Source organism: Toxotes jaculatrix, chromosome 16 (assembly GCF_017976425.1).
Source record: "Toxotes jaculatrix isolate fToxJac2 chromosome 16, fToxJac2.pri, whole genome shotgun sequence".
NCBI lineage: Eukaryota > Metazoa > Chordata > Actinopteri > Toxotidae > Toxotes > Toxotes jaculatrix.
Window position 1 is genome coordinate 21,750,671 of NC_054409.1, and position 60,948 is coordinate 21,811,618.

At 41.4% G+C, this 60,948-nt stretch overlaps 1 protein-coding gene across 4 annotated transcripts; it reads right to left on the reverse strand.

The window, feature by feature from the left end:
* Positions 1-22,724: 22,724 nt before the first annotated feature.
* arhgef28a (Rho guanine nucleotide exchange factor (GEF) 28a) lies at positions 22,725-60,402 on the reverse strand. Of its 4 annotated transcripts, XM_041059118.1 has the most exons (36): positions 59,995-60,402; positions 57,405-57,459; positions 51,819-51,963; positions 51,331-51,708; positions 48,939-49,128; positions 47,942-48,131; positions 47,332-47,401; positions 45,961-46,007; positions 45,695-45,767; positions 42,597-42,712; positions 42,214-42,485; positions 41,964-42,135; positions 41,736-41,847; positions 40,542-40,628; positions 38,995-39,037; positions 37,910-38,011; positions 37,188-37,311; positions 36,326-36,461; positions 36,172-36,227; positions 36,005-36,065; positions 35,717-35,852; positions 35,480-35,595; positions 35,019-35,159; positions 34,548-34,798; positions 34,334-34,459; positions 34,089-34,206; positions 33,670-33,924; positions 33,475-33,551; positions 33,126-33,304; positions 32,908-32,999; positions 32,588-32,773; positions 31,878-32,116; positions 31,070-31,117; positions 29,832-30,350; positions 27,901-28,186; positions 22,725-24,589 (listed from the first exon to the last, which is right to left on the reverse strand). In XM_041059118.1, exons 2-36 carry the CDS (start codon positions 57,435-57,437, stop codon positions 24,414-24,416), a joined length of 5,352 nt encoding a protein of 1,783 aa, XP_040915052.1. In that variant the 5' UTR covers positions 57,438-57,459; positions 59,995-60,402; the 3' UTR covers positions 22,725-24,413. The 4 variants fall into 4 exon arrangements, with proteins under 4 accessions (XP_040915052.1, XP_040915053.1, XP_040915054.1 ...); XM_041059119.1 differs by lacking the exon at positions 40,542-40,628; XM_041059120.1 differs by lacking the exon at positions 37,910-38,011.
* Positions 60,403-60,948: the final 546 nt, after the last annotated feature.

The following is a 60,948-nucleotide window of genomic DNA, read 5'->3' on the forward strand; positions in this document are numbered from 1 at the left end:
AAAGGAACATTTCTAAAAGTCAGTTTTGTGAATGTGTTTGTGATTTAAAAACAAACTGGCACTACCTGAGAACACGGCGGACCCAAGTCAACACAGATGCTTCCAGTGATTCGAATGACAGTATCATTTATTTCATGAAAGGATTTCAGACTAAATGTGTGCATATGTGGAGGAGGACAGACTGTCTGAGCTGACCAAATGGACGGGAAGCAATTGAAGCAAAAAGTAGGGAAGAGGTGTCAAACCCAACAAGTCCGAGACATTCCTGACGACCAAACTGTGAGAGTGTGTGTCTTTGTGTGTTTGCATGTATACACATGTTCTTACAAGTGCCTTTGACTGTTTGTCTGTGTGAGCGAATCTCGTCCACTGAGTTTACCCTGCCATTGTGGCATCCTGGGTTGTGTTTGTGCACTTGGTTGTGTGCGGCGACAGGAAGAGAGAGAATGTAGAGGGTTGTGTTTGTGTGGTTTGATGTAGGTGTCGAAGCACCCAGTGCTAATGGCGACGTGGCAATCCACCCAAACACCTCTGGAGAATTGTCAGGGTGGGTTATGAGGAAGGATGAAGGAAGAGGAGAATAACAACGCCATCAAAAGCCGCCGAGGAGATATTTCTGGCTTTCTCAGCATTTTTGTAAAAAAAAAAGTGCCAACTTTGGGTTCACTTCATTTTGAGTGGCTCTGCGAGTCTGCGGTGTTTGTGCTTCTGTCTGTGCGATGCACTGGATCATTATCATGTGCCTCCAACTCGTTTCAGGATGAAGTTAAGGAATTCAGAACCTGGGTGTGATATTTAGCCAGGCTGTGTTAAACCAGCTCAAAGTGATTCCCGTAACAGCAATGAGGGCATGGATGCCTTTGATTGAACAGGACTGGTGGTATGTCAAACATTCGGTAAAAAATGCAAAATGTCTCCGGCGCACAAAAACATACGTGCATTGGAACCAGGTTGTGATTTCAGAGACAAAGCCACATTTTACACCAGGTGTTACAAATCCTTGACTTAAACTGAACCACTATATTCCACGATTAAAACACATGTGGCTGCTTCTTGTGAGTTAAGACTTGGTTTTAGCGTTTAGGCCAGATTTATGTTTAGGTTAGGGTTAGGGTAAAGGTTAGGCATTTAGTTGTGATGGTCATGGTCAGGGTAATGGGGCTCGGGAAGGCATTATGTCAATGAATGAATCCCATGGGACTGATTTTAATTTTTAAGTGTATTCAGAATCAACTCCAGGTCCAGACTTGAACATGAAAATGTTAGACGGCTCGGTAATGACATTAACAATCACAGGTCTTCAGATGTGATGTCAAAGGGTCCCTCATGGGTCAGCTTTGTGCTGGAAAACATGGGTCTTTAGTTTATAAAGGGTATTAGTGTCTGCTCTCCAGCTCAGTAAAAGTGTTTACTGGATTTGTAGTGAAACCAACTCCCACTCTCATTTTTCCTAATTTATTTTGTTTTATTTTCCGATCACATAACTGATTGATATAAGAACAATTACCATCACCCAGGCTACCTCCCAAGCAGCCGCTGTGCCACGGGCATCACTAATGAAAGTAATTTAAGTGTTAGAGAGGATGGGATTTCATATTGGTGATGGATGATGGTGTTTGGAGGCCTATTTTGTGTTGTGGTGGAGGTGTATTAATCATTATTAAAGACGGCTTAAATGCTTTCCCTATACGCCAAGGTAATTTAGACTCCTGGGTGGACAGTGTGCGTAACACTGGGGGACCTGCTGCTGCTGGTTTCCATAATGAAGCACTTACTCAACCTGCCGCCAAGAGACTGCAAGGTCACGATAAGCAGTTACCGTCAGGGTGAAGCAGTTTACAGGCATGCTCAAGGGCAAGCACAAATATACACACGGCTACATACACATGCTGGGACACATGACAACACTGTGACACAGCGAGGTTTGCAAATATTGTGGGATTAAACAACAGACAACAGATGAGAATGTTGATATAGGATGATTCTGCAAAAACCTGGATTAGATTCTGCGCCACCATCTTTCACTTTCTACAATATTTGCATGCGGCTTCTACAGTACATTCGTTGAAGCAGAAGTTTGATAGTTTGAGAAAACCTCTTATTTGTTTTCTTGTGGATGACGCTCACAAATTAACACATTATATCTCAGTTTGTTTAATTCAAACAAAAACCAAAATTTTAAAACTGACACTGACATTTTATTCCTTATGTTTCTGGTGTTTTCCCTTTCCCCTTTGTCTCCAGTCGTCCCCTGTTTGTCTCTCTCTGTGGATGTGTGTGTGTTGTGGGCGTGTCCTTCCTCTGTCTCACACCAGGCTCCCTGATTGCTGATCAGCTTGCACACCTGCAATCCATCTACACATCAGCCCAGCAGTATATCTATCCTCCGGTTCCTCATCCAATCTTTTCGCTGTTGTTTCAGGCAGATTGGTATCCCACGCTCAGGCTCCTTGGAAAAATGTTTTCTAAGTTAAACTCTTGTGTGTTCTCAGACTGGAAATTAGTCTCTTTGTGCTGCAGGATCACTGCATGCCTGCCTGCTGCTGTATCATAGGCACAACATCGCCTTCAACCTAAACCAGCTCTGCTTCACCATTTTCAGCTTCTGTCCCCCACACCTGGCCTCCCTGCTTCCCCTGTTCATTCCCCTTCACCCATTTTACCTTCACCCTCACTAAGCCCAGCCACCAGCTTCCCTCCGTATTCACCTGCCAAAATGCTGATCCCCCATTCACATTCATACCCGTCCAACCAAGCAATAAACCTTCTCTTATTCGCCTCAAACTCTGAGTATGTGTCCTGGATCTGGGTTCACCTGTTGATCGGGACAAAGGTGTTACTGTGCCCAGCCAAGAGCTGAGAGGCCTATCAAACTTTTTATCTACCTCACTGCCAGAAGGCAAATAAGTGTGTTTTCCAAAATGTTGAACTTTTCACTATTTGTTTTTTTAAGGGTGGGGAAAGATTGTGGTTATGGCAAACTATGGTTAGCATATGATTAGATTTAGGCAACAAAAAACACCTGGTTGTGGTTAATACTGAGCTGGAATTAAAGTGGTAGCTCTTGATATGTACAAATGAATGTCGCTGACAAGAGGCACATATTGCTGTTTCTTTCATGTATTCTGTTTGTTTGTGACATGATGATTACAGAGAGGCATTCACAAAGCTTTTATTCTGCATCTCTCAAATGTCACATAAAGTCATACACTCTCGCACACATTTACAGACAGAGCCTGACAGAGCGAGAGAAGCAGTTCTCATGATAAGAAGTTAGTGGAGTCCTCAAAGTAAGCATTCATACAGTGTCACTTTATTAGCTCTGCTCAAGTCAACGACGCACACAGTTTTATGCACACAGACACAAGCAGGGAACCAAAACACAGCTAGAGGCATCATGAAAGACTGTTTGATTCAAACCCAATCAACAGACGCATCAGTGACTTCCTCCATCGCTTGGTTGGTGTATTTGTGGAAAAATGTAATTACCTCGACTTGAAAAGCACCATCAATCTGTCCTTTACAAGGAGTTGCATGGGTTTGGTTTGAAATACCAAAAACACTGCAGCACCTCTCCAATGTCTTGATTTTTTTTTTTCCATTTCATTCAGAGAGATACAGAAGAAATGAGAAAGGAAAAGGAAGATTTAAATGTTAGCAATGAAAACAGCTGTTTGGGTTCAGTGATCAGTTTAAAGGGTGTGTAACTTGACTGGTTATGGTTAAGCAACCAAAAAGTAGTTGGTTAAGTTGGGTGAAACACATCACAGTTGATAGTCAAAATCATTGTACATGAAATGTAGCTCCCTGAACACTGTAACTACCTGTGTAAGGTAGATCAGACGTGCCACCATAACTACTGTGAATCAGTATGTGGCATCATTACAACAAACCCCAATAACAAATAGATGTATATTAGCACTGACAACTTCCTGTCTACAAATGAAGCCATCTATGTTGTGTGTCTGTGGGTGTAGTCCACAGCGAGCCGGTGATTTGGACAGCCTATTTGCCCTTTCCACTGCATGAACTTTTCCAGGAACCCATGGAAACATAAACAGCAAAGTTCAAAAGGGACTTTTAGTTCCCGATATTGGTTCACAAATTTAGATCATGGGACTGCTTAATTCCTAGAACCAGAACCAGTTAACTGAAGGCCACTTCATGCTGCTATCATGAGTATTTCTCCATAACATTAAATGTTCATAGCTAAAGAAGCAGGTTGAAGAACATCTTCAGTTCTTATCCATAAGAGAGTAACACTAACTGCTTCATCAAGACTGTGTGGGTGCAGATTGAGATTTGACTGACTGTGACCAAACAACTGTTGCAACTTTGACAGAAAACAGTGTGTTTGTGTAGGATCCCATCACTCACAGTAAAAAACTGACTGTGAAAATACATTTTTAAGTTTCTGTCTTGCATTTAGCATGATAGAGAAGACTCTTAATGCATTGAATGAGAGTAGACAGGATTTAATGAAGTGCCACCAAGGTCAGTGTATCTTCTTTATGGAAGAAAAAGATTTATTTATTTCCCTCTGGTTTTTGTTCAGAGAGCTCATTCATCACACGAAAACATTTCTCCAAAAGTGACCAAAGAGAGTTAAGTGGATGTTCTGTTGTAAGCATTGTGTGAGGGTTGGGCAGCAGAGCTGAGCAGCTACAATACTGTAATTTGTATTTTATCTTGATTTGGTGTTCTTCTTCCACAGTTTCATAAATTCAATATCAAACATATTAAAAACCTTTTTTTTTTTTTTAAGCGGTTAAAATGTCTCACACACTTTGTCTCACAAACTATAAAACTGTGAAAACAAGTAATCAAGTGAGAACTAATTAATAATAACAACATATTAGTGTAAGATCTTTGAGGTTCATCTGTTCTTTCATGTATATACCTAGGCTGCCACCCTGTCAGCATCACTGCAGCCCTCCATTCATCAGGCCCAATAAGCTGCCTCTCCCCCACACTGTGTACCACCATCTGCCTCCTGAAATGAATTACATTTCCTGATAAACAAAGAATCCCAGCGTGGAGGGTTGAAACAGCCTGTGAGTGCATAGCAACAAGGGCGAGAGGGGAGACTGATAAATAGCTGTTGCACGTACAACCACTTCTCGGTGACCCCGGAGGTCAGGAGGGTGAGACCCTAGTTAACACTGACTGTATTCGGAAATGTAACACTGTGGTGCGCCTTCCTCTTTTTAGATGGGAGGAAATGGATACTGAGGGCTGATTGAAATGGGAATATAGATTGGCTATTTAAAACAGAAACCCCAGGAAACTGATTTTCCTTAAAGCCCCAAACAGTGGTGCTAAACAGTACTTAACGGAGTGAAGTTTTTAACTAACAGTAGTGCTGTGGAGCAATGTTTCTAAGAGTGGTCCCTGTTTGGTTTGTATTGTGTGCACACACACACAAGCACACAACATACATACATATATATTCCTGCTGCTCGTTTCATGCTGACTGAGCAGAGAATAGATTCAATGCGCCTGCAAAGGCACTGAAGAGGAAGACTCCAGTATTTTAAAGCAAAAACAACAGAAAAATCGCCTTTTCTAATATTTAATGGGAAAAGAAATGCATTCAACACATTTGTTAGACCTGAAGGATCATGAATAACAATGAAATTGCTCAAAACTGACCATGCACAGAGGTTTGTCGGGGGGGACTTTAACATGGGGATGCCTGTTTACCCCCCTTTCTGTTGTCCTACCTGTGGCATCAGATCAGAAAATGCTCGTGTGTCGTCATAAAAATCATTTATGTGTATTGTTCACTGGGAATCTAAACAGAAAATTTGTATTAATCACTGAAAAGTGTGAGAACGCCTGAGGGTCAACTGGAAAATGGATTTTAATTTTAAAACAGAATACTGACTCCTTGAGCTGTGCTCCTTTGCGCAGTAGGATGTTGTCATTTCAGAGTAAAAATAGCTCCATGTCCCTGACGGCTTTCCTCCGCAAACCTTCACTTTGAGTGGAAAGGTTTCTTCGGCACATGTGGGCTATTTATTCATCATACCTGTCAAACAAAGAAGGTGACCAGGCTTGTGCCTCTGACTGGACCAATGAAATCACAGGCAAAGACAGACAAAGAAAGTTAGAAAGATGGATGAATAAAACACAGCACAGCTTGAAGGTCACTCAGACTCGGCTGACTCCTTCACTCCTCTCTGGACATCAGCTCTGAAAAAGGTCATCTCGCTCTGTTTATCGCACTGTCTGAGCTTCCTTACCCAGAGGTCTTACTGCTATCCCTCCTCTTGCTGTTTGAATGACAATCCTTTACACTATATATGTGTTCTTATCATAACCGGCTCAACCTCTGACCCTGGATTTTACACGTTCCCCTGAACCTTTAAAATCCAGTGGCCACTGATGTGGAAAATACTGCCATCCATCCATATTTCATGAGACTTTGAGAAGTGAAAGTGTGAAATAAGCTGAGAGTATGATTCATTTACTGATGCAGCTTCGTCTACTGGCAGTCTTGAGTGAGTCACCCCCGTGAGAGCTGACAGATCTGGTGACTTCATGAGCTGACCCGTCGTTTCGAACTCAACAGCATTTGCTTCGCTCTCTTGTACGAGTGTGACAGTCTCACTGGGAATGGTTGACAGTGCACTGTTAATAATTCAGTGGCAAATAAAAGCCATATTGCAGCAAATTACCTCACTGCAGCATCCACCCTTATTGCTGGAATCCTGATAATGAAGTCATGGGCTAGATCAGTTTGGGAAAGTGTGCCTGGAATAAAAAAAAACACACATTACATCAACAATTAAAGGCCTTGTGGTTCATATTATATGCACTTTCTGTATAAATGTGTTTCACTAGCCTCTGGCATATACAGTAAATACAACAGCAGAAACACCTCACATCAAAGTTCACTTGTTTAATGTAATTGGAAACTGAATTTCCAATAAAGACTCAAAGCGTGAAAGCTGGAGCTTTTTTTTTTTTTTTTTTACATCTCTTGAAGCTGTAAATGCAGCAGCCAGGAGAATTTATATGTTATTCTAGCAGAACAGCATATTCAGGCAGTTTCATAGCACTCATTTTGAAATCCCTTCCCTCTGTGAAGTGCATACAAGCTGTTTTATTAGCGAACCACGGTGACAACCATGATAAATGAAAGAAACCACTGTTCAGTGTGGAACAACCGTCAGAAGAAAATGAGAGGATCATTTCTTGTGCTCCTGAGACCTCTGGCCAAATGGCAGAATAAAGGTATCAGAAGCTAATACAAAAGAAGAATTAAATAGATAAATCTCTCGTCTCTGCCATTACTGATCGTCTGAGATGCTCTGAGCTGTGCTGTGGAGGTCGATAATAGCTAGAACTACTGCTGTGGTACCTCTGCTCTGTAGTGATTGTTGTCTCTCAGAGGGCCACAGCTGTAGGTTTTCTGAGAACTGCTGTGATGTTTGTGAATGCATCATTTTATCCATTTATCCTCCATATGGTCAACAAAGCCCCTTGAACCCTTGTATGTAGCATAATGCCCCCCCCCAAAAATATTTCATAAATACCCATAACAAACACATGCACATTCTCTGTCCCTCTCTGCCCATCCTTGTAGCCACAGTGCAGACATGTGTGGGTGGTTATTGTTATTTGATGGAGCTAAATTAAATATGTGGCTGCTGTTTGTGCCTGTGGGTTTATGCAGTTTCTCCAAACAATGACAGGGGCATTTGTTTGTGTCTGAGCCAGAGTGACTTTGAGCCATTAAACTGACAGGAGAATGTTTTTATTTCATTTCACCAGCAGATAATGAACATTCGAGCTCTGACAATAACAGAACCTGTTTCTGCTGAATGCTTACTAATTATCTGCTCTGCCGCCTTTTGTGTGACATTTGAGAGGTTGCAAAACTACAGTACACTATAGGGTGCAGCGGTATGTTGTATTGTGCCACGATCATTTGATACATGTGAGGAACTTAACAGCTTTCTGCTTGTTTATTCGAATGCTACTGAACAATGCAATGACCTGGTTGTTCTTTTTGTTATATTGTAAAGGATTGCTTTTGTTTCGTGTTATACGTCCTGCTGAGACATTGTTCTGAGCAGGTAAAGGAGAACTTGTTTCAGTCCAAAGGCACAAACATACTTTTATGAACTGAATGTTACAGTAAAATTGAAACACGGAAATGCAAGGTACACTCTGTCTTATTTTTTTCTGTATAGACAGTGTATGATTACAAAACTTCTGCAATACACTCGAATCGACTGTAAATTCTGTGAATCCTTAAAACCTTATAGTTAATATGGAAAAGTAAAGAGTTAATGTAAATATATTATGTAAACTTTCAAACTTTATTTGAGCTGTACTACAGTATTCTGTGTATGTACGCGTTCCCTCTGAACATGACTGAGCACTTGAAGCCTCTGTTAAATAGTCTCAGGTTTCTCTCACACTAACAACCAAACAAAAACAGACCATCAAGACAGGTTTTCTGTAATTTGACCAAAGATGCTTCTGTTGGCACGTCTGTTGGATATTGATAAATATCAGCAGGAGGGCCATTACATCCGAGCTATTCAGTCACAGTTGAAGTACATTCCATCTCGGGGCAGAGAGCCCTGGGCTGCGGTCACCATCTGTGTGCCAGCCCAACAGGTCTGACTTTCCTTTCAGCCTTTTCAAGCAGCACAGGAGTTGGTAGGGAAACCCAGAGCACAGTCCAGTTTCAAGTGTAACTTCTCATGAGAGCCACCTGCCTGCAGGCTTACTAAGAAAGCCTTTTATGTTTTATTCAATAGTCCGGTGTATTGTTACAAACTTTATGAAAAAAAAAAAAAAAGTATTACAGTAAACCACTGCGAGATGTTGTGCTATCGGATATAGAGTAAAGCCCTAACATTTGTGCTCTCTTCTCAAGCACAGGGTTTACACGATCAGTTGCGGCTCAGCAGAGCTCCCGTGAGCTTAGTGTGCCGGTGTTATACCGACCAAATCTGGTTTCCCGAGTATTGACTCCTGACCTCAGACTTGTGTTAGCATGAATTTGAATGTAGCCCGTGTATTGTACTGAGTGTTTGTTAAGCTCATAGATGGTTTTTGATGCTGCTGTTGTTCATGTACGGAATGGATTTGTGTTTCATTTCAACAAAAAAAAAACAAAGGCATCCTTTAAAAGATAAGCCCAGCCCAGCCATACTGTGTACGTGTATCTGTGCCAGTATCAGGGTATGCATGTGTGTCAGCGGTGTGGTGCAGGGCATACCTGTAACAGTGGGTGCGTGTTAATTGATGTCTCACATACCGAACACGCCTGCAGTGGAAACTGTCGTTGATGATGATGTCTCACTTGTTTGGGGTTAGAGTGAGCGTGACAGTGAAGTATCTTGAAAACAACAAAGCATCATATTAACTTCCCACGGTGTATCAATTTATACTCATAGAAGGTAAAGCGTCTCTCTGCCAAGCACACACAAACACACACACAAACACTCAGAGTGAAGGTTAGCCAAGGACTCGAAGCTATCTGATGCTGTGCTGTGATTTTTCTAACCTCCTTGTTGATTTACAGCAGCTGGAGTGGGCACAAACACTCCTCCACGGAGCAGCGTGATAAACTTATGACCATATCTCATCACGTCGCCAGGGCTCAGCAAATGAAATGGATTTATCTCTAAATCAGTGACTTATACTTCTAATGCATCATTGTTTTCCAGCTGAGGCAAAGTATCTCCATCTCATCCCTCAGAACATTAAATGCAACCTCGCCACAAGGGCAGTGCAAAGCTTCACGGAATAACAACGCTGACAAGATTTAGTCTCTTCTAGTTCAACTGTTAAAAGAATAGTTTGACATTTTGGGAAAGGCCTTCTGGCTGAGTGCTTGTTAGCTGAGCTTAGCACAGCACAGCACAGCATCACTTCAAAGCTAAAAAAACTTACCAACACCTCTATGCTTGGTCTTTGTTTAACATGTATACAACCTAATTAAACAAAGTCGCAACGTGTGAATTGCTTCCTAAATGCTGGTAGGCAGTGGTGTGGGAATAAGATTCACTCATTTGTTGTAACACAAGTGAGTGAATCTCTGTGTTGCCTTTTTTAGACAAAACAAGGCAAATAGCCAAACTATGCTTTAGCTGAGAAAAGCTTCAGACCTTTCCCTCATTGTGTTGCCCTTTAGCAGTTGTAGAAGTATGAAAAAAAAAAAAAAAAAGCAGAAAAGCTCTATGCACCCCCCAGAAAAAGCAATAAATTCCAAAATGTGAAACCATTCATTTCTGTCCACAGTATTCGGTCCAGAGATTTTTTTTTTCATGTTCATAAATCCAATAACAATAATAATAATAATATCTTTTTCAAACAATAAAACAATTTGTGCAGAGAAGCACACAGCAGGTTTACACAGTGACTGTTGCAGGAATCTGGCCTGCCTCTAATCAAGACAAGAAAAGAGCAGATGGAAAGGAATGGGTGATGGGGTTAAAAGAGAGAAGAGAAAGGTCTTTTCTATGTGAGAGCATGTGTGACAGCTCTAACCCCCAGCGCTGGGGGGACAGGCCTGTTTCTGCAGGACTAAATTGGCTGTCAAAGCTGCCATAGATGACCCTTCATACAAGCAGCCCTCTCATATTTCTCCTGTAATATGAACTGGGGGGGAATGCAATTTTCATATGTCATCTCAGTCATGTATAGGTAAAAACACAGAGCGGCTCTTGTTATAATGACTCCCCCAAAACTCATTTTCCACTTCCACAGCAGACGCTGGTGTGTGGGATCCTATTACCTGAACCACATAAGACTGTCAAAACCGCTCCGCATTATATGCTATTACTCTTCATTTTCTCTCAGTTTTAATAAAAGCTCTTCAATATACTGTCTCCCCTGAGGCCACAGAGCTTGAATTACATCATGTCCTCTTGTCCATAGGTCTCAAGGTTTTTTTGTAATTCTCTCAGAAGAAATGCTACTTGACTTAAAAGGAGTCTAACAAAGCCAAACCATACTCACCACCTGATGTCCTCATTAAAATAATTTATCCCAGTTTAAAGTGACAGAAGCACGTTTTATAGCCTCAGATAGAAATCACTTTTCTTTTTAATGCAAAGTAACATAATACAAGTCTATACCCTGTTTACAGCTGATCATCAAATTAAAGGATTAGTTCAATGATAATTATATCTTATTCCTTTGTTTTATAGAGCTATTACAAACACTCAGGTTAGCTACACGATAGCACTGGGTCAACATGGGCACTGTAGTTTATTTTGTTTTCAAAGAGAGGACAAAGAGCTCGACTGGTCAGAAAAAAAAAATACAGTTTTTAAACGAATCCCCAAAATCCAAACGTAATTAGAAGACAAAATGAAAGTGAACAGATATTACTGCCTGAACTGTCCCTTGTAAGGTGTGTGAGGGATTATTACCTGAATTTCATTAGTAGTTTTGTTCAGTTTAAACTCAGTAGTATTACAACCAAAAGAAAAGATAGAACTACAAAAATAAAAACTGTAATAAACCGTAATTATTCTTTAATGTTCTGCAGCCGAATTCCCTGGTAACCAGCCATGGCTGGTAATCCATCAGCACACAGTCCCTTTGGTCACAGCACACAGTTTAAATTCTATTGTCTCCTTGTGGGGTTACAGGTCTTGTTTGATTACATATATCTGCTATTATTTCACAAGCAAAAGCATTTCTAAAGACAATTTCAGGTTTTTTTTTGTAACATACCAAATCTCCCTGAATAATACAGTCCTCTAAACCCTTGAATTTGAAACTGATTGACAGCCAACCATGGTGACAGACTACTGTCTCCTCCCCCAGTCTGCCCAGATTTCCTCATTAAATGCGCTGCTATGACACAGCAGAGGTGATCGATGGCACCGCTCTCTCGTCCTCGTGTGCTCATGACATGTTTTATCATTTACCCTCCCCCCATTTCCCTCAGTCTCCCAGCTCCATAACAACACCTCTTCCACATCTCATCTCTGATACGTGTGGATAACAGAGGTAGGTCAGGATCGGGTGTGCAGAACTGAATGTGTAAATAAGAATTAACATGTTTTTAGGAAAATCAGATTTTTAAAAATCTCGGCGTAAACATCTTTGGAGAGCGAAAGGCTACGACTAATGACATTCCCAGACATGACACCCCATCGTAGTGAGTCACTGTTGTGTTGTTCCTGTGCTCCATCTGACATTCTGACTTCACTCTCGGAAAGACATTTCCACCAGCTGACAGATCACAGGCAACACTCTCTCTCACAAATTAAATAGGAGTGTCTTTCTTCTTCTGCTTTTCTTTCTCCCCCGGCACAAGAGGAGGTGATTCACCAACTCAAGGGAGGTGGAAGAGGCCCTGATGACTCGTATGACACATGAACTTCTCACACTCTCATTATCCATAATCTATCGTCAGCACCCGGCTGGTCTGTTCTCCTATAGCTGCGCTCTAGAGCCACGACTGATGAGTGACCACCAGATGAATCACAATTAAACACTTCTCCCCTCTCCTCTGTCGCCACCATGGCAGCTATATCACTCAGGGTCATCAGCGCGAGACAGCCCAACGTGTAAATTAAATGCAGACATAGACAGGAGCTGTCAGTCACCCTGTTCAGAATGAGTGTATCCATCTGTGTCTCCTCCGCCGAGCCGTGCAGGCACCAAGGACATGAGGCAACCTATCACCAATCAGGAATAGTTCCCATTTCCCACCTCCTTTCTAGTGTCTGATTATTATGTTCTTCATGAATAAATTTGGTTTTCAGAGCATCACTGTGCTGCACACTCCTGTCCTGGGTTCAAAAAAAAAAAAAAAAAAAGCAGCCATAAACAGGGACACAGGAATTCAGGGCACACAGGCAGAACATACTTTTCAGCACTGGCAAACAACTGTCTGTTTGCTGTTTTTCTTAACAGCCACAAACAGCAGAAACATGTAATGTGTGCCAGGTGCATATGCGCATGTACACACACACCCACATGTACACACACACACGCTCAGAGGCACAACTGCTATTGGATTTCCATACCTCCTTTTCATATAATGAAATGCAGATGCTCTTTTGTGCTTCAGACAACACAGCTCATCTCTGCTTTCTAGCATACAATCACAGGATTACCATGTACTGCGTAGTGATGCTGGTGCATGGCTGAGTTGTCTCAGTCGAAGGAGCTGGGAGACAAAATTTCACATATATTATAACTAAGGAGTGACTCATTCCATTTACTGTCACCACTTGGGTTATGTTTTTTTTTTTTGGCCCTTATATAGAAGCAAGACACCCATGACCAAGTGGGTGTCCATTTGTTATTAAATGAGGATCCTTATGTAAGAAAACTTTAATAGGCTACCACTTTGTACATCAAAGTTTCTTTTATGGTACTCTGAGGGGATCCAATGACTGTTAAATGCTTTTCTCTCATTAAATGTGACTATGTTAAGCGTATACATGAGTCACGCTGGGAGGGTTTCCATCATGTGGGAGTTAAATGTTTCAGGCCTTCCCGTGGTAAACACATGTATTTAGAGTCTTAGCTCATTGGCATTAAAATTCATTAAGTCCTGACTTGTACTTTTATAAGATAAATGTAAGGATCTGATAAAAACATTTTTCTTTATCACACATTTTAAATAGTCAGATTAATTATCCAAAGAGAGTCTGCTGCACGCTCTTTCACCTTTGTTACAGCCTCTTGTTAGCAAAAAGAAGGGCCTAACAGGATACTCTTCAGCTGCTCTCACCGCAACTAATTGGGCCCCAGAAACTGCTCCCAGCTTGGTAATTGGGGCGTTGTGTCAGGATTTGCACTTCATGCTTTAACCTTCTGTAATTAAAATTCATATGGGGCTCAGGCCTTAGTGGTGTGTTGTGTATGTCCGTGTGAGTGTGGATGTGTGTTTTTGGTGCATACATACCTATCCAACAGTGAACATACCCATGAAATACTCACCTGCCTGCACTGGCCAGGTGTGGAAGCACAGTGTGTCCAGTGGCAGTGTAGAGAAAAAACTAAATTAAAAAAAAAGTAAAGCAGAAAGTAAATGACAGCATCACAAATTTCATTTTATACAATATTAACGACCAAAATGGTTAAATGTACCATGGAATATTTATCAAACTATACTTACAGATCAGTTAAGTGAAATATGATATCATAGCACGTCTTTCAAATTCTATCACTGTTTACTCAGTGGTGGTTCCTGTGACCCGTATCTACAGGTTAAAAACAGAACCAAACAAACATGTTGGCTAAAAACTTTTAAATAAAATTCTAATCCTAGATACTAAAAACTCAGTGATTATGATGTCAGCCGAGTGCATCTGAGCAATTTTTGCTTGCTAACTGATGCATACATGCATTTAAAATACCAGTTTACTTGCTACAAAGCTTTGAAATTTGTTTTTAATTTCATAGCAATAACCTGATTATGGCTTCACAGCGCAACACTGCAGCATCAATCATAAATAGCAGTGTGAACAACAAACAAACATGGAGCCTCAGTAGTTCAACTGAGGGGAGGGGAAAGCTAATACAGAAAGAAGCTGTGATTTTAAAGCAATTGTTCTGTGATTGAAGTACTCCGCTCCCCAGCCCCAAGCTATCAAATAAAGTCTGATCCCTCTTCCTCTCTATCCTCCAAAATCTTTTAATGAGACCAAATCCTTTTAACTCATGCCCTAACTGGCAGAGTTATGGATATAACTGTGTATGTGTTTGTCAGTGAGTGTGTATGTGTGTGTGTGTGCGTGTGCGTGTGCGTGTGTGTGTGTGTGTGTGTGTGTGTGTGTGTGTGTGTGTGTATATGTGTATGTGTATGTGCATGCGCAAGTGAGCTCAGAGCAGTTTTCTCCTTCTGTCGGGGTGGAAAGGAAAGAGCACCAGTTTCCTCTGGAGGAGAAATCACATCAAAGACATCAAAAGATCGAAAACGTGGGGCATCAATATCAGGCCGAATGAGTATCATCTCACAAGACCAACCGGAGTCTGTATACCACGGCGAGCATAACCCAAATATACTGCCTTAGAGATTATTAAGACTGAACTGTGCCTGAACTGAAAAAAAAAATAAAAAATCTTTGTGTCCAATATATTGCACCTGACAGATTTTGAGCTTTTACTAACCAATAGCCTGTGACTGGAATGTGAAACCATGACCACAGTGTGACCCCGGATATAAAATCTAAATGGGTTTTAAACTCAGATTTTATGTGCCAAGTTTTCAGGCCAGTAATCTTTATTAATAACAGGCAATTTAATTTAACTGCAATGGTAAATTGAGTGCCAACAACAAAAATAATTTATCCTCTGAGGAAGTGGCCAAAATTAGTTGATAGACATCAGTTAGCTTAACATGAAAGCACATACACATGCATACTAGTGGCAATGGCCTATGGTAGGTTAGCCAGCAAATATGACGACATGAGAGGGAAATGTTTCACCTTTGCCACACTTAAGGCGTAGAGAGGAATTTTCTGAGGAAGTGTTGCTGAGCAGAGTTGGTTATCATTCAGCTGAACTACAAAGTAGAAACGGATGTTTCAGTGACTGTTTTCTGGCACTGTTGTCACGCACATACAAAAATCAGAGCACACAAAGTAAGTAAACTTCAATAGTGTAGCTACGGCATCAGTCTGTCAGTGGGTAGGTCCACCACTTTGGTCCAGACTTAAACAATAAAAATAATGAACAAGCACTGGGTGGAGTGCCATGTAGTTGACATCCATGGTGCCAAGAGAAAGTATCCTAATGGCTTTGGCAACACCACAACTTTTCCTGGAGAGCCAACATGCGGTTGATATCCGAAGTTCAGAGTAAAATATCTTCACAATCATTGGATGGATTGCCATCCAGGATCAATTCTAATGATTTAAACAGTCCTCTGACTTATATACCAGCACCAACAGCAGGTCAAAGTTTTCATAGCACACCATATGTCTCAACATCTATACAAGAGAGACTGGCACAAACCTCCCAGAGCTGGTTTTGGATTCTAACTTGAAATGACCTTTTCATGTCGGATTAGTTGTTTGTTTTTTCTTGTGACTGTATGAAACTACCACATTACATCTAAAAAGTCAATCATCATATATATTTTTCAATTTTCAAAGCCATCTAACCACTAATGCACTGGCTGTGCTTCCTTATTCCATGAGAGAGATCATTTGCTTAAACATAGAGCACTACATCATTCCACTTCATTTGCAATACAAACAATATGCAAGCTATCTGTTTAGCACAGGCTTCCTAACCTTAAGTGACAGTATGATGTTGTTGAAAATCAAAGTGAAAAGTAGTGATTACCCTGCTTGCTCCTTCCCATCACGAAATGAAGGATATAGCTTTCAAATTAACATTAATCACTGGGAAGATGTAAGAGTCTCTTTGCGTCAGTCCCCTGCTGTTAGTCTTTTATTTGAAGCTGATGTATAGCGCAGCACAGCTAAAGGTGACACATGAAGTGATCTGAGCAGCCTAGGTAGTGTTGCTTCTCAAATGTGAGGTTCACATGAGGCTTGTAGGCATGAAAAACAGCCATTGAAGGTGCTTAGGTGTTAACTTCTGCGTAATGCAATGAATACACTATCACATGTGAGATACATACAAGATGGTCAATACATTCTGATAAAAAAAAAAAAAAAAGGGTTCGACAGCTATTATTTCCTTCACATTAGTGTCAAACTAAGATTGAAGTTCTTGTTTTGACCAGTAGGTCAAAGGATACGCATGATGACCCACTTCAGCCACAGGGTTTCCAACCCGTTTAATCTGCTATGGCCTAAATAGCTGGTGCACAGAACATCACTAATTCCAACCTTCTTTGCTGATCACAAGGCCGCTGTGCCCGTGACTAACAGCAAACGACCCCTGAAAGCTATAATTGTCGGTTCCTCTTTGTGCACGGGCAGATGGAGGTGTGGACTGACCTTGTTTTCACCTATTTTAATGACCGACTGTTCATCCAGGAGGGCCAGCATGCTATCTCTTAACTGTCACCACCTCTGATCCGGGGAAGGACATTATCAAAAGGAGACAGAGAAAAAGGCTGATGTTAAAGAGCACACGATCCAATGAACAGACAGGGATACTCATTTAGAAGCAGAAGAAACTGTATCTGCATTCAGATGAGCCAGCTTAAAGGGTGATTCCAGTTTCCATATGAGTCTCACAGTAATAACCCTGCACCTACCAGGTCAACTGCCATTGCTAACGTATTAGGTGGCACAAGAAGCAACACAAGCAGTCAGTCGATGAGTTAAACACATCTACACATTAGCCAAAGCCGCTGCAGCATTATTGTAGTTGTACACACACACACACGGTGTACCTGTTTAATTACAGGAGGGATTATTATGCAAATATTTTACTTCTAAGTAAAGAGGTTTAGATCAATTATTGACTATTAAAAATTTATTCATCTAATGTTTTGTTGTAGCAATGTTGCCAGTGACAAATATTGGTTATGATAACACATGACAACTACATAAATAAGGCCCAGGTTTGGTCTTTGCCGTAATGTAAAGAACAAGTTGAGACAAAGAAGTTATTTAGTAAGTTAGAAGTAAGAACGAGGAAGTTCACTTCCAGTACCGACCAGTTATTACTTGAATCTCCCGACATAGGATAAGGGTTTTTGTTTGTATGGTCGTTTCTGGAACACACAGCTCCTTCTAACCCATTGATTAAACATCTGACTGCATCTTAACCACAGATTTTCTTCAGTAATTCCAACACAAAATTAAGTTAGGTGAATATGCAAATCTGGTGGGTCCTGCTACATGTAGGAAACATTCTTAGATTACATTATATCTGCTTTTATTCAGTGTCCAGTGGTTGAGTTACATTAACTCATCGTATAACTTGCACACAACGCCCCACCTATCCATTATCCATTACCCAATACTTGCTCACACACACACAACACATGGACTCACTCCTGACAGTCCACCATCATTTAGGAGGACAAAGGAGGAAAATGAGGGTCCTATTGAGAAGCAGGTGGGTGGGTGGAACTAATGAGTGCGCCTATTGTTGAGGATTACCCCACTGTCACGGTGCAGGATCAGAGTGAACAGCTCATCCCCATGCTCTCACGAACACCATCACACACATGTCACACACTCCTCGTGTGCTGACAGGTACGGGTCTTTGGCATGTATCAGTATGCCTGGAGGACAGCTCTCCTCCCACCCATAGCAAAACCACCAAAACAGCAATTAAAGGAGGCATTTAAAAATGGCCACCCTATGTTAAGTCAACATGAGAAAACATCCACCGTCCCTCCCTGTTTTTGAAAAGACAGCTGATGGTCTGTGACCACACCCCAGTCACATTGGTTAAATATACTTTTCTCCTTCGCATGCACACTGACACACACATACGCATGCTCCTGCAACGCTGTTGTGCCAACAACATCACAGGAACAACTGATGGCACTGATGACAGAAAGGATGCAGCAGTGCTGACAGGATGGCAGGCGGTGAACACACTTCTACAGAAACAGCACGTCATGAAAAATGAGACTCTGTTCAGAAACATCTCCAACAGGTGGTGTGACAGATGCTGCATTCACTGTACATTAAAACTTATTTCTTCTTATTCTCTCAATTGAAACAAAAAAAAAAAAGTTCATGGATGTCCATGGATTATGAGTTCCAGTTCTCTCTGACAAATCCCGACTGGCAATATAAATATCCAATGTTTCTTAACCTAAAGCAAGAAGGATAAACGTTTTGCTTACGACTGTATTTTTCAGTGAGGGTGAATAAATGTTTGGCTTTTTTCCTGTCTCTGCCTTTAGCGAAGCCATGTGTCACATCATCTTCTTTCAACTTCCTCTGTAGCGACGCTTCCAGCTGCAGATGTGCCTCAGATGTGGCGAATAAGTCAGTCTTATCAGTATTTCTGTTAAGAATTTCTAAGATAATTGTTACCATTACCATATACATTAGATGGGTGTATAAATGTGTTTATGTGGAGTTCAGTTATGGTTGTTGTTATGGTTATGGTGAATTACCTCAGATGTGGCAGAAAAGTGCTTTGTCAGTTTTTCTGTTAATTTCTCAGATAATTAATACCAAAGGTTGGATGATGAATATATATAGTGTGTAAGAAGTTGTTTACTTGGATGTGATGTAGTGGGCCTGCATAAATGTAAAAAAAAAAAAAAAAAGTCATTGAATGCAGGAGGCTTATTGTATGTAAAAGTTTGCAAAGCAGTCTCACAATGACACTGTTGGCAGGCCAATTAATGCTGCATTCACGTCACACGGAAGGAACATATTTGCCATTTTCCAGCTTATAAAACCAACATCCAAGTCATAACTCTGACCAGATGATGGATGTGCTTTCCCAAAGCTCTGATACATCCAACTTGGCTTCATACAATGTTGGAAATGTCTGAAAAGCAAACAAACATGGATTGGCTTATGTCAACCAAAGTTAAACCATTGAAAGGTATATAAATCCTCATTTAAATCTATTTTTATCATACAAATTATTCTTTACTTCCATGCAATCAGCTCGGATTATCCAGTCCTGTGGCTTGATGCTGGATAACTATCAATTTCTGTTTCTGGACCAATTTAAATTTATGTGCCTCTTGATGTTCAGACAAAAGGAAAAGCAGCCAAACTGTTGTTATTTTAATACAGGATCCTGCTAATAATATCATTTTAGAGCCAACTGGAAATGCAAACATATATTTAAATCATGAGCAAAACAATTACAGATTTAATTTTCCAGTCTAGAAATTACTGTAGCTTTCAGAGATGCTACAAAACACTATTGTATCCAACCTGCATGCAGCTGTGGCTGTGACACTGAAGCTGTCTAATGTCTGAGTGCTGTAATTAGCATTTATTTTGGGGTAAACAGCATTGCACTCGGTCTTGACACAGCTGCGGGAGATGACCGTGACTTTAAAGGGACGAGATGAGTGAGACCAATTAAAAACCAGGGTCAAAAGCAAAGATCAAAGGATGTGTCACTTGAAATGTCACTTAAAAAATAAGGCTGCATTCTTTGCAAAGAGGGCCAAGGCTGCAGAGACATGTCATGAGGATTGTTAAGTTCATACTGAAATATTTAGTTCCGTCAAACACACTGAGAAAGCCTGGAAAAGTACTGAAAGTGATGCAAATGCACAGTAAGTTGTTACAGTCATCGTGGATGACTAGCCTGTCACTGTATTTCTCCCCAAGAGAAATCGAATAACCTGTATCTATGCTGTATATAGTTCAGGTTTCTCATGAAAGCATTCCTCACTGGGATAAGCTTTAATGGCAATTATTTATATTTGGCCTGGGCAGGTTTATTCCATGTGCCTACAGAAATCATTACACTTCCCCTTGGGAAAGGCTGTAGCAATGTGTGTTTCACCCAGGCAGATGACTCAGCAATAATATGTTTATCCTTTATCGGTTTTTCCTTCGCTGTTATTGGTTACCTTCCGCAGGGGTCATTAAAAAACAACTAGGGGAGATGGACAAGGACCATATACGATTCTGGGGTTTCTTTACCATGTAATGGGAAAGGAACAGCCTCTAATTATTGCATCCACACAGACTGAAGTCAAGGGAGTGAAGCACTAAAAAGCTATTAAGTATTAAATACTGTTCTGTTTCAGCTGAGATGTGCAGAGTGCATGGTTTACTGAAAGAAAGAGAAAAAAAAAAAAAAATCACTTAAGGATATTTACACTTTTGGCTCCACTGTTCACAGACTGCGAAGAGCTCTGAATCAGTACCTTTGTGAAGTTATCAGGAAATGAAAAGCCTTTGTAATGTTATCAGGGAATGATATCCGAAACTGTCAGCTGAACTGGAAACATCCAGATGGCTGACTGGCATTTACATCCTGGTACGAGCGGCTGAGTGTGGAATAACACCTGTCAAACACAAAACAGACAGGTACATACACAGACACATATCCATGACATGCACACAAAAAGCTAGTGCTATAGTAAAATGAGCTCTTCCCCTGTCTCTCCACACCCTTTCACCATCTTCCTTGATCACACACAAATGCAAATAGTCCTTCCTCAAACTGCTGTTTGCTGTCTTTGACAGGCTTCCTTCAAACCAACCCTGAAAGCTGCAGAAGGACATTAAATACGTACATTTGGATTATATGATACTATGTGGTCCACAAAATGATTGGCAAAAGCTACAGCTCACTGAAGCGTAAAGAGTCTTTCAAAACTGATTAGGTGAGTTATTCCAGCATATGGGCTCGAAAAGAGCTGATGGAAAGAAGTGTAATCTCCATTTTAACAGCAAAGGTGATAAGTATAATGGATCCTTGAAGGGCTACCAGAAATACGAAGAGGATCAAACAGAAGTCTGACCACATTTCCATACGCTCGGCAAGGTAGAAGATCAGTATGAGAAAGGCAAGGCAACACACAGCGTTTATATCAGGAATGAAAATGCATTAAAACATTTAAAAGATGGTGAAAATCAAAATCAAATTCAATTAATTTTGTTAGGCTATATAAAATAAAAACAGAATATTAGCCGAAATAGTTATAGTGTAGTTGCTGTGAAAAAAATAGCCCCAACTTAGGTTACATTTGGTGCAGACCTCACATCTCCAAAAAGTTTTCTCCAAACTTGTGGTGCAGAGAAACTAACTGCTGCTTCACTACATGTTGTTTTAAAACTTGAAGGCAGAGCAGTCCCAGACGACCCGAGAGGCCTGGAGGGTTCGACACACTGACGCAGATCAGAGTATTCAGAGTGTCAGGAAAGTATTTTGGGTTTAAAAAATATTTAGTTTTGCTTCATGAAAAATATATATCCTAGAATTAACTTTCACACACAAAGAAGGTGAAAACAATCGAGAAGTGAATAACATTTGAAGGATGTCTGTGGTTTTTAACCCTAAGTCCATTGGTTGCTATTAAAGACCTAAATCTTGTATAAATGTACAGTAGACTAATTTCTTAAAGACTAATTTCCTAAAAGAGAGCATTATAGTCTTTAGTCAAATGTGAACTACATTATTCCTAAAATCAGTGCAGGATAATTGGTATGCATGGTAAATAAAGCACGAGTTACACACATTTTCCTGTAAGTTACATTTAATAAAGCTACATTAAAGACTGAGGATTGTAGCTGACAAGGAACAGAGTGGGTGTTTGTATACAGCACCTCTGTGAAATGATAAGGTGCATATTGGGGGTAGAACAGAGACCCTGTTGATCTCAGGCATCTGCTCTTCCGTCTAAAAGGAAAGGAACAACACACCACACAACAACACACCACACAACAACACACAGGCGGAGCATATAAAATACATTACTGCTGTCAGGGAAAACCTGGGAGCTCCAATTGAGGGGTGTGTTTTTTTATTTTTAGCCTTCGCTTGAAAGTTTGGTTTCAATTGTATTTTTGTATTTGCATTGCATATAGAAATTTTTATATGCATAAAAGTCTTAGTGTTTTCAAAATGCTGTGGCCCACCAATTTAGGTGCAAGGTTGTTTGTTGCTGCACAACATATCACTTTCATCCAATGCTGATGTGGTTTTGGGGATTGCACTTCAGAGGTGCAGTCAGACAGGAAATCAGTGATATTCATGCACCTGGTCTACCACCTGTCACTGCTGGCAACTGAACGTGCAGCTCACTCTCACATCTGTTGACACTGCTTCGCATTCAGACCAGGGACATAAAAACTGAAGCGATATTTGTGCCCAAGCTGAACGTTGAACGCTATTTTATTGTATTAACACCTTCACAAACCCCCGGGTAATAAACTAAAGAAAAACAAAACACTATTTCACGTTCAATAAAAGCAATTTTATCAATACAGCTGTGTCTGAATATATAGCACATGAGTACACAACAAGAAAACACACCTGTTCATCAGTTTACACAGGTACACTTCTATTTACAATACAACCCTTCACAAAGCACTGCAGAATGCTGAATCTCTTTTGTACTGTAATAAATAAATAAAAGCACAAACATATATACATGGTACTAAAATTACATTTAAATACTTCCACTGCCTTATTGTCCCATTAGGAGACTACAACAGCAAATAAACCAATTAATCAAGAGACACCTATAGCATTGGCACAGGGACCTCTTTACACAAAATGCCCATGAGAGAGAATAAGTAGATACTACATGAATATTCAAGTGTAATAATTTAGTGTTAAGAATAACAGCATCAGGTACGGGGCAACTTCATATTGTTCCAGATGCTTGTGAACATATTTTCAGGATATCATCAACTTGTAAAGAGCAGCTCAGTGAGGCTGTAGTAAGGCACAATGCACTTTGAGCTAAATGCTAATGTCCCCATGCTAACATGCTTCCAGTGGCAATGCTGCCATCCTGATTTACCACGTTGATCATTTCTTTCACATGTTAGCATGACATTTCATAACTAGCGGTAAACACAAAGTACAGCTGACACTGATGGGAATGCCATTTGTTTTGCAGGTGTTTGGTCATAGACAAAATTGTTGATTTATCCTCTGGGAACCATGATTGTCTTTAGAAAATTTCTTTAGAACATTTAATAGCAATCCATCCAGTGGTTTAAGAGATATTTCAGCCTGGACCCTACGGTCTGAACCAAACTGGAACCAGTATGTTTTGTTTTGTTTTTTTCCTGCACCACAACTTCCATTTTGCAGAAACAGATGCTTTCTCTGGCTTTTTTTTTTTTTTAAATCCGCATCTGCGCTTATTTCTCCTAACAAGAAAAGCTTCAGATAAAAAGAAACAAATGATGACAATGTGGGAAACGTGGGATTGACGCTGTCGCACCTCATCTTTCAATTCTAAGGTTTTGTGCTTTGCGTTATGCTTCGCTTGTACATAAACATAACCTGTCTGATAAATGAAAGAGGGGCAGTTTACTCCACGGCAAGACTATCACCCACTGGAGAGATGCACCCTGATGTTGTGTTGGTACTGGGTATACACTGCCTCTCCCTCTGTGGTAAATTTAATAAATATAGAGCCCGAGAGATGAGATATGTGGGACCTGAGGAAGGAACGCAGTGAAGGTGGGACAGTGGGAAGCAGAGAGCGGGGAAAGGTGTGGCTGCAGACAATAAAGACCACACACACACACACAAAAAAAACAGAAAACAGAAAATAAAGAGATACTGAACACCCTGTGGTGCCTCGAGCTAAGGTGCATGACACATGTGAGACTGAGTTTGAAACAACCTCAGTTTCTTTATCTCTGTTTCTCTCTGCGTGTTTCCAGTAACTCTCCACTTCACAAAAAAACAAAAAACAAAAAAAGGTCACACAACAATCTTTCAAATATACAAAAATCAAAATACATTTTTAAAGAGAAATGCTTTCTGAAGCTGCCCCGATCCCCGATCCTGATGCTTCATGAATGTCTTCATCTTCCTCCAGGCGCTGGGTTGGCTTTTTGGAGTCTGATATTTATCAATATTCAGAGGTACACAATGGTTTCCTCCCTGCCCTCCTCCCCACCGCTGTCAGTCTCCAAGGAAACCAGCGCATTGAAGTCCAGCTGAGGGTCACTGGGATGTGGGCGCCCCGGATACGGATCAGCTCCGCTTGCTGTTGATGACCAGGTCTCCCCAATGTAGTTGTGACTGTTATGATCTGAGCGGGGCGCAGAAAAAAAACACATTATTACACTCTATGTAGAAGAAATGCAGCAAGTGACACTGATAATACATTGACCAAATCTGAAACAAAAGAGACTTCATCATTTAGCAACCACTGATAAATAATCACCAGGATGGGGCATGTAGCCACTGTTTAATGAGCTCAGTCTAATTGTTTAGCTCACTCATCTGATCACTAACAGCATATAGATCAGCCACAGCTGCTGCAGCTCTGCCTGCTGCTCCCTCCTGCACTGGAGCATGAGAGCGTCAGTGAAAACAAAAAGGATTTTCAAGATATCCATCACTCCCCCTCTACTCAGAGCTGTCACTTTCATCATTATCTTTGTCAACCTAATCAATCGTCATGGTTGGGATTCGATGGCACCTGCCTCTGCACACTTCACGGCTGACAAGAGGGCATGAGGAACCCAGAGACTGGAAATGAGGAAGGATGAACAGCCAAGATATGTGTGAAGTGTCTTAGAGAAAAATCTAATATCTCCAGCTTCAGGCATTCTGTTAATAATACTCAGAATAAAGGAATAAAGGATCAATAACACTATTATTCAATTATCTGAGACCTGAAAGGCTATGTGTTTTTGTGGGTGGTAGCCAGTTGATAATGTGCCTCAGTGTGTGTGTGTGTGTGTGTGCTTGCATTCTTGCTATTTGTGTGCATGGTGGGTGCTGTCTAGCATTAGGGCAGGTGTGCTGTCATGGTAACAGATGGCGTGAACTATAAATTGCCTCATTGTGTCCCTGAAGGAAAGTGTCTCTGCTTGATTAATTATATAAGAGTCTGTTAGAGTAGCTCTGTTAGCCACCATATAGGCCTGGCCTCTGATAGATGAGACATCAGTGCGAAGCCAGATGATAAAAACTCTCAGTCTCTGTAGAAGAGCTTTTGCCATGACGTAAGATTTTAGCGTTATTAATATGTAAGAACAGAGACAGCAAATGGATTTTACTGAAATATATATATATTTGGCCCTTAACACCTTTAACACTGATGATACAGTAACTCAAGTGATATGACCTGAGGCAGTTTACCAGAGTTTGCACAGCTCCATCTGGAGCCACTAAAGACTTTTCCACATATGCAGTAGTTTTCACCAAGACCTGTAAACAGAGTCCGTTGTGTAAAAGCAGTGTCTCCCTTTTAAAATTTCGGACACTGTATCTGGAAACATACACTGACAAAAAACAAAATTCAAACGTGGGAAACCCAGTAATATCTGTTTAATATCCGCGTCTGGTTTTAGAGCCTGACTGTTTGCATTGCTCAGACAAAGACAAACTTTCTGCCCTGGTGGGACAACAAATGTTCTGTTTTATTCTGATTTATTAGTGATCTTAGTATTATATAGCAAATAATCATAGGTATCATTTAGCCATCACTGCGTAGCCTGATGTTTTGTGACATAGTCACAAAGCAGGTTTGTGCATCATGCCGCACATTATGTAAGGTGTGAATTAAGCTACATACTATAGAGAGCACCAGCTTTATCTCCCTTTTCTTTGTCAGCTTCCTCATGATGCTCTCATCCTTTATATGAAAAGGTGAGCAACAAAAAAACTGATGCGACTCATCAGATGAGAAGTCATTTCAGCAAATTCCATCCAACTGGTTCTCCAAGATTACATTGTAAAGGCACAAATTATGGAAATCCACTGAATGAGGAAGGGTGTGTATGTGTGTCTCTGTGTGTGTGTCTGTGTGTGAGAAAAAATCTTCACATGCTCAGGTGAGGACAAGAAGTGAGATCATATTTTGATCCATGTGACTGGCAGCATAATGGAGAATTTGCATTTAAAAGAGATTCCTTTCCTTTTAACAGGAAAAAAAAAGAGATACCAGGTTCCTCTGCATACCAGACAGCGCGTGATCCACACGAAGGAGCTTTTAAAATCTGGATTGCACATAAAACACTAAAATGACTCCCTGTAGAGGTTTAAATCTAACAGGAAATTATGACAATTGGGATTTTTATTCACTGTCTAAGATTATTGCATCGCAGGCCCTCATGGGATCCACTGAGGAATGGGCTGTGGGTAGATGTGAGCTGGAATGCACCCTGTGTCGTACACTGCAGCTGAGTATTCACCCCAGGCTTGTTAACAAGTGACTCAGATTTCACTGGGGCTTGTGTGTGCTCAATAATGAGGAAAGGTTAATAAGCTGATCAATAAGGAAGAGATTGTGCTACTTGCTGTAGCTGGTAAACAATACCAGAAACTCCAGTTGCAGCTGCAGTTAACACTGACCCCATTTTCACACGGGCTGAGGGACGAGTCACATATAACCTGTAATTTTCCCAGGCTGCCATGAACATTAGAATGAGCGTGTGCATGAATGGATTAGGAACAGGGATGGGCAAACGCGAGAATGTAGCTGACACCTCACAAGCGAAACACAGATGAATACTCGTCTACATCTCTCATTCTCCTCCTTTCACCCACACCGCCCCTTCGCATGATGCGATGACAAGTCATGCTGTAATGAGTTTTGTAAAGATTTTTTCAGATCGATGTCCCAATCAGTCAGCCATCGCCTGTGAACTGTGATTCACATGCTGTTGTCTGCCCTGCCAGTCGATAGATAGAGAAACCATTGATTTTCTTTTCCTTTGGCGGGCGAGGGTCCCCGGCTCGCTGCCGGTGCAGGTGGAGGTGGTGGGGAGGAGGGGGTGGCCTCTTTGTCAGGAGACACTGATTAACGGAGAGGAAGGACAGACAGGGCCTCACCACGGATACAGCCTTGACAGAAGTGTGTGTGTGTGTGTGTGTACAGCATGTTTTCGCATACGTGGATGAAACCATTGCAGGCAGAGGGTTTGTTTACGTTCTCACAGGTAGTGGATTCTCAATGACACTGAGCAGCAGCGGTATGATAACAGCCTGCTACTGGCCAATACAAGAGGCACTTGAGCTGTGCAATATCGCACCATTAGCACTAAGATACAGGATATTAAACATAACCACTAATGAAAAGTAGTGATTGAGCCACTTGATGAATTCATTAGTGTATATTTCCATGCTAACTTACTGAAAACAAAGATAATAGTGAGGTAAAGTTTTTACTCATTGATATGGAAATTAATGTAGTTAAATGGTCGAAAATCTAATCACTTTCTCTGCAACTTTGTCTGTAGCTAAGTTATTTTGCTTTTTTTTTTCTTTATTCCTATCTCAGTGTTACACAATCTGGGATTTGAGACCTCTTAAATGGGCCACTTTTTAAATCTAAAAGGTTTTTCTTATATTTCACAGATGATAAAACATTAAACTGTTAGTCATTCTTACCAGTGGGTGTGTGCTGCAGTCCCAGCCTTCCTGCAGGGCTGCAGAGGTACCCTGTCCCCATCACCCATCCTTGGGAGTCTGAGTGTGGATTATGGGGAGTCTTAGCTATGGGGGGCTGTCTGCTGTTGGATCTGGCCAGCAGGGTGTTGAGACAATTGTGTGCGCTGGGGTCATTTCTTTTCTGGTGGACGTGGCGGTTGTTGATGCTGGTGCTGGCGAACGCAGCCTCATTCACAAACATGGAGCCGTTACCAGCGTGCTCTCTTGGCTGACTTGGTGTCGAGTCCTGAGGGAGCGAGCAAATGCCACGGTCACATTCAGCAACAGAGCTGAGAGATGAAAATCAAGCACAGTGTGAACATAAATTCAGAGGAAGCTCATATTCTTGCCCAGGTGAGAAAGGATGTTGATGGCTGGAGGTTTTCCACACCTGTGAAATCTTTCAACAACGCACCTTTGAAATGCACTGATGCATTTGCATGAGGGATCAGGAAATGCATTTTATAACGGACAAAACCTACAAAGGGCACTGTTTCTAGACCTCAATTCCTCTAAAACTGTAATTAAAATCATTTTAAAGGAACAGTTCACTCAAATTACAAAATCAATTTTCCACTTACTGATCATTTTGGTTTTATTTGCCCTGTCTTTTTTTTTTTTTTTTTTTAAAGACACCTTCTTGCTTTTTTCATAATGTGAAATTTTCATTGCTTTGAGCAACACAAACAAACCTCCCAGGCTGGATACAACTAGCGGTAGGTGTGAAAAATGTTCAAGTCATTTGGGTGAACTGACCCTTTGACATCTGATGAAAGGTGTGAGACTCTCCTCCTAGCCTGTCCTGATACGTCCCCTTTTCTCTCCCATCTTCACATCAACATGGCCTTTCCACTGCTGAGCCGAGGCAGCACAGCTAATTAGAAAGGACCTGAGAACTGTGTGTGTGTGTGTGTGTGTGTGTACGTCATTCGATCTGTCTCTGACCCTGTGAACTGCTGCCTCTGGCTAAAACATTAGCAGGGGAACATTAGGACCTCCACTGCCTCTGCACGCCTTTGTCAGACCACTGCTGTTAATGCAGCCTCCACACTGACTGAAACAGATGAATGGAAACAAATAAGTCCACAAAAAGCCTGTAGAGCCTCATCACGTCTAGACTGCAAAGGCCCAAGGTGGTGTGTAAATTAATGAGGGAGAGAGGGAATATTGTAACACGAGTCTGCTCATTTATCTGTCCATTCGAGTGCTCTGTGTGCGTCTTTTGAACAGTCACACCTGCTGAACTGAGCAGCACAAAGCCGTACCCAGCAGAGGCTAAATGTGCTATATTCGTTTCACCACTGCTGCTTTTCCATGTGAAGTACATTGAGACTTAAAGGGCAAGGAGAACAGTACACCCTTTATCCTCCGTGCCTTCCAGCTGCGGGGGACATTTCACTGTAGTGCTTTTCAAACAAAGTGTCGATAATTTAAGTCCTTTTGGACACGATTGATTGGTTTCTTGGGCTGCGTGACTCTGGTTTTAATTATTTTGTCGGAGCTTTTATTTGCAACGGTTTAATTATCATCAATCATTAAGATGTTTATTGGTGAGTGGGGCTGCTGGAGCACTAAGACAAATGATGCTGAAATTGCTCTCATTATCGCAGGTCGTATATCAAGAGGGGATTGAGCTGCTCTGTGTAAATGAGTGAACCAGCGTAACTGAGGTTGATAGCGGTCTGAGAAAAGCTTCTCATTAATGACTTCGGCCAAGAAATACTCCATAAATACTGCATATCTACATCACACTGGTGTCAGGGTCAAGAGCTTTGGTCAGAAGCATCACTGAGCACTTGACTAATGCCTCAGATTAGAAACGAGAAGTTATTTTAAAATCCATAGACAGAAGAAACAGCTTTCTGTTGTGTCCATTATGTTCTCTCCCCTACCTGCTGCCCATCTAGAGGTATGACCATGTGAGGGATCACAGTGGGCAGGCTCCTCTGCCGGCCGTGCCTCCAGGTCTGCAGCAGCTTTTGCTGGTTCTCCAGGCGCTCGCGCTCCCTCTCCACACTCCTCTGGCCCTCCCTGAGCCGCTCCAGGCTCTGCTGGTACTCCTCCAGCTGCTCATCCAGCTCTTCCCTCTCCCGCCTCAGCCTCTCTGCCTCCAGGTGGCACTGCCTCTCCCTCTCCTCCAGCCTGCTCTCCTGCTCCCCCTGCTGGCTCTCCCTGGCCTGGCACTCCTTCTCCCAGCGTTCCTTTTCCTGGCGCAGTCGGTCCTGGAGCCGCTGAGCCGCCACCACCTCCTCCTTCTGCTTCTCCAGGTTACGCTGCTTCTCCTGTTCTTGTAAGGTGTTGCCCCGGACGTTTGGAAGATAGGTTCGCTGTGTGCGGGGAGAAGGACGCCCGGTCTCTTGGAGGAGGAGCCTCTGGACCTCGTAGCAGCTGTCCTGGATGGTCACCGCAGCCTGGCACAGAGAGGGAAGGGCACAGAGATGGGGTTTACAAAAGTGCAAAACCTATGTCCTCACAATAGGCAGTAAGGGAAGGTGATTTGAATGGCAAAATGGGACGGAAATTATGATCAGGCTCTGCAGGATGGCCTGAATTTATATGTGTGTTAGGGGAACAGCATCTCATTACACGGTGAAATGATCCCAACGACACTGGTAGAACCGCGGTTTTCAGGTTCATATGCAAGAAAGGATACAGAACTTTGAATATGAAAATGGCATTGTGATCAAAACCCTCAAGCCTACACTGATAGGCCAGAGTGTGTGCACACCTGTCCATATGCAAATACAGACAGACAGACAGACACACACTCTCTCTCTCTCCACAAATTTACATTTTATACCAAAGAGGAGTTTGTGTATAGTGAAACAAAAGACCATCCTATGTCTCTCAGCAGCAAAAATATCAGTAGGATCGTCTCTCCTGTAGCTCGCTACCTTTGGCTTCAAACATCTGAGCGGAGTGTTGGTTCTCTGTTTACTGAAACTGGAGTGTGCAGGCCTAAAGCCTTCATCTCGACTGAGTATGACACTAACATAGCATGTGCCTCTTCATGCTGAGAATATATGGGCCTTTGTTTGTGTGTTGACTGGATGAAAATATAGATGCGGGCTGTGAGGAAGGCACAAAGTAGCAGGTGGTTGTATGACTGTATACTGAGTAATCCACTCACCTGCAGACTGTAGAGTAACTGGGTCAGGCTTTGGACGCTTTGAGCAACCTGATAATAAACAAAATCACACACAACGTGCACATGAATTATTTCTTCAGTGTTTCTCACACATGATTTTTAAGATTTCGTGTGAATTTCACTACATTATCTGCTAATGCATGAGTTACACAGGGAACTTTAAACATTTAACTCTCATGACGAGCTAATGGAGACTCAGAATTTGAAGTTGCATTCATGCAACATTTGCGCCCCCTTGAGGCCACATGGTTTCCTACCAAACTGTTTGCGGGTTGAGTTGATAAGAAAATGATTCTCTCTTATCAGAGTCATTTACCTCACAGTTCATAAAAAGCTGCAAACTACAGCACAACTGTGGCATGGTAATTGGAATAAGTCTCCATATACATTATTAATGGCACAATACCTTTGGGAACTAAATGGACTTCTTCCTTTATTATAAGCTTATCAATGATTCATCACATTAAGAATGAAATGTAATTCTAATAGGCCGCGCTGAATTATTAAAACAACTGCTGGCAATCTTGAGCCACACATCTGTGAAGAAATGGAAAGAGGTGACGTTCAGATACAGGCTGTAAGAGGCTGTAATGACCCATAATACCTCTGCAGTACCACTGTATCTCCACCGTTACAACTGCAGTAATGGGAAAAACATTTCATCATATCGCTGCATCAATATTTAACTAAAAAAAAAACAATTTAATTTTCAATTTCAATTTAGACCATGAGGTCAAGCAAGCATTGCTATAAGCTAAATACATTTTACACATCAGGATCAGTGCTGTACCTTCAAGTCAGTGTCATCTGTGTCCGTTTTTTGCAAGTCAGCTGGGGACTGAAGAGCAAGGGCCTCAGTCCAACTCCCCTCACTGCCCTCAGGGTTTTCAGGTGAGGGCTCAGAAGAATCTGAGGGGAGCTCTGCACTTGTAGCAGGGCTGACAGGAAACACAGAGTCTGTGTCCGAGTCCGGGCTGTGACTGGAGGGAGAACGGGTCTTGGATGACAACGTGGATTTTAGGTTTTCAACTGGAAAACAAAAACAACAAAAACAAGTGTGAAACTAAATGCCCAGTGGGGCTGGGATCATGTGGTTATAAGGTTTTGCCATGTATGCCAGTTTAAGTTTTGTGTGAGGGTTTGGTCAGAAGAACATTATACAATATTCTGCGAATGTGAAATTCCTACAACAGGGTTTTCACGGACAAAACAAATACTGGTGGCAGTGAAAAAAATGGCCGACCATTTTCATATGTTCTGGGCTCGGCCTTCAGGTTTTTCATAATAGATACTGAAAATATTTAGAAGAGAAGTTGACTTCTCTTTTTTTAAATTATACCCAGATAAATGTATTCCACAGGATGAATATCTCTTTATGATAACTTCCATCCAAGAACAATGGCCTGCAATTGTCAATGATATTAAATCTATGGATTAAATGGCTTTTATATTAAGAGAACTACATGAACGATATATAAAATATTGGGAAAAACGTCTCACCCTCTTGCAGAGCTGCAGCCAGCAGCACGGCAGCCTGGGGCAGCTCCTCTGAGTGCGGCTGTACGAGCAGTCGCGGTTCGACTACCGAAGCGTCAGTCCTCCCACTCAGAGCAGAGAGTTCTGTGTAAATCTGCAGCTTCTCCTCCAGGCTGGAGCAGATCTGCTGGTCCTGGTTCATCAGACTCTCTGAAACACAAGTTCACATGGTTCAAGGACTAAGCACTGTAAAATATCAACTCTGGGGTAATGAATATTCATTCATATTCATTCAGATTGTGTAGGAAAAAAAATATTACATGATGCGACATGCTTCCAAGTACCTTGCAGCTTATGGATCTTCTGAATCCGAGCCTCAGCAGCTCTCTTCTCCTCTTCAGATTCACTTGTGTATCCCTCCTCTTCCTCCGGACAGCTGAGCAGTGGCAATAATAAAAGAAGGTTAGAAAAACTGTTAGTAAATGGTAAAATATTCAGTTTCTCAGTATCTTCCTTTTCTTCAGTTCACACACACACACACACAGATGTATACAAAACAAACCTCTCTACAGCCTCTCTAATGAGCCTCATCCAAGTGTTTCGTTCCTCTTTGGATGACGTGTGGACCTCGTACATTTCTGGCCCGGCAGCTGATGCACTGATCAAAAACATCCCTCTCTCTTCATTTGCTACTTCTCGCACTATTAACTTCTGCAGGGCGATGACTGGAGGTTTCTGGTCCTGAAGTACATTAAAGCAGGGAAACCTATTATTTTACGTAATGTGATAATGGCCCAGCATAAAATAATTCACTTTATGTGAACAGTTAATTGGGTATGACTTTCTGACTACAGTTACAGCAGGGTATTTGTCTCTTTGAGATCAACCTGACACAATTAATGTGTGCATACCACCGTGGCAAATGTGTACTTCTGGTCTTTCTCTTGAAGGAAGATGAGTGTGTCTGTGAGGAGGAGTGCCAGGACATCTGAGGAAGCAGGAAAACACTGTCATGTCACCAGTTTGTTTATTACCGTCATGTAAACGCATATATATTAAAAAAAACACACAAAAACAAATAAAACAAGAGTATATGTCAGTCTCACCCTTCAGTCGACCAGTGGCAGTCTTCCACAGGAGCAGGCCCTGGTGTTTGAGTGTTTGTCCAGGCCCCATCATGTCCTGCTTCCGGAAGGTATGTCCGTTCTTCAGCTTGGCTGAGCTCCGGTTCTCCATGCGGTTCCACACTTCCTGTAACCTCTGCTGCTGCTCATATTCACTGACCCTCAAGTCCACGGCTGCTATCACCTCCCGGATCTGAGCCAGGGCTTTAGAAAGGTCGGCATGCTCATCTGTGTCTTCTGAGAGATAAGGAAGGAAAAATACAAGAAGACTGAAGAACGTGTCATGTTTTAGTTGTATATTTACTGAAATGAAATACTGTGCTATGCTTTGTTTTTGACAAACACTTGGGTCTAGAAACCATGTGACCAATTTCGCCAGCAGATGGCAGTAGATGACGTACCCTGAGTATATTGTAAGATCCTCTCCAGCAGCACTGGGTACTTTGTGATCCTTTGGGTTACCAGCAAGATGCACCCTGGGATCTCCCTCCGTCGCACCAAAGAATTATTACCTTGTTGCTTGAAAAAATAGCAGCAAGGGTTATGCTACATTCCCCTGAGCAGTAGGGTAGTGATGCTTTTATGTTAGAAATGGTTAAAAGAGAGAGAAATAAAAAAAAAAACAAGTTCTGGGAATGTCAAGTACCTTAATGAAGTTCTGAAATCTCTTGTTATGCTGCTGGAGCTCTTTGAAAAAGCTGACCGCTTCGTTGTGACGACTGCAGAATTCTCCAAATACTTGCTTCATTTTCTCACCATTTTCATCTGAAAACTGCAGAAAAAAAAACCACACACACACATACACAGTGATTCACATCAGCACCAGCTTCCAAGAGCAAAGGTAGTCTCAGGAGACCAACCTGTTGGAGCAGGACGTCTCCTATTCGCTGGATGAGGTAGTTCCTGTGTCCCTGGGGCTGGGCTGAGCTGTGGCGCCGCTCCTTCATGGCAGCGAAGAAGGTGTGGTGGAAGAGAAGCAGCTGGTCCAGACAGGGAAAGACCCGCTTCACCGCTTCTGTGTCTAGCTGCACTTCCTCCCTCATACCTCGCCGGAAAACCTCCGCCATGATGTGTAGCGTCTGTAGGTGGTGAAGCTCAGTCTGCATCAGCTCTGCACCAGAGGTTCAACATGTAGACACTCAATGTGTGTGTCACTTAAAAACATGCATATATCATGTTATATCTCTCCAAAAAGCTGAAACTGTTACTCAATCAGAACAGTCTTAAAACAATTATACGTGGTTACAGCAATCAGATGTATGAAATACTGACACTGGCAGAAAATGACACATTCCAGTGGTCTTCTTTCACAACATCTGACATCTGCTTACCATAGATAACATCCTGCCTCTTGACAGCTCGTTTTTCCTGCCTCTTGCAGAACTTGTGCTCTACTGTCAGACTCCACGACTCTGCCTCGTAATCCACTGCATCAGCGGAGATGTCACTTTGGACATACGCGTCCACACAGTCTATGGATGCAAAAATGAACAAAACAGGGTCCATTTTTATCAGTCAATGTTGAAAAAAATCTACATTTATTGGAGTTGGGTTGTATTTTTGTAACTTACAGTACTTCGAGGGACTGTGATGTATAGCCAGCAGTGCATTTGTATTTTCTCCCTTTCGTTTTCTTTACTTCCTATTACTGGACAATTTTCTGAGTAATGCTGTTCACAGAGGGACCTTGTAATGCGATACTGTTTGGGTAGATGTGGACCAACCCGCTTGTTTCTTGTTTGGTATTTTTGGAGGAAATTCATGAAAACAATGAGCCTTATTCATCTCATACCTTCTCCGAAGGATGAGTCCGTGGAGGTGGAGGACGCCGGAGTCGGCAGCGGCTCTTCTGAATGGCTGGTCCCCTTCACGGCATCAGACTCTGTCTCTGAACTCTCACTTAGCCGACTGCACTCACAGAGAAGAACACAGACAAGAATTATTACGCCAATCTTTTTTTTTTTTTTTTTACTAAAATCACCACATCATATTATGTAATGTAATTTATTAAATCTGAGAGTTTAATGACCTGTCGCTGTTGGGGAAACTTCCGGAGAGAGAGCTTGACTGGCTCATTGTGTCCTTCTTCTCCTTCGGGGTCATGACAGGTAGAGAGGTAGAGATGGGGATGACACACTGAGGAGGACTTTCTCTCACTGTGAAATCTGTGGGACAAGATTTCAAAGGAGAATGACCCCACGTTAGCATACATGACACTAACATCCCCAGTGCAACTAAATGCTACAAACACAACATGGTTAAGAGAGCTTGACAACAAAACTGTTCGTGACCATTGACCCTTATCCTGTAAACTCACTCTGTGGGAGGGATGCTGTCCTGTTCTTCACCATGGTAACTGCATATTTATCCTGAAGTTTCTAAGTAATACAAATGAGAGAGGCCAGTTAGAGCGTATAAACAATTGATACAAGGACAGGCTCCAGTAGAGACAAGCAGCTAAAACCTTTTCAGGACAACACTCACCTTCAAACATGGGGGAACAGATTCCTTACATCCCTTATGGACGATGGCAGTGCAACCTTGGAAAGAACAGTTTTTACGTGTGATTTTTTATTTATTTATTCATATTTTGCAAAAAATATGAATGTAAACTTTTTGGAGTAAACATTTTACTCACTGGAGCAATGCAGCAGGTCCTTTCCCGAGGCTGGTTTGTCACATACCACACACATGGTGGGGCCTAAACAGGACCCTGTCGCAAACCGATGTCCATTCAGCTGCCTATCCTTGGTTTCTCTGTCCTTCCCCTTCCCCTTTGAAAACCATGTTAGAGACATAGGTGTAAACAACGAGGCCACACAGAGAAAAAGCGAGACTGGCAACTACACCTATGACCCAAGGCCAAAGAAGGCCTTAAATCATATTTCTATAGCTCCTCTTTGTCTAGTTTCTATTTGCAGAGTAAACTCTCCCACATGTTAGTAGATAAATGAGCCTGGGAGGAATCCCCGCCTTTTTCCAAACCCAAAGAAAGTCCACTGACAAGGAAATGAAGCATGGCATAAACAACAGATGCAGGTCGGAGAGGGCTTCCAGTCTCTGTGCTGACTCAACAACAGGGGATTAATCATTGAAAGGAAAGAGGCTGGACACCATGTTTGGTCTGTCACTCTGACCTTGAGTTATTCCCAGAGACGTTTCCTGGTTCTGTCTCCCAGAGAGTCATATATTCCATACCTGAGTCAAGACCTGGGATACTGGTCTTTACAAAACTGTTTTATATTCAATACCACAAAGGCTTCTATAAGAATAATAAAATCCCTATCAGCCAGTATGGCACACCTGCATGTTGAGAGCTCACACTTCAATGGAATTCTCTCATGTGTTTTTTTTAGTTTTAAAATTAGACAGACACTAGAGCAGCCTGTAAAGCTAACTTTTTTTTTTTTTTAGTAAGTTTTCATTTAAGTTTAGGTTTAGATGGGTGTAACAGCAGAGGAGTGGACTGTGTGTGTGTGTGTGTGTGTGTCTGTGTTTACCTTGGTCTTGTTGCGTGTGCTGGACATCCTGCTCTTGAGAAAACTGAAGGTACGAATGACTTTGTACTTCTCTGACTCCACCTTGGTTGGGATATTGTACTTATCCAACTCCTCTTCTTCAATCCTGTTGAAAAATTAAAAAATGTCACTGTTAAATTAATTACCTTGCATTTGTGTTCTATAATTAAAGCCTCTAAAAACGTCACTGTTGTGTTAGTTGTTAAAATCTTGATTTTCTTCTTGCTGAGTCAAGACAATAAAAGCAAGTATGACAGGCTTGTGTAGGCACAGGCAGAGGGTCGACGTCAGACTGTGGTTAGTTCAAACTGCAACTTCCATGACACAACCGTTCATCCAAACATAATTTCATCTGATAATGTCTCTGGTAAGACAAATGTTGAGAAAAAGCAGTTAAAATGAAATTTCGATCACAGTTGGTCAAACTGCAACTCTGTGCTGTGAAAGTTAATTTAAATTAGTAGATTGTTAGACATGCAAAACGGATATGACAGACTTTGCTGCATACTATGAAAAGACAATGGCAAAGTAATTATTGTTCTGCTGTGAGAGGAGAGGTGGGGAGGCTGTGGTTTACTGTTGTTAAGTGGTAAACGTGTCATAATGTAAATACAGTTGTGAGGTTTTTAAGGTTAGTTTGTTTATATTGGACGGTTAAAGAAGCTTAAACGGACGGAGGGACTTTAACCCCCCCCTCCACATACTCTTTGAGGAACTCAGATAGCGTGAGATGTTGGAGGGACTCTGTCAGCTCCATGCTGCCCTCCTCATCAGCAGACTGGGCTCGCTTACGGAACCTAATCTCCCTGTAAACAACAGCGCACACACACACGGATAGACAGGAATGTTTTAATGCTGATGAAAAGCCACAAAGGCCAGTGATAGACGGCACAATCAAATAAGAAGATGCAAGCCCGGGCTGTAACTAATGACAGTTCTCATTGTTGATCATTTTGGATCTTGATTAATTTCCCTTGTTTGGTTTATAGAAACAGCCTGGAACACTTTCTTTTACAGCCTTTAACACGTTGAGTCTGCTTGGTATATTCCACTAGGGGGAGCTACTGAAGTGTAGCAGTTCAAGTAGGGTATTTATACATGAAGTGGCAGAGGAAACATCCACTGGCACTGGTCCTAATGAAACGGCAGTGAAAATAAGTGGAACAGTAGAACAGGAAATGGAAAGGAGGTCCTTTTTTTTTTAATCAGTGCCACTCCTCTCAGAGCAGACAGAGACAGTCTATACAAGATTTTGCAGTTTTTCATTTCATAAAGCAGAATTTGCATGTGCGTGACATGTCTCCGTGATGCTGCTGGTCATATCTGAAAATATGCCACACAGGGGCAAGATGACACAGAGCAAAGGCATTGTGCGTCGCAAAAATAGGGCTGGGAACAGCTCAGGGTCACACTGATATCTGTACGTGACTGCTGCTGCTGTCACGAGAAAAAAGAAAGGATCCAAAAACCAGTAACGCATAAAACCAGCTCTGATTCAGAGGGACCAAAAAGCCTCAGCAAAAGACGTCAGCAAACTTCACAGAGTGTCCGCTGTCAGCCTGGTCGTCATGGTTACACACATATGTTGCTCTTGGCATGGGGGATTACATATCTGGTGAAACGCAGTGTCATTTTAATTAAGAGCAAAAGCCCCAGTAAGTGCGGGCAGTATGAAAGGGTGAGACATTTAGTATGTGAACAGAGGAACACTGAAACTCAAAAGACAGAGGAAGGCAATGCAATTTAATTTACATCAGGTTTAAGTAAAATAAAAGTAAGGTATAAATACCTTTTCTCATGTGACTGCTCTGAAATACTTGAGGCTCTTTGCTCTGTGAACATAAAGAATGGGAAGGAGTTGATTGTTCAAGAACCTGACAACATGATTAAAACTCAAAGGAAAAACACAGGTTGCAGCAAATATCCATAAAAATCAAAAGATGACCCCCTCACGGGGAGTCAGACATCAGCAAAAATAGCATACAGTAAGACTAAAGGACAAAATTAGAAAGCTTCATTCTTAATGTCAGACGCTTTCAGGGTGAATATATGGAAAAAGCTTGTGAGGTTACATTTACATGCCAGAGGAGCTGTTCACCATCTGAATAGGTTTATATGAAAGCATTTGAACACAATCACGATTGATATGCAAAGTGACAGAAATAAGCCTCAAGTACGTGACCGGGACAGAACAATACATATAAAAGCTGTAGCACAGACAGACGCAAAGTGCTGACCCCTCAGAGACTCCTCATACGTCTCAGCAGGCTGCAAAGCAATCAGTTATCTTTTCATTTCATCACAGAAAATCTGATTTCTTCTTGCACTCCTGCTGCCATTCTGATTACAGAAAGGGTGTGTCATAATTAGGCAAGCCATACACATACACAGACGCAGATCTGCTCAGACACACATGCAAACACATGCCAAGGTTATTACAGTTTCATGACTTTAATTTAGTTCCTGGATTGTAGTTTCTGTTCCTCGTTCTAATCCTGAATTATTTTCACTTGTTTTCTACGGTTTTGTACTTCAGCACGAGCTTTTTCTCACATAATTATTCACAGATTTTACATTCGAGATGATGAGGCAGTTGATATCAAATTTTCATTTTTTGTTCGGCAGGCCACATCATTTGTGTTTTCAAATTGTGTTGGATAAATTCCCATAAATTTGAACAGCACCTGACAGTCATCACAGAAAGTTGTTCTCTCCAATCATAGGATCCAAACAAAACAGAAAAGATTCTGTTCCAGTATTTATAATTTGGACCAGGCAAAGGGATTTTACTTCACATGTACTGTACAATTCTTGTGGAAACAAGCTGTAAAAACAACAGTTGCATATAGCATTACCACAGTCTCAGGTTGATATGGCAAGAGTTTCTGGTGAAGAAAGTCCAATATTCACTCTCACTTTAGCTCTGTTTTGGTCTCTGCTAACACCTAAAGAAACTGTCTGGCTCTTCAGCTGCTAAATGTTCACCAGCTAGATGCTAATTTTGTGTGTCTGCTGTTTGGTGCTGATTGAGTTGCGTACAGTGAGAGTGAGCCAAAACTTTAAATCTGCAGGCCAGAAAACCAAAACAATGAACTGAAACGTAGTCATATTATCCATTGTAAAAAAAAATACTGAAATAACAACTTTAAAATATTTTCTTGTGTTTGAATTTGATCAGATGTTTGAAAGCTTTCATTCTCAGCAGCTGAATCAGTTACAATAATAACCTTGACTCCCCCGAACACACACACACACTTAAGCAGTGACACTGACAGCAACGTGCTGGCTAAACAGGGCCATTGCGCGGTGTGGCGACTGCAGGTGTCCAGTACTTACTACCAGGGTGGAGCAGAGACAGAGATTTAGACAGAGAGAGGGCCTGAAGGAGAGATCGGCTGTGGCTGATACTGTGGAGCACGGCATCTACAGGGCACAGTGAACACAGGGCTGCTCACACATCAACTACAGAGGGTGCAAACTATCACTATGTACTGTAAACTCTGGACTGAGAGCTCTTAAATCACTACTTCATGCAGTGGTGTAGGCTTATTGTGAATATATGAAAAAAAGAAAAACTAGAATCCATCTTGATTTGAAAAAGAAACTGTTAAAGGAATAATTTTTACATTTTGGAAAGCCTGCTTATTTGCTTTCTTGCTGAGAGTGGGACGCAAGGATTCATACCGCCCTTTCATGTCTATACTTCGAATATGAAGCTGGAGCCAACAGCCAGTTATCGTAGCTTAGCATAAAGACTGGAAACAGCTAACCTAAAATCTAAAAGCTGCCTATTATTACTTCTGAAGTTCACTGTTTAAGACACTAAATTTCATTTGTTTAATATATACAAAAGACACTGTTTAAAAATGATAAGTTGCAGTTTTCTGGGGGGGAAGTTTATGTGCCAGACTATTTCTTGGCCAGGCCTTCCAAACTGACTGTGATGACAAGACTCCAGGAAGTCACTGCTCCTGGCCAAGACATGGTCTGACACACAAGACCCCACAGAACCACAACTTGTCTTTTTTCCACTTCTGTTTTTGTATAGATTAAACAAACAAGATATAACGTGTCAATTAACGAGGTTTAGAAATGCTGGTAGGCAGATTTTGTTATCTCCGGACAGAGTCGGGCTAGCTGTTTCCCCCTGTTTCCAGTCTTTATTCTAAGCTAAGCAAAGAATGAAGTTTAATTTTATATATTTATATGAAGCTCACTGTAGCTTCATATTTTAATGACACAAATACAGACATAAAAGCAGCTGGTGCTCTGTAAGCAAATAAGCTTATTTCCAAAAATGCTGAACTATTGCTATAAGCTCATTCATACATTGGGAGGTGACTGTACTTAATATTAGTAAAGAGGATATCTACAGCTGAAAGCTCGTTAAATATGAACAGAATGTGAAAACAATTCATCTTGTGGGGCTGCCCCATTAGTGACCATCAATAAAGCAAAGTTAGTTCATGGACACATTGTTAGTGACTGGTTACTCATTGTGAGGCGGTTAACAGTCCATGTGTTACTGACCTGGGTTGATGTCTGAAGTGTGATTTTCCCGGGCAAAACGAGCAGGTCGCAAACTGATTTTGGGGGAGGAGTAGGAATAGGAACGCAGTCGAATCCCCTGGTCACCCAACTCCTGAACAAGGTAAAAATAAATCACCCAGAGTAAAGATGTCAAACACTGCTTCTCATGAAATAGGGAGAAGTGAAAGTGTCTGATGAACGTGTGTCACAACTGAGATGGTATTTTACTTTTGTGGTGGGTTCACATGCTGAGGATGCAGACTGGCTGCGAGTGCAAGTAAGGTCGGGCGAGGGACGAGAGGCTTCCCTTTTCTCAACGTCTGACGAGAGTGGGGAAAGCGGAGACTTTGGCTCAGTGATGTCCTCTTCACTGTCCACTTCCAGAGCCACTAGACTGGGACTGGAGTGATAAATCAGCAGTTACACACAGAGACAGCCAGAACTTAACAAACAAAAACTTTATATTTATATTTAATACCTGAGATCGCAGGTGTCCATGGGCGGACTGTCTCTCTCATTGGTTGGCTCAAAGGAGATGGGACGGTTCAGCCTGCCGAGGGCCTGGCCAGAGGGTGAGACAGGGGGCGAGCAGGGTATAGAGTGTGAGAAGAAACTTTCTGAATAGGGTGGAGGAGTGTCGGTGGCTAGCAGGAGATCTTGTGAATCCACCGTGTCCCATAACCCGCTATCTGTCCCCGTGCTGTCCCTTGTCACTCCACTAACGCTGAACTTCAGGTCATCATCCTCCGCCTGAGGCAAAAACAAAAAAGGAGACAAAATTGCAAAAAAGAAACGTGCAATAAATGAAAAAAGTAAGAGAACGTTAAATTCTGTGTTTGAAGGGAGTGTATGATGCACAACCTGTGTCGGATGTGTGATGGTCTGCTCGTTGCTATTCATCATAGAGAGCAGAGGGTCTGCTGCACATTGGGTGAACTGGCTTTGGGCTCCACTGGACTTCATGGGATGTCCATTTACTGTGAGAAGCATACAGTACAATCCCAGGACAGCTTCAGTATACTTTCTAATAATTCAAACCGACCAGTTCTCCTTGTCTCCCCTTCCTTTTCCCAGTCGAGATCAGCCACTCCACACGGCAGCAAGAGGCCACGTTTGATTTCTATAATTCTTTCTACCATCAGCCAGATACTACATGTCTGGTTGAATAAAGAGAGCAGCTCCCAGAGTAACAAAAGTAACCAAATATTTTAACCAAACAGCATATTTCACTGTCTGACACAGACAAAAAAAAAAACACATCAAAGAAACCTTCAGCAGGCATTAAAAAAAAAAAAGAAAAATAAAACAGATCACCAAATATGACAATATCAGACTTTTAAGTCATATTTACTTCAGTTCTGATAAGCCTTCTGTTATGGTTTACTCTGGTAATTTGGGATCATTTTCCCCATAATTCATCGATCTTTCATTGCTTAAATGTCAAGGCTTAGAGTGAAGAAAGGAAAATATGATGAGGCACTGCATACCTCCTCCCTGTTTGACCTTTAAAGGTTTGTTTTCCTAGAAACCTCCACATATCATCCTTACCAACAGGCTGGATTATTGTCTTGCATTGAGTCATACTCTTATTCATGTGCCACATCTGCTTAACAATGTTTATGTACACACATTCTTGATATTCATAAACAAAGCCCAGAATTTTAACACTTTTTAACTCTATCTGTTCTCACGGAAAAATCCTCTGTCTTCTTTATTTTTACCCACGTTACCCATGAGGCTCTAGCAAAGACACAGCTCCATTCTATTTCTAACTGCTCTAACTTTGATGCCTTTCTTTGTCAAACATGACAAGTAAACTCAACAACTTTGGATTTTGAACTTTGAGAAAAGAAGAAATATGAATATGTCACCTTGAAATTATAACATCTTTTGCTGTTTTCTGGCATTTTGTAGACAAAACAATTGCCAATTAATGGAACATAATGGACATAAATGTCAGATTAATTTATGGAAATAATCATTAGTTGAAGTTCTACTTATTTTATACAGTTTTATTCCATAATAATGTATAGTAAAGATGATTACAGAGATGACTGCAGAAGTGCAAGTGACATAAAGTAAAGCATTTCAAATTTTACTCGAGGATAATTCCTATGTAAAGTGAACGTACATGGCATATGTATATGCTTATATGTATGTACTTTGCCCCACTGTGACTGGCTAGACTGCAAGAGTCTTGTATTTCTACTATAACAGTGTGGAAAATTACCTCTTGATGAGATGCCATTTTCATAGCACTCTGTGCCCTTTCCACCCAGACTTTGATGTCTGGATCAGCCAGGCCTGCACTAATGTAAGGGAAATCCTGGGCATCACAGAGGCATTTCCTCCCTGCTGCTCTCACACAGTGAAGACATTAGCACAGAGCTCAAATGACCAGTTCAAGACAAACTTTTTCAGTTCATTGCATTTATCTTGTTTTCTCTATATGTCTCTGCCTGCCTGCTTTCACTTTATTCGCTCACATCAAACTGTCGGTGCGTATGCAGCTTTACACACGGACACAAAAATTTCCACTGCGTTTCATTTAAAGGACGGTGACAGATTGAAGCAGCACCAGTCTCAGCTGGTAGACTAATTGTCACAGCGGCTCGTCCCAACAATAACTGACACTGCTGAGTTATGTCAGTGAAACTAGAGAAACTTTTACGATCATTTTGACAGATTTGGAAAAAACAATAACTCTAAATGACAACTTTGTACCATGGCAACTTTGAGGCCCTGTCGTCACAATAAAAGCATTCAGCTCAAAAGTGAATTTGATGACTTGAGCAACGCAGAAGAAATCTGCAATCTGCTTAAGTAGGAAACACTGGGATCACTGCCCTTGTGTTGTCACTCATCAGTACTTCACAAAGAGAAATGATCATACACACACACACACACACACACACACACACACACACACACACACACACACACACACACACATGCCTATTTCAGTTTATGGTCACAAAGTTTACAGGCTCCATTCAGTAGCACTGTAGTCTCTTTAGAGTTTATAGCAAACTCTTTGTTCTGCCACAACAACACACAGGAAATTAGCATTCACAGTAACCGTGGCAACACCTGAAACATTTGAGCATCCTCCCCAGAGTTTTTACTAGCTGGTGAGTGTTTGCGCTGGCTAAGCTTAAACAATCTTGTGTGCACGCGTATGTTTAAAGAGAATTCAAGGTTAATGTATGTGGCGCACCTAAAATATCAGCTTTTGTGAGCCTACGACATTTGAGCTTGTTAACATTCCCCCTCTCACTTCAAGTACACAGCTCCACTGTTACGACCTAGGGGAGTCGGGGGGAGGGAATGGCAGGGCGACAGGCCAGAGCGGGGCATCTCCCAGCTCAGACAGAGTTTGAGTGGGACAAGCCTGACCCCATTCCTGTCTTTGTCCCAGTGACAGGGCAGATTCCTGGGCTCTCAGACTGAGTCATTGTGGAGGCCAAGCAGCCTAAAGACAGACTCCAGGAGGATAATACATCCATTTAATCAAAGAAAACTGCTCCTCAACCCCAGAAAAAAAAAAGTGCATCCCTGTCTGTGTCTGTGAAGCAGTAAGCGTATTGATTTCCTATGATGTGATTCAAAACAGAGCTCAACATATTGTGCCAGCACTGCAAGAGAAAGGATTCCAGTCAGGGCTTCTCAACCAGCTTATTATGCATTGTTCCCACACCCTGCTGCTCAGTACAGCCACAAATATGTTGTTGTGTTTTTTTATGGATTACCCATTCATCATTTAAGCCAGATGGGTGTTTTATCATTGCCATCATATTGAAATGGAAAAAGTATTTTGGTCTGGACAAGTTTCTATTGTGTTTGTCAAGTCAAAACGTTGAGCAAATAAATCCGTCATGTATTGTAAATCCTAGAGGTGGATAAATAAGTTGATATTGATAGATGAGAAAAGAGAAGAGAACAGAAAAGAAGAGCATTACCAGATAATGAGGATGGGTACTCCTCATCATCATCGTCGTCATCCAAAGACAGAACAAGCTGTTCTTCAAAAACCTTTTAACAAACCAGACAAAAAGACACAAAGAAAGAATGGCTCTTAGGAAAATTGAAGTACTGTGTACTTGACAACAACACACAACTGCATGCAAGAACCGGCAACAAACTTAAGAGGCACATCTATAAACATTTAGAGCACACAGCGTACTCTGTACCACAGACTAGCACATATATTTATGAGTATACTCACATTGTCCACCAGCACGTGCTCTTCCACTCGGAGCTCCTTGCTAACGCCTGCACAAAACAAAAATATTTAACTAGAAGTTGATGCATGGCACACCAACTCCTGCTCCTCCTCCTCCCAAGAACAGTGGTGTGGACAGAACAACATCAGGTCCTCTGGATATTACTCTACTATCCAGGAATGGAAAACTGGCCAATGAGATGTTGTGTTCATCCAAAGCAGCAGGTCCAGAGGAAGAGCACATACTCCCTACTGTGTGGTTGTTATTTCGAGAGGATTAATGGACGGCTGCTGAAGTCCGGACAGGGATAAGGTCAATACAAAGGTACACTTCCTTCTTCTCTTTATGAGTCGATACTGCCATCTCTATGGTTACCAAAAACAGTGGCCACAGGTTAAGTGGGAGCTACCAAATGTGTGTGTGTGTGTGAGAGAGAGAGAAAGACGGACAGAAAAATAAAATAGGTAGTGGAAGGTAGTGGAATTGGAAATCTAAATGGTTCATTTGCTTTGTGTGTGGTTGCATGCCAGCCTGAGCATGTCAACCTAGGGAAAAAAAAAAACAATATGCCCCCTGAGTTTTCTCTGTAATCTCAGAGGAAAAACAAACACGTGAAGAGGAGAGTGTGCCTTTTATGGTGTCTGTTGGAAGTGTTTTCTTAGTCTCTTTAGGTCGCAAGTGATGGATGTCTCACCGTACAAATGTTTGCTCAAGTGAATCTGTGGTGGTTCATTTTCCACCACTCTTCAGTAAAATCTCTTCTGCACTCACATACCACCACACACAGACAGACAGCAAATATATGAGCTGTTGGTGCAAGCAGAGACTAGTGAGATGACAACACCAGAGCTGCAACTAATAACTATTTTTATTATTGGGTAATCTGTTGATTAGTATTTTTGATGAGTCAAATAATCGTTTAGTCTCCGAAATGTCAGCTCAGAGAGGCCTCTTTAATTTGGTTGTGTTGTCTGATAAAACTGTCCAAAATTCAGATATATTCAGTCCAGAGAGATAAAATCTCTATCTATCAACTAGTAGTGTCAGCACTACAACTGATTACAAGTACTTGGTTACAGTTACTGTGTTTCAGTATAGTTGCAAGTACTCATACGTATTTGTTATTCTAAATTCAGGAACTCTACTCGGAAAGTCTTGTTGTGCCATTGCACTCACAGTAACTCCTTTCTCATGCACAGATCACAGTCAAAAGCATCTTGTGATATGTCACTGGTAACCAAACCTCATTGTCAGATGACTGCAAATAAGTCAAAGGGTAATAATTGGCCACTATATACAGGAATTCAATACATAATAAAGCACAGTGTAATTTAGTAATTTAGTTTAAAGTTTCATTTAATAAGTCACCTTACCTTCATCATTAGACAGGACTTCATCTTTGCTTCTCTTGTCTAACTCAGTATCAGCTCTGAGTTTACTGATCTGGAACAAAAGCAGATGTTATGTCAACACAGTCGCACTGAAAATTATACAAGGAAACCAGCAAACAATAGCTAAAAATATTTTCCCATAATGCCTAAATTATTGACTAAACATCAGCTCTCCTCAACAAGTAGATATTGTCAAAACTCTGCAAACTCTGGAAATAACGTGTTAAACATTTCAAAGCATAGTTCATTCTGCACATGCTACTATCACCACAGTCTGACCTGTCTGTCCTTTTCATGTTATCCCATTTTGATTCACTAGCTACATTAGCTGCAGAGTTTTGTTTACTGTTACTTACCCACTCTTATCAAAATGTCAAATTGCATGTTAAAGGGTGTGAGAGTCAAGAGCTTACTGTTTACACAAGTCTGAACAAAACCCGCTCAAATGGCCTTATCTCAACAGCAACAGCACATTACATCATACACAGAGATGCATGGGAATATGAATTAGTCATTTCTCTCCAATATTCAGTAATAGATGTGACTCCAAGGGAGATTTTAAATAAAGGCGTTCCCCATGGTCTGCTCTTACCAGTTTGAGGATGCTGTGGTCTACCAGTTTGTCCCGTAGGACCCTGATGCTGTCTTGAGGGCAACTGCCAGGAGCCTGTCGTACAGTCAGGGACAGGGAGTTCATCCAAGGACAAAACCTCAGCATGCACAAGCTGTCGGACCACACACTACACACACCTGAGGCAGGGCCGACCGAAGGACCTGGAGGACTGACGAGGAGAGAGAAAAAAGCAGACGCACCCTCAGTTAGAACAAAGATGATCGGAAGTGAGGCTGACATGAAGCGAATTTAACGAGAACAGAAAGGAGCCTCCCCTATGAATAAGCCTTTAATAAAGTTTTCATTAGTCATTGTGTGCTCTCATTGTTACATCATTTGTATGCTTTGTCTCCACTGACAAGCTCTAAAGCTTTATCACTGCAAGCGGAAAGGTTGAGTACGATTTATCATAAACTGAACACATTTTAGGTATTTAAATGATCATTTTGTGTACATTTCCCCTCTTATTTTACTATTCGACGTGCCGATCCTGTTACCCCCTAGTGGCAGCTGTCGCATTTTGAAATACGACCTCTCATAACACCTGAAGCAACTCTCCTGTGCAATCTATAAACAGAGGTATCTTCTTTTGCTGCTTGAGTAGATTTCAGAAGGATGTTTATGTTCGATGTTTGCATGTGTGGTCCTCTGAAGACGTCGTAGGCATCCCTGAGCTGATAATAACGTCTGAGTCATGACTTGGATCATGTGTTGTTTCTAGCAGCTTATTAATATAATAAGAAGCTAACAGCATAAACATCAGTTGTGATGCAATAAAAAAGGTTCTGCACAGCCTTTCAACTCCTTAAATAGTGTAAGGAGCTCCTTTTAAAATGGCTCCTGGAAGCAATTAATGTTTTTGTTTCTCTCAGAAACTGAGAGAGAGCACATTATTTTATGTGTATCTGTGTATTACAGTAGCATTCTCACAAATAAGAGATTTGTTTTACTTCAGGATTTGACAACAGAGCCTTACGCTGCCAGCACCCTGAACATGGTATGCTGTCCGTCCTTCTGAGCCAGCTGGAGTGGTGTGTCTCCCTCCTGATTGGGTAAGGTCAATGTCCTTTGACCTCTGGGCTGGTGAATTAAGAAACGGGCGAGATGGACCAAACCCAAACGCACCGCCAGGTGAAGCAGGGTTTCTTTGGCCTGAAGCTCAGCAGCTAGAGAGAGATATAAAGAAATGGGAGATACAAACACAGGTAGAAATTACAGTTAGTCCAAAAAACAACTGAAAAATCTTGTTCAGTAACACTAACTTGCAGCTTAAAGCAGCTTAAAATAAGTGAACATACAGCAGTTCTATGTGTACTTCAGTGTACTACTGAACATACTGGTCTGTAGCTGTTCAGAAAAACAATCAATCTACTACTTTATTTAAGTAACGACAACCAATCCATCAACTCTCCCTCTGTGCAGAGGTACAGATCATCTGCTGCATATGTATGGAATGTATGGTAGAAGCACATCATACCAATGAAGGAATGAGGAGCCCTGGGTTACGTAAGGTCTACAGCTTATCAATAATATTACTACCTGGAAAAACTGGATGTTTTACTGAGCCAGCACCTGCTGTGAAACATTTGCTGCTTCTTGCCTCATGTTCACTGGAGTATAAAGGAGTACAAACAATAAGTGTATTGTAAATAAACAATCCTGATTCGCTGTGACTCTGAATGATGCTTTAATCTACACTTTCTACAACAGATTGGCATGTTTATGCTGACTGATAACTGCTTAGTAAAATCCTCCATATACACACTTGCTGTTTTGTAAGCACAGTATGAAAGAATGTTTTAAAGAGGGCCGGTGGTACTCTGTCTGTGGGCCTTCCCTTTAAGTGTGGGTGAGTGGGTGAAGGTTGCCATGGTGCTATCTTTCAAACCCAGGAACAATGTGCAGAAGAACTCAACTCTTACTTTCTCTTTTCCCTCCAATTTGTTGTAGGAGGCCTGAGATGAACTGAAACACCCCGTCACCTCCAAAATGGCGCCGCTAATTGTGACCCAGTTTCGACTGGCTGAGAGGGGTGAATACTGAGCATGCTCTTCATGCAAAGTTCAGCAAACAAGAATGTCATTGTCAAATTGACCAGTAAACAGTGCAGAGCAGGACTAGGCGCTGGCAGCTACTTTGCATTTGCACCACGCCTGTGTTTTGCATGGCCATTTACTTTTTCTGCACCAGCCATGCACACATACTGCTGCCTAATGAGAATGACACTCACTGAGACTCTATACAGCATTCAGCATGTTGTGGGCTCCAGTCTGTCTCTGGACTTGGGATCTCTGAATTTCCTTCTTCTGCCCATGCTGAATACAAAACAGCCAAGAATTATAAGGAGGCGATAAAGTACATGTACCGGCTATATCAGCCGTACAGTAAGCTTTTCCACACTAGGGTGTGTGAACTTCTTTTAATCCCAATGCAAATACACCTTTATTCACAGTATATAGCAATACCTAGGCACACTGCTAGTGTTTCATGCCATTTTTGAATAATGCTTTGAAATAATGAAACATCATGAATAACAAAATCTGAGGCCAGACGCCAGAAACAATTCTGACACAGCTGTGGTGTAAAGGAGTGGGAGTGCGGTGCAGAGGAGGATTGTGGGAGTTGATTTAATAGACACGGAGGTCTGCAAGACAACTCTAATCTGACTGAGGAGGAATAATGGCAGTAATTGCTCCGTCTTTGGAGCACACCCGCCTCTGCCCGGCTGGCTGGCTGGTCCTGCACATCATGTGATAAAAGAGTTGGGCTGTAAAGTCAGATCTCATGTTTGGTCTGAGACCTACTGAACAGAAGAACACCACAACAGTGATATTAACCTGAAGGACTGAATGACTGGCTATGGCTAGAGCCCACTTGAGCTAAGCAACATTTAGGAGAATCTCCTGGGTGTACAAAACAGTAACAGCAACAACAACAACAACAAAAAAATGTATGGAAGATGTTTTGCAGCTCGTCCAAGAGGTTTCCTCATATCTTCTGAGCCGAGGGGAATCCTTGACATTTGACCTCTGTGGGTGATCCAGGAAACAGCAAAGCACAAACCAGGATTTGAGTGGATGAGGCCCCTAGGATCTGAGGCTTGCGTCCTATATTCTTCTGAGAGACTAAAATTTATCCACACTGACACAGATCCTCCGAATGCGCTTTGTTTGATTTAGACCGGTTTTGTCTTTGAAGTTTAATTGATTTCTGCAGCACAATATGAAGGCGCATCTGTGCTTCAGAAGTGTCAGAAAACATCAATAACAGGGCAGGCACTACTGAAGTGACTACAAAATCACCCCTGGCAAATATAAATCTACAAGACTGCAGTTTGTTGCTTATACTCTCACTTCCTGTTTCATTACCTTCCCTTGGCTGACTGTCAGTGTTTTTCCATTGCTGAGGGTAATCCATGTTGGCCATAGCCTGTGTGATCTTCTCATCCAGCTGCCCGAGACCAGCTTCGCCGCCTCTACTATCTTTGTGCCGCACATCCTCCTCATCACGGTCTAACCCTCCGACAGAGAGCTCTTGATCAGCTGCCTGCGCCCACGTGGGAAACCTCTTGAGCACTTCTAGGTAGCTCTGGGGCCCGAGCTGGTCCCTGTGTGCACTCAGATACTCTGCTGCTTCCTGGGCAACGTCCCTGAGGTATTCAAGAGATGTTCCACCCTCACATGGTTTTACTTGGTCCTCTGCGTAAAAGTAAGATGTGACAGAGACAACTTCCACAAGGTCATGGCCTGTGGGAGATAGAAGAAATCATAATAGATCTTTGGAGGTAGAGAGGCAATGACAATGGCAATGGCAGAGAGTGAAACCTGAGCAGAGCTGAGCTGACTGAAGGACCTACCGGGAACGGTGAAGCAAAGGGTCAGCCCATCATCTCTTCTTTTTGCAGCAGTCACATGTGTAAGTCTTGAACCTTGTACAACGACATAATACTCTGCATCTTCAGGAGCGTTGGCCTGTAACCTGATGTTGGCCTCCACCTGCCCCTGAGATAAGAAAAGAAAATCCATCCGTTGAATTGCCTTCACAACACAACCAAAGTAAATGCTTCTGAATAAAACCGAGTCATCTTTCATCAGTAACTATCAGTGTCATTACCAATATTGTCATTCATTTAATTACCACATTCAAATGGCTACAATTTAAGAGTTATATTAGTAACAGAACTTGGCTAAACAGCTTTCTTTAGAAGGAAAATGTCTTTTCTGATCACCCTGCTAACACCTTCTAATCTACTTCAGTCAATTTCACAAAGTTAACAGTACTCTTTGTGCAGGATGGAAGGAGGAAAAATAGGGCAGCAGGCAAAAAAAGAAGAAGAAAGACATCAGTCATTTTCTCACAATGGGAGAGAGCTGCACCCTACTGAGCGTCTACTTCATGATCCACCTTCATAATGAGATTCATTATTCCTGTTATATCATTGACCTTGTTTTTTATTGACCTCATATAAACTCTGCTTTATCCTTCACTTTTCCGTCACTTCAAAGACCCCCACAAGTCTCATGAGTTGGAATTTGGGTTTTAGACTGGGGCTAATTGGGATTTGCATTGTAACACATGGATAGATTCAATCTATAAGTTCATGTTTTTGCAGTTTAGTATTATTAAACATGATTCTGTTTTTTATTTTGTTTGTTTTTTTCAGATGGGTGAGTTATGAGCATGGTTGTTGATTTTAGACTACAGGTTCACCAGCACTGTAAAAGGTACATAACATCTAAGCTTGAAATTTTTTCATAATAAAACATTAAAAAAATTCTCATACAAGCTAGAAAAGGCATGGGGGGCACTAGAGGCAGAAAGATTTGATTGCACAGAAGCTCATGTTTTGAGCACATAAACACACACAGACCCAAACGTAGACAAAAACCAACAAGATTTTCTCTCAGTGCTCCCTTGATCACTTACATTAGTCAGTGCATCTGGTATGTTTCTGCAGCATAAAATCATTTATGCAGGGATATCAAAGTATTCTGTTGCCAAAACAACATTCTGGAAGAGTGAATGTGGTGCCTCTTTCACTAACAAGACAAAGTGCATGTTCAGTATTAACACAGATGATCAAATAATAGAAAGCACAGGGTTTAGCTCGTCTCCTCAGTATTATTTTCCTCCACAGACTGACCTTTACAAGAGGGTTAGCTCAGAGTGTATCATACAAGTTCAAGAGCTATTGCATACTTGAAGTTCCATGCTTGTGCAATTTCCTATCTTCTGTTTTCTTTTGCTCAGATTAGGGTTTTATCTTGTGATTTATGGGCCACCCTTAATTCATGCTTATTGCTAATACTTTAGGCTAAGGCATCCATCATGTTTAAATGTATTTTTAGTGCCTAAATCACCTTAACATTTAAAGAATGCAACCGTTTCTTCTCAAACCAGCGACTACTGCAGCTTGTGGCTTCTCCATGTATTGCCATTGTCCAGTGTCTTAATTCCTGCAACAGTTTAGCAGGTGCTCACTGAATACAAAGGACTGAAGCACACACAGCTGACCCTTACAGTTTAGACTGTGTATGAGTCTGCAGGTACAGCAGTGCTTTGCTAAATGCTAATGTCTACTCTGGGGCATGTTGAGAGGGTACATAATGTTATTTTCAAAACGTATCTTGTAAATGTAATTACAGATAAAAGATTTCTCTAAACAACCTCATAAGGAGAGGATGTATGTTCCTGGCAAACCAATCAATCCTAGGGCTGATGTAAAGTCTATAGTTCTGACTGAATATATAGTCTGGAATCAGTCTCCCTTTGTATTCACTTTGACCCTAAACTGAGCCCAGTCCACAGTGGTTCAGAGGTAGAAATGCATCTGTGTTAGACTGATAATAGAGGTCTGACTCAAGCTGCAGTTTCTCAGCCTGTTCCACTCACTAAGTAGTTGCAGTACCACTTAGTGCACACTTACCACTGTTAATGTTATCGCTGATTGTTTTTCCACATAACAATAAGATAAGATGTCGCCCTGTGGTTTGTGCAGTCATCCTGATTTCCTACGAGGCTAGCTACACACAGGGCATCGATCATCATTTAGAAAAGTGGAGAAATAATTTCTTTTATGTGAAAAATTTGAATAAAGAAATAAAATAATGAATCTAGGCAGACATTCTTCTGCCATTTTTGCATAAATTTGGACACAGATGATGTCAATTATTCAATTTAATGTCACTGGATGAGTCATACTGATAAATCATTTTAACTTCATTAGGCTTTATCTATTCCTGGTCTCTGGTATTTTATTTTTTCTATATTGTCTTCCAGCTATTAGATTTAAATGCCTATGAAAGACACGGGAACATATGTGAGCACTTCTTTCTAATATCTTTTGATTTTGTTTTCACTTCTCCAAGGGGGCTGTGGTTCCTACTTAACTGTCCCAACAATCTGCAACAGCCTCAGATAATATTGCGTTACACCAGCACAATTTGATCAGAGAGAATTTGTTTGATCCTAACTGTATCTCTTGTACCTTAGGGAAGAGGAACGAGGATGGTTGGGTGGTGATAAGATGTCAGACTGATGTGATCTATGGCCTTTTCTCCTGCACGTTATCACGACCTAGCCTTATCCAGTAACAATGAAATATTCAACACCTTGTGGTTTTACCTCATGCCTCCCATATGTGCAGTTTTCAGGTCAAGCATAATGTGTTAATTATGGAACATAAACATGAGGAGGTTTCTCACATATGGAAAAGGAGCTTGATAAAAATCCAAAAGGCAGCTCTACTGTGTAGGATAACCTTAATATGACACAATAGTTGGTGGGGATTTTGTTTAATACTAGTTTTCATTAAAGCACCAAATCCAATGAGCCAACAGTGGCATGATTTTGCAATCTCCACATGTTGTTGTCCGATCAGGGGGGAAAACAACATGAGATCTGCTGCCTGTGGTCTCCAGGAAACCAGCAGTCATCAGCTCTATAGCTCTTTGCCATGATCTCCTGAGTGCAACACGTAGGTGACGTCAGGGGAGCAAGATCACTGCCACTGCAACAACAAAAACAGCTCCAGTAACAGTCAGTTCTCGTAGTGAGAAGAGAGCCTGACGTCAGCGGGGACAGAGTATGTTTTGTTTGAAATATTGATCATTTTTCACAGTGTAGTATTTCAGTAAAGAGGCTGACACAAATTACATTTTGTCTCATTAAGAAAAGGTCTACCTAACAGTGAAACATGCAGAAATCCTCATATAGAATTACAAAAAAAGACTTGTGTTACAATCACTGTAAATCATTGTAACACAATGGCTTGGCTTTGATCAAAAACCAACAGAGGCCTGAGAAAAGGCACATGCTTGGACCCTTCAACATCCACATGCTCAGTGCATTTCATAAACAGTCCAACAAGCTAAGCATTTTTTCAAACTCAAAAGTGTATAAGAATGTTTCAAAGTGACACACTATTCACATCTGAGCTAAAAGAAAGTCAGTGGACCAGAATCTCATTGGAGCCTTGAGGGTGACATCTAGCACTGTACCGTGGGCCTGTTCTCATACTCAGCTGAAACACATACCTCTGACTTAATCTGCTGTGCAAATGAGATACTAATAACTAGTCTGCATGTCAGAAAAGGCTGTCAGGAAAACTGGAGTGGTGTCACAAACATTTCACTTCAAAGAACAGGGCTGCCACGTTTGTTAAATAATAATAATACCAAGAAGAAACTGGATTTTGTGCAAAATGTTTGCTGAAATCAATAATTACAAAGATTAATGTTGATAGTTTAGGTCTGTTATATTTGAGAAAGCCCCTTTAATAAGAGCACATTATTTGTTTAAGTTAAAGATATTTTCTTTCTTCTTTTCTTTTTATGATTCACCGGCTTATCAATAAATGACTGGCAGGGTGAGGTTTCCTGTTGGTCCAACAGGTGAAAAGCACGGCAAACACAATCATCGCAGCACTTAGAGGAGGAAAAAAAAAATCATAAACCACAGAGATACCTGCTAGCTCAAAGAGAATGTGATAACTATCACCATCAAACCATACTGAGAACTGAACAAATATGGTACTACAAAGATAGCTATAGCTAATCTACATCCATTTGTGACCATGAAGTTGTGCTGTACTGTGATAACAGCTGCTATAAAGACACAAGACCAGATTTGGACTGCTCACAATTCAGCTCACCAACATGAGCACACAAGTCTTTTTTGCCAGGGGATCAGTTTTACTCACACCTACACATCTGGACAACAAAATCGTTTTGACATGAAGTCCTGCGCTGGAGCTCCATAAAAGCCTCCTTAAAACACAGGAACTCCCACACTTTATGCCTGCAATTCAATGCAGCCATTTATTCATTGATCTGGCCAAACAGTATCCACTATGGGTCTGACACTATGTTGTACATGTGGAGGTGCACCATAAAACTTTACTAGGCGTGTTACAATAACAGCCTTTATATCACAGCAGCGTGCCGTGGCTTGCCAACACAAAGGCCGGCATTGAAATCTGGATCTCATTCAGCAGTGAGAGTTGCTCCTGTTGAGCTGTGACCTTAGAGGGTGGAGACACCACTTCCTCTTAATGGAGAGGTGTATGTGTAAGTGGTAGAGCCCATAATGATTCACATGCCAGGGTTTCAGAGCAGTCCTCAATCAGCCTCCATGAGCGAGCAGAAGCAAAGGTTTCGGAGTGAGCCTCCCACCCCGCTGTCTGAAACTGGTGACACAGCAAAACAAGCAGACACTCTGCTTACCAGAAATCTGGCAACGCTTCAGTGAATGGCCCACCCAGGCTTCCACACAGATGGGAGAATAGGGGCGAGAGAGAAAGAGAGAGTGAGGGGTGGGGAGAGAGAGAGAGAGAGATGGGGGATATGGAGGTTTGAAGGGGAAAGGGAAGACAGATGGAAGGAATGAAAGTAACAGCAAGAAACAGAGTTCTACTATGTCAAACAAAAAAGTTTGAAAACACACCTGCGCACCCTGCACTCTAACACGCTTTCCAAAAGAAAGTGTGTATTTATTTAATACATAAAACTGGTGCGTGTAAAACCAAGAAGCAAATGGGCATATTCTCTTATTCTGGCTCCCATGTTTGCTGCAGAAGCCTTGTTTTCAGGGGGCCTTGCCAGTTGGTGAACAGGCTGTGTAAGGCCTGGCTTCCCCAGAGACTGAAACTCTCCTGGCTTGGGTTTCACCTGCGACACAAGGCTTGCCAGTCAACCACTACACAGACAGTGTAGTCAGGACTGAGAGAGAGGAAAGGGATGGCTGGGGGGAGAGACTAGAGTGCTCTAATTCTGGTGAGAACAAAAACAGAATTGGGTCTAAATGTAAGAGACTGATCCAGAGGAGCATTCAGAGTTTATGTATTCGCCCACCCGCTCCCAAAAAAATAACAAAAGAGACCCCTCTACCAGACTGCCAGCACATCAGAGAATCACAGACTGAAACAAAACATGTAGGCACTTACATAAAGAGGCACCTCTCTTCTGTTCACCTCCATTTTCTCCCCATCCACCAGATCCCTGAGGAGGAAACAGTCATGTTACTACATGTAAGAATAAGCAACCAAAGCATTTTGTCCATTTTTGTCCACAGTTGTCTCTATTTGTGTAGTGTAATCTATAACCATCTAAAATACTCATAATCAAAAGTAATCATTCATTACATTAATCACCTTGAAACTATTTCTAAAAATTTTTTGTCTAACATGGTGAAATATGTGTTGTCTTCCATAACCAGAAACAAGAGGAAAAACATATACCAAACACAACAACACCTGCGGTCAGTGAGATGTGAGATGTATACACTCCCACACCTTTGATGCTCTGCTTACAGCCCTCAGGTCATCGAGATCAACCATGAGTATGAATGAAGCTACAGCAGCTACAGTAGCTACAGTGTCAGAGTCTTCAGTCAGAATACAGCACGGGAGGTAAGAGTAACTGTATCATCTGCACACACCTGATCCTCTGTGACTTCACTCTCAGCTGTGAATAGTGCATGACTTCAAAGCTGCACAGTGGTGTCAGCTCTGCAGGCTGCACTTTGTCTAGACACTCATCTGCATGAGCCAGGGCTGCTCAGACCAGCCAGAATGGTTTGCTATGTGTTTGTTTATGCATATATATACTGCACATAACAAACCTCCTCTCTGTACTAACTCTTTCATTTTTCAGATCCTAACTAGGGCTTCAATCAGCTATTATTTCCATTGTCAACAAATCTGAAACAAAAAAAAATCCATTAATTGTACAATAATTCAGCTTTTTTTCCAATATTGTAGATATAACATATTATGCCACAAATAAATTTAAAAAAAAAACGGAACAACAAATTATTTTTCTGATGTTGAACCTCTTGTATATAAATATAAATATTAAGTCAGTGAAGGTAAAATCATTATTGTAATGGTAGGAGGTACTCTTCTCTGAATCTGGGTCAAACCCAAGGTTATACCGTGTTATTTTATGAAAATAGACCCATGAAGCGACACAGCAGACCAACAACCACAACAGGATTCAGTGTCTTAAAAGCAGGTCCAGTCACATTATACTGTAATCCAGTGACTGAATGTCCTTAGGGTTTATCTAATAATAATAATACCACTATTATGTTTACATACCGTAATATTGTGCCCAAAACACATCTTATCAATAGAAGAGAGCAGTGCCACAGGCCTGGGCGTTTAGCTCCGTTTTTAATCCTACTCCTTTCAAGGGAAGGCTGCACTACTGTAATGTGGAACTAGAGAAGGTTTGCATGTCATACTGTAGAGCAAACATTGTCCTAGGTTTGCAGGTTGCGCCCCATTAGGTCAACAAAACATGAATATTCTTGTATGCTTTAGTTTATATAAGGTTTAAAGACATAAACTGAACCCACATGTAGAAAGAATGAAGATCTAGATTTGAGCTTCCTCAGTACAAAACCAACTTTTGAATCATCTATGAGTAAAATTGAACTTATTGTGATCAGGAAACCAAAATAAGGCACAGTGTTTGTAAGGAAACCCGTGTTTTAGAGTCCAGTTTTTCTAGTCTGCAAAGAAATTTGTGTCAGTCATTGTCCTCAGCCTGACTTTAGCCTCTGACATGTACAATGTGAATAAGAAACCTGACCTGGCTGTTGGCCATGCACCTCAGAACAGAGCGTGAGAAAAGAGATTACACATCACAAGAGAACGCATGCTGTCAAAATGCATTAGGGAAACTCATTTTGCGTTCTATACATGTGATGCAAATATTTTCAGACGTGAGCAAGTTGATCCTGTTGTCCTTAGATTTTTTTTCTGGTGATGCATGATTGAATCATCTAATTCCTCTCACATGACGTGCTGCAATCAGTTATCAGGCTGTATGAAAATGTGCATTTTTCTGCTTTTGGCTTCTGGTAATTACACTTTCACATTCTGATTGGGTACATGGAGATAAATTTAGGACCAGTGTTACTCATTACTTCTCATTAGAAAGTGCTCATTGCAATGATGAATACCAGTCACTTGTTGTAAAAACTTGTTTCTTGAAGATTTCTTCGTGGTCATTTAGTGACAATAGCACATAGATTACCTATTAATATCGATTAGCTGTTATAAGTATAGTGTAAACAAACTCCAGTCACCTTTTCTGTGCCTTTTCGTGGCTAAGCCACTGGATGACCTCTCAAACAGGCGAAAACAGGCTTTAGATAATTAGTAGGACATACACATTATTAGCGCTCAAACATATTATTCAACAAATGACCTGTGCTGCTATCACTGGGAAGTGAAACTCCTGCATAAACCAATCAGAGCAACACAGAGTTCTGAACTGTTCACAACGGTGACAAAGACTATGAAAGGCTCTGAATTAACAGTGAGCGCAGGAACAATGCATGACACACTTTTTTACGTTTTACCTGTGAACGCAACAGCATTTTTGCTCACCTATAAATCAAGGCAACAACAATTACCCGACTGTATAAATAGACATTATCATGACAGTCGCGCTGTGTACTGTCGTTTTCTTCTGGCATTCACCAAAATCTACTCTAAAGTTTTCCAGTTACCAGCTTTCCATTACCTGGCGTCGTCTCCCTCTCAGCTACACGCACTCGGTCCGATCTGCCGTGCACTCAGATCCTATTGCACGACTTTATGTCCTGGAAAACTTTCTCTGTTCCTGGTTTCCCCGTTTAATAACTAATAACAATTTTTCACATCTTTTTTCCGCGTTGCTGCTGCGCCTCGGCCTCATCCGTCTCCTCGGTCCGGGAGGGAGTCGGTTGGGAGTTTGTTTGCAGGTGTCGCCAGAGTTGTGTCTCCTTTCTGCAGCCTGCTCCTCTGGTCCAGCCCCCCTCACACACCGGGCTGAACGGCTCAATGGGAGGCAGGGACGGTGTGTATAACATGCGTGTTAATGTCCCCGGTATGTAATAACTTTATAGTAACACTGAATGCGTTATGTATTTCCATGGGCTAAATCAGTGTGTGTAACCCTACTGCAGTATAGGTTGCTGTAGGGAAACACGGGTTCAGTTGTAATTTCAATTTCCTCCAATCAGAAACAAGCTGGAGTGATGTCACATTCATTTACACTCGGTTGTGTTGACTGCTTTACAGTGGTGGAAACTGTATACTTAATGTATACTTAAAGTATAATTACATTTGAGATACTTGTACTTTACTTCACATTTCTATTTTACATTTCTATTTTGTGGAGGAGTTCACTTTAAATATGCAGCTATTCAACTATTCCTGACTGTGTCACTATAATTAAAATGTGGCTGTGGTATTCAGCTGCAACCAATAATCAGCTGACGCTTCAATACTTTATAAGTCACATTACATCACTACGTCAGTAAATTTGATGTTTTTGTAATCCACTAATTTGTAATCTAGCTAAAATTTGTTTTGAGATCGGGATTCTGAGAGTATTTTTTTTTTTTTTTTCCAACTAAATTGTAACTGGAGTGAAAGTATTTAATTCAAATAAAGAAAAGATCTTATCATCGCAGAGTCATAGCAGAGTTAAATT

Bases quoted from the DNA above. Each gene is read 5' to 3' on its own strand.
- arhgef28a (XM_041059118.1), bottom strand. From the start codon at position 57,437: ATGGAGGTGAACAGAAGAGAGGTGCCTCTTTAT. The intron at 34,207-34,333 runs GTACTTGACATT...TATTTTTTCAAG, and splicing joins GATTTCAGAACTTCATTAAG to CAACAAGGTAATAATTCTTT. The intron at 33,552-33,669 runs GTGAGACTGACA...CTGCTTCCTCAG, and splicing joins TGCCACTGGTCGACTGAAGG to ATGTCCTGGCACTCCTCCTC.